The sequence below is a fragment of the Scophthalmus maximus genome, chromosome 5 (genome assembly GCF_022379125.1).
Source record: "Scophthalmus maximus strain ysfricsl-2021 chromosome 5, ASM2237912v1, whole genome shotgun sequence".
Taxonomy (NCBI): Eukaryota; Metazoa; Chordata; class Actinopteri; order Pleuronectiformes; family Scophthalmidae; genus Scophthalmus; species Scophthalmus maximus.
In genome coordinates this window covers 4,513,686-4,582,500 of record NC_061519.1, presented here as the reverse complement: position 1 = coordinate 4,582,500, position 68,815 = coordinate 4,513,686, and the positions used below count along the sequence as shown (strand labels likewise).

Here is a 68,815-nt window from a genome sequence, read left to right as displayed (position 1 = left end):
TTCCTTACCTACCTACAGTCTAAGTGGGGGATTAGTGTAGCCCTGGCTCTGTGCTCTTGTGACATTTAGAAATATAACTTAAAAAACTTGAAACCAGTGATCACACAAGGAAACCGTGTCCATGTTTTTCCTGCAGACTACAGGACACCTTGACCCACATCTCAACCCGTCCAATCCAAACCATTACCCGTGCCTAGGGCCAACCGTTCGACTGGACGCTAACACGTTACGGCCCGCGGAGGATCAGGGGATGGGGGCCATTTGCATTGCAATGACACCCTCCATTTGTGCCGCCGCCTCCTCAAACCGCTGTAAACTCAATTTAGCAGCTAATCTTCAAACATTAACACTGCCTTCAGGTAGTATACGGCCAACTAATGTCTCACACATTACCATCTAATCTGGTTTTAATGTGACAAGGATTCTAATCTCTTTTCCTCAGCCTTCATCTTCAATTTGGATTTTTCCTGTTTCTACGTGTTCATCAGAAAGCTGTGGGAGGTGAAGCCATTACAGCGACCTTGTTCACAAAGGAATGTGAATTCCAATGGGTAAATTCAGTCTTAGTTCTAGACAATAACATGTCACCATTGTAGATGTGGAGGGAAAGGTGAGCTAATGCTCTGCGGAGAATGTTTATCCCCTTGTAAACATTACAGACGCTCGCCCGTGCCCCGACCTTATCAATGGTGCACTCACAAATTCCATAACTGCAGACACCTTTGTTTTATTTTCTGGCCTAAATATATCTGACACTCTGCAGATCTTTGGGTAACTAATTATAGTCTCAGGCATCTCGCCTTGAAACAAAAAACTCTCGCCTCCAACAACATTTTTATCAAGTTTCCGTGATGCTCCTATTCCTCGGCACGCGCTCCCATTCTTTAGCTTTATCGAGCGGGGATGCCCCGGGACGGTGGCCTTTGTTCATGATGACAGGAGACAGGAGAGGGGGTGGCAGTAGGAAGGGTGGATCCAGCGGGGGTCGACACGCCTGGTCACGGCAGAAAGTACTAAAGCCAAATTAATTTGCACATCTTTGGAATAGTATTGAGTTCCTTGGTGACATATGGTGACTGTAGTTGTTGGGCTAATTGGACAATTGCTGTAGCTGCGAAGAGCCAATCAGATAAGTTGTTTGCTGGGCAGCTAGTATGTCAAAATAGCTCCTCAGCATTTTGCTTTAATATGCACATTTCAAGTTTTTTTTCCCACTATAGATCACTCATTTATGAATTTAAGGACATCAAACCACCTCTCATGTTTCTGGGGCATCTTCTGACAGTTAGTTTGTGAAAAAGGCCTTAGCAAATCCCTTCGCATTCTTATCAGTGAGCATTTTGCATTAATATGCATATTTCAAGGTTTTCTTTCTCAATAGCTCACTCATTGATGAATTTATTGGCATCAAACCACCTCTCGTGTGTCTGGGAACTTCCTCTCACAGCTTCTACAGCTGTTAGTTTGTGAAAAAGACCTTAGCAAATCCCTTAGCATCCTTATAAATATAGAAATATTGCACACAAACAATTCCCATGGAGTTATGCGGCCTTCGCAAATGACTAACTAAAACATCTTCAGATACTGTGAGTCAGATTCAGTTTGAATCAATTATCAGATGACACTTTTTCAACACTTAGATTCCTCTATTCCAAGGTGAGAAGATTGTTGGGGAAGTTAGGTCTGTTTGCCTGTCGGTCACCTTATACCTCAACCTGAACCTAATCTTTTTGATTTTTAAAAATCTTAACCCTATTATCTGCCTTGATTTTATTTCCAGACGGTTGTCTTAAAAATGTCATTCTCACAGTGAGTTAATCCATCTTGCCCTGCCAGGGTTGTTGGCAAGGGGAAGCCACTGTCTTATAGAGGATATCAGCTGCAGAGTCAACAATGACTAACAAAGCTCATGACAATATAGTGCTTTTCTTGGACAGTGTAAAACATATTTTTTAAAGCATTATAATCAATCATTTTACAATAACAATGGCTCATTGTCTATTAGAATGGGACATGTTGCTGCTCGTAGTAACAAACACCCAACTCTCCGGTTCAGCTCAGCATCCCTGAGCTTTCAAGCATCTTTGAACTCGGCCCATAAGTTTTGGTTTTTGGCCTTAAAAACCCAGTCAGCACCAAAACGCAGACAGACCGAGGTAGCAGCTAGTTGGCGACAATGACGGAATCATTTTTCTGCTGAGTCGGTGGAGACCAAAACAAGGCAAACACACCTTATTATTTGGCACCACATGTCTGATTGGTCATGAAAGGTTCATCTCCAACAGGTAATAAAGATGTGACCTTCTCCGCAGCCATGCGAACACTAATGCTTGGATGTTATAACTTGAGACTGTGACAATGTAACGTTCCCGGTGACTGATGCTGGAATGTATAAATCTTCTAGCCACCTGTCTGGCCATCATAAAACTCAGTCATATTTCTGCCTCTAATGTCTGAGTCCACATACAGACGATGTGTCACCCCTCAGACAGACTGTCGGGTACAGAAAACCTTACCTGATAATGTGCCGTTTTTTGATATATATATTTATTTGCTCAAGTAAGGCCCTGGTACTTTTCCTGAACCCTTTAACAAGTTATGGAAATCTTTCTAAAAAGTACTATTCACTTTGACCGGTTCACTGAGACTCTACTGTTTGAGCTGTCAGGTAATAAAAAGGCGACAAAGCCTGTTTGCATGGTTTTATAATTTGCTTTAATAGTGGTGCGTTTTCAATTTATTGCAAGAGACTTTTCCAGAACTTAACTTCTGATGTCGATCTTGCCCTGTGGCCCTATCTGAGTGCTCCATCAGACATTCCATTTGTTCCCATATTATGCTGTCACTCATCAGGCTATGCTGTTTATATCAGTCACTGTAAAACAACTATAAAACCCATCTGCGCTTATCTTTTTACAGCAAACACCAAGACCATAGATAAAACTGACAAGAAAACTGTGTGAGAAGTCACAGTTGGGGTGAGATTTGCGTCACGTGTGATTTGTGCCATCCCTCTGGAGTGTCTGTTTCTTTTTGAGTGGCTCGGATGGGAATCGAAAGAGAGACGTCCAGCATGAGAAATGTTCAGTAAATCCCTCGCCAACAATAGTGTCCACGTGACCTCCAGTGGTCTGAAAGTGGTTTATCCTTCAGACGCCAAGCCCCTGGACTTCATTGTGTGATGAGGTTAAAGCCATATGTGCTTAATCCTCCAACAAGGAAGCATGGGCAGCAGTTGCAAATGACGTGGTGAAGCCTGGCATAATGCCGTTGGCGTGATTAGGCATCACACATGTCTATTTTCACTAAACTGCAAAATACTTCTTGGGTCTCACACATGTCTCCCCCTTTCATTTTAATATTTCATATCAGACATTTTTTTCATTCATACAGATTTTTTCCCTCAGTCTGTTGGAAAAAACAGTCACAGTTACAAAACAGTCTATTACAAGAAATACAACCTCTGATAAAACCCACTGTTACTGCAGCTAATTCGTATGATCAGCAGAATTAATATTAATATTATCCAAATCCCCAACCCTAAAACTACTCAGGTCATGGTCAGGTCATGCTTGAAAACAACAAAAGGTGATTTAAATACTCTATACGGATAATTTGATCTCCTTTATATGCAGTTTAGTTTTTAATCTACAGAATGAATCCTATTCTTATCATATCTATAACTATCCATCAATATAATGCAGTGGAGTGATAGCTAGAGTATCCCCCCGTAGAAATATAAAGGAGAGTACAAGTGCATCAATTTTGTTCTCAAGTACTTTGGTAAATGTGGTTAGTTGCATTTGACCAATGCATCTCTGTTCACGTCATGTTTTTATGTATCTTTTTTCTTTATCTCTACATTAACCGCCCAATTATCCCGCAGGGACAGTTTGAAGCCTTTCTAATCTGACTAGTTTCCACTTGAACACCTCCTGACATCCCATGCAGGCGGCAGCAGTATTTATATGGATAGTGTTGCACGGTGCAGCTCGTAATGAACCTGACAGATGGGGGACACGCCGCTTGGTGTCACTGCCGTCTGTGATGCATTGAGCGGGTTTGTAAAGGTCAGTGGTGAGGGTTACAATCGTGAGTCACCCAAAATCTGTTTTTCTAGGATAGCTCGGCATTGGCTTATCTAATGTTTGAGTGAAACTGTGATAGGGCGGTTTGTAATCAGCCTCTGTGTCCACAGTGATGAGCCTATTGTTTTCCCGTCTGTTTCCTGCACCGTGACACACAGGGGATATGTAGGCGGCTCTACTATCAGGTCAGCGGTTTCACCCCTGCAACCTCATTCTGTAGAACCCACATTTGTGTTTTTCTTGCAGTTTGCAAATTTCCACAAATGAATGAATCTACACACACAGTTCACTGTGGCAGGAGGGGGGAGCCTGTTACCGACTGCTTTACGTAAATGTTCAGGGTGAGAGGATTTGAAAGGCATATTGTGGCGAAGTTGCACATTGCAACCAGGTGAGTACTCTTTGTCTCACCCTCACCCATGTGTTTAGGAGAACAGTCGCCTTCATGTAATGTTAAACAGGTTTAAAAGGCAAAAAGTCCTCATTCGTTTGTCTGATGCGGGGCTACTTAGAAACATGGCGGTTCAACATGGCAGACTCAATGGAAGGGGACGCCATGTTGTGCGCAACGAAAACATTTCGTGGTTACAGGTGAGCATCCAGTTATGAAAATGTAAATATGAATATTCTATTTTCTTTCCATTTTCAACAACATCACTACACTGATTTTTTTTTTTAATTGTTGCTGATGAAAATAGTACAACTGAAAAAGTTTATTAAATGTACTAGTACTAGTACATGAGGTAGTGTACCTCACTTGAGGGTCTACATTTTAGGCGAATTACTCCAGATTAAGATCTTACCTAACGTTGGTCAACTTGTAAGATATAAAGCATTGTGTTAGATTAAATATATCTAGTTCATTCTGCTGATTATAATTGTGGATCCTTTTTCACACAATCTTTTATAAGCAAGACCAACAAAGAGCTAACAAAAAAAGGTAAGTAGTCAAACTGAAATGTTTTGTTCGGTTATTGTAGCTTGGCTGACCTTTCCGAGTTCAAAGTATTCATAAAAGTCTGACTAGTTATTGAGGTCAATACCACATTGTTAATATCTAAACTACATGTGTAGACAGCATTTCTCTCTGTAACATGCTGCAGTCCGACGACTCCGAAAGTCATAAATGTGTAATGACCCGCGAAATCAAAACGCCAAGAGAGAAAATAGGATATTTAGCTCTGCGCCTTCCTACAAAACATTATCCGCCCCACTGCAGACCACGTGTTCACGACATTTAGCCTGCCACGCCTGCTCTATCATTTTCAGGGATATGATATGATGTGATCAATATCCGTTCTGAAGAAACTGGATGTTTTTTCTATCGTCCTGCTTCGCCGTTTGTCACTGGTGCAACCGCGAGAACTCGTCACTGTAAATTATGTGAAATGGTTCAACGGACATCACTACATCTTGGAAGGAAAAACCATACCATACTATAGACATGTTTGAAAATCTTCTCAACTCAGTCTTCGTAGAACACTGTCATTGCTTTTGATGCTTTTAATTGCTTTTAAGTGTTTTTAAGGGTTTTTATGTGTAAATGTCATCCGTCTTTCTTTGTATGTGTATGGAACTTTAGATTTTAATTTGCTGCCATCTTGACTCCCTGGAAGAAGAGATATTGTTTCTCAATGGGACCTTCCTGGTAAAATAGAGGATAAATAGAAAAATAAATAATGAGGGAATATTCCACTAAACTCAGGGGGCAGGACAGGGAAAACACTTGTGATAGGGTTGTCACATTTAAGCACATTCACACTTGCATGTGTCAGACGTTTTGTCTTTTTTTTTCCAGACACATACAGTATGTAGACATTGAGAACGAGGTCTATAAACACACATAAACGATTGAATTTGTTTTTTTAATGGAGGAAATGGATTTCTCCTGGCATCAATGTCCGATCGCGGAAATGTTGAATCTTATTCATGAGATCAATGAAAAATCTCCTGTGAGCCATTTGGTATCTATTAATATGTATTCTCCTGAAATCTGACAGGTAGTCGAGTGAGTTGAGCAGATACGAATCAGCGCCTTTCCCCCCTCTCATTCATCCGTGGAATTTATGGTCAAATCGTCCAAATTCAACACAGGAAATGAATGTCTTAAAAAAGAGACGCAACAAAAGCTGAAATATAATCCTGCTGACTAATTATAGATTTGAAGATGTGGGTGTAACTAATAAAACCGCACATGTATTGTGCAGATTCCGTTCACCATGAAATGGTCAGACTATCTGGCATATTTATAGTTAGCCTTTTTTAAGGGTCTAGAGACGCAGGTTTCCTCTGTTTGTTTCACTGCTTCTGAGTTCCATTGAAGATCACAATGGCGATTTGCAAATTATTCTTTTAAGAGGAAATATGGTGGGATTTTATATTGGCGGAGAAGCTGAATCTCCCTCGTGGAAAATCACCAGATAGAGGAGACGATGTAGAATATGTTCAAGAACAACCTTTTCCGTGACTATATGTGCTGGGGATTTTGCAATCAAGTTGGAAGGAGGAAGTATTAGGCCTATTATGATATTTAAATCATTATTTGAAAAATCTTTGCAATGAAGATGTGTTTTACAGCATATATTATTTAATACTTCATTTTACAATTTAATTGAAGAAAGGGTCTATTAAGGTCTTTTAATCCCTTAGAAATCCTTAAATTCTAAGGAGTGGGACTAAGGGACTGAGTGCACTGGTTGATGAGCAGCCTTTTCCAGAGCCAACAGCCCAACATTTCAACACCCGTTTGTCTTTATCAGAGTCAAAATGGACAAAGACACAAGACATTGACAGTTCTGCATTTAGAACAGACTCAACTTACCACGTGCTATAAAACTCGTCTCGTTTGCTCAATATAAACCAGACCAGAGACATATTGTGTCATGCTTGATGAAGCATGTAATGGGTTTATTTTTTATAGTGCAGCTTTAACAGTATAGACTAATGTTGCTGTCACCAGCTAGAGAAAATATCACCATCTGTTTCCTTTAAATCACATTGTTCCAGCACGTTGACATTACGAGCTCCATCCCAATGTCATGAACCTCCAGCGGAGTTAACCAGTGGCCCAGAAAATATACTTAAGAATCAAAACATGAAAGGGCACTATAATTAAATACAGCGAGAGGGTGGGATAGCCTGTCTGGGGCAGCGAGACCAGACAGGGTCCATCTAAAGGTCACAAGCAAAGAGCCCTGCAGAAAAAAACAACAGCTCCAGACTGGGAATGGCGGTGGCTCCTATTCTCACCGCAGGCAGCACTGCACGGTGGTGTGTTTACTTCCTAATACCAGGCAAACAAAAGGCCACATGAATTTGATCAGATACATGAACTGAGCTGCACCACTATCAGCTCTGGCATCGATGCTGTATTCTGGGATTGGTGCAAACATTACTGGAACGGGAAAAAGAGTGTTTTTTCCCCCTGTTCATTTAAATTTGCTCAAGAAAAAGTTTGTTTGAAGGGTCAGAGTGTTGGATTTACTGGCCTCTAGTAGTGAAGTCGCACATTGCAACCATCTGAATACCCCTTCCGTCACCCTCCTCTATCAAGCATGTAGGAGAACATAAAGTGGCCTTCATGTAATGTAAAAATAGTGTCTGGTTTGTCCATTATGGGTGACTGTATAAACATGGCAGTACAACATGGATAGTGTTTCTTGGTGTTAGCTGATTATTCACTAATGAAAACTCAATTGATACTAATTTCTGCCAATAGATCTCTCTGAATCCTTCACACGGGTCCTTTAACTTCACATGCACATCCTGTAAAAAAAATATCCACTATTGAGTCCACACCTCTTGGTGTAATTACTTCTGGGATAATGTGAAGGATTTTCAAATAATTTTGAGATTGAGGTTTTGCATTCTCAGTCATCCATCAACTTCATTACCAGTCCAGTAGATGGCGGACAATCTGTGCCACTCATCCACGGTGTACCATCTACAAGAACGTGTACTGCACTCATGGCATGTAGTTCAGCAACTGACCAGAAGAGATCACAGTCCCCAAACTTTTTAAAGTATGGAACTTCTGCAGATAAAAGATGTATGACTTGCTGCTCATGTTTCAAAGGGAGCAGACTTGGTGCAACTGAAAAACAAGTAAATAGCAGTGTATCTTTGATGGCAGTAAGTCAGTCCACGTATTCTTTTTGAACATGGAATTCTCCTATAAAAATGTAAAAACAAGAAATCATATATGCAGGAAAATATTCCATCTGCAGGTGCAGTGATTGCACAGATTTCCTTTCATAATACACAGAAATAAAAATAGATAAGAAGAAAACTTAAAGCTCATATTTCACTGAATGTATTCAGTGTAAAATGTGAGCAAAGGAACATTATTTCCTACCACTAATTATCTCTCACTTTCAATCAAACGCTGGGTCAAATTGGGTTCAACCGTTGATAGACTTTTTCAGAACTGTATTACACTCTGACATGGCTGGCAAATCAAACGTAGCAGACGTTAAACATATGCTGATGTATTGACCTTCTTTCTGTATTCAAAAGCTGTTCAACAAACCTGGGTCATATTTGTCACATGTACAAGCGTTATGTACAATGAAACAGTGTGCCATACTGTGCCGAAAACGTACTATGATTATTATTGCTGTTTAAGTTGTTGACCTGTATAATCACCCCTTTTCTCTCCCTCAAAAAGTATAAAAGAAATACACATTGTTCACCTGGGTTTGATTTGGACTATGTAATAATTTCATGTAATAATTTCATTTATATAGCACCTTTCAGAAGTAGCTTCACAAAGTGCTTTCACAAAAACATTCAAATCACAGACAATTAAAATCAGCATTTTAACAATAATACGGTTTTCAGGTCACATAAAAGCAAGTCTATAAAATCTTGCAGGTACTGCCTGTGTGTGTACATACAGGTGTATGTATATATATATATATAATTATACTCAACATAATGGCAACGTGTACGTCATCGAGCTCATGTGGTCATGTGACTCCTAAGGTTTGTTCACTTTTTCTTTTTTTTTCTTTTTTTAAACCGGTGGGTAAGAAGTGCGCATGCGCGCCAGCACTTAATCTTCTCCGGCGAGTTAGTGTTCAACACCTTCTCACAGCAAAAATGCCGAGAAAGAAGTTTTAAAAACAACATTTAACTCGTCCCTCGGCAGTCGGCGCGGAGCCCGGCGACGCCCGCGTGCGCAGCCCGCCTCGGAGAGAAACTTTTATGACTTTGTTCGGGTCGAAAGGCAGAGTCGGCGAAGCTAGTTCCGCCTTGTGTGCCCTCAGCGCGATGGACAGCGGCGACGAGCGTCAGCAGTGACCGACGACACACCGGGGGAACGCGTCTGCTGCCCGTCCGACACAGGCGGCGAGGTCACCGGGGAAGGTGAGTGAGCCGCCGCGCCCCTGGTCCCGTGGCTCCCTGCTGGAGCGGGAACGACGAAAAGTACGAGCTAATTGCCGCGAGCTAACGAGGCTACTGCTACACAGCGCAGGGACAGGAGCCACCTGTTGCCCCCTCCGCCGCGGCTCGCAGCGGGACGAGGATTAGCGTTACACCGTTTTGTAACGCGGTGCCATCTTTAGACCACAACCCTGCTCTTGGTTTGCTTGAAGTAGAAAAAGGGGGGGGGGGGGGGGGGGGGGGATCACAGGGAGACGGTGGAGCAGTGATCTACAGTGTGTCTGACTTCCCCTCAGGTATCCTCCACCTGTACCTGTCTGATGTTGTCCCCTTAGTGTCCATTCGTTGTTAGCGACTTACCACTCGCTACTTGCTCGCTTGTGACTCACAATGGTACGTTTTGGCTCTCTGTCCTTCCCGGAGGATGATACGGTAAAGATATTCCTTTATTCGTCCCACAGTGGGGACATTTGGTGGTTACAGCAGCACAGTGGACAGAATATTGGAGAACAGCCAGGAGAATATTAAACCCATGTTCCCTTTTTTTTTTTTTTTTTTTAAGACAGGGAGGCTTCAGGTGTGCATGACTTCCCTCCCTGGGAAGCATACCTCTGCATTCCATTCACAGGCCCGTCTGCCTGTTCCAACAAGCACCCGGAGCTCTCGGCGGCGGTACGCCCTGTAGGACGACAACAGACTGACAGAGGACAGAGGAAAAAGGGAGCTGCCGCTCATTGTGCTTGTTCTAGACGGGCGGCGTTGTGATCAGGTCGCTCAGGTTATTGTGCTATGTGCACGGCTGGCTGCAGGTTGGCTGCATCTCACCAGGATCACGCCTCACTTGTCGAGAACGAGAGATGTTGGTACATTTGATCTCAGTCTAAACACATACAAGGTTGGTAACGACATGGGTTGCAGTTGATTAGCAAACATGGATGAGGTTGAAGGTGGGTAGCAACATGTCATGAGGTTGAAGTGGGGCAGCAACATGGAATGAGGTTGAAGGTGGGTAGCAAATATGGAATGAGGTTGAAGGTTGGTAGCAACATGTCATGCAGTTGAAGGTGGGTAGCAACATGTCATGTGGTTTAGGTGGGTAGCAACATGTCATGCGGTTGAAGGTGGGTAGCAAACATGGAATGAGGTTGACAGTGGGTAGCAGTATGTCATGAGGTTGAAGATGGGTAGCAACATGTCATTAGGTTGAAGGTGGGAAGCAGCATGGAATGAGGTTGAAGGTGGGTAGGAACATGTCATGCGGTTGAAGTTGGGTAGCAACATGTCATGAGGTTGAAGATGGGTAGCAAACATGGAATGAGGTTGACAGTGGGTAGCAGTATGTCATGCGGTTGAAGGTGGGTAGCAAACATGGAATGAGGTTGACAGTGGGTAGCAGTATGTCATGAGGTTGAAGATGGGTAGCAACATGTCATTAGGTTGAAGGTGGGAAGCAGCATGGAATGAGGTTGAAGGTGGGTAGGAACATGTCATGCGGTTGAAGTTGGGTAGCAACATGTCATGAGGTTGAAGATGGGTAGCAACATGTCATGAGGTTGAAGATGGGTAGCAACATGTCATGCGGTTGAAGGTGGGTAGCAACAGGTCATGAGGTTGAAGGTGGGTAGCAACATGGAATGAGGTTGAAGGTGGGTAGCAAACATGGAATGAGGTTGAAGGTGGGTAGCAAACATGGAATGAGGTTGAAGGTGGGTAGCAACATGGCATGAGGTTGAAGGTTTTGTTGCAACATGGCATGAGGTTGAAGGTTTTTTTGCAACATGTCATGAGGTTGAAGGTGGGTAGCAACATGTCATGAGGTTGAAGGTGGATAGCAGCATGTCATGAGGTTGAAGGTGGATAGCAACATGTCATGAGGTTGAAGATGGGTAGCAGCATGTCATGAGGTTGAAGGTGGGTAGCAACATGTCATGAGGTTGAAGGTGGATAGCAGCATGTCATGAGGTTGAAGGTGGATAGCAACATGTCATGAGGTTGAAGATGGGTAGCAGCATGTCATGAGGTTGAAGGTGGGTAGCAACATGTCATGAGGTTGAAGGTGGGTAGCAGCATGTCATGAGGTTGAAGGTGGGTAGCAACGTGTCATGAGGTTGAAGGTGGGTAGCAACATGTCATGAGGTTGAAGGTGGGTAGCAACATGTCATGAGGTTGAAGTTTGGTAGCAATATTTTTTCAGTGTATTCAAATGTTGGGAAATGGAAACCCACCATGGCAATCTTGTTTACAATGGCGCTTTCTTTTGGCAGATAACCAGCAGTTTGTCTGGAGGTAATGTTTGTGGTCCACTTTAACATTTAAAACATTTTTTAAATAGATCTGGTTGGAAGTTAGGCACATGTTATTTGAATTACATGTTTCTAAGCCTGCATTGTGCAGATTTGTACAGGTATGTTCTGTCAGAATTGTTAAAACAAGCTACTATGGTTGTTAGAATAGAAATGAGTACTGTAGAAAACAGAGATGTTTGTGCATTTGAATCGTGTGTGTGTGTGTGTGTGTGTGTGTGTGTGTGTGTGTGTGTGTGTGTGTGTGTGTGTGTGTGTGTGTGTGTGTGTGTGTGTGTGTGTGTGTGTGTGTGTGTGTGTGTGTGTGTGTGTGTGTGTGTGTGTGTGTGTGTGTGTGTGTGTGTGTGTGTGTGTGTGTGTGTGTGTGTGTTATATAATCAGACGTGTGAACCATTAACATCTAGTTGACAGTGGCTCTTTTAGTTCCATGCAGCTTGCTCACAAACAAACTCCACTTTGGCTCTTTATTTAGAGATTGCTTAGTCTGCAGAATGAAACTTTGCACAATGGCTGATTGTACTCCTCTCAGCTTCGCAGAGCTCTGGTCCTGCTGATGGGACTGGATCAGGGAGTTCTTAATGAGCTAACTGGGAGCTTTCAGTGAACAAACAGGATTTATGAACCATTGTGCAGTGCAAAGGAAGCACAGCTGATTTTATACATTGACTTTTCAAAGGAATCACATCGATTAAGAACGGCAGTAAGGGTGTGAAGTACCCCTGTCATTTTCTATATTGTATCATTCATCGTGCATGCAATCTCAGGAGTTTTTATTGCTTTGCTAAAGCTGCAATATCTGTCCGCCTGTTCCACTGAGTAAAGTGTACAACATCTTCATCACGGTTTGTTTACATTTTGGGTTGCTAACATTTCTTTGAAGGAAAGTGTCTTAGACTTACTTTACTTATTTCATATTTGTGTGGATAAATACTGAATATGCCGTCTGTGGTGGGGTTTTATTTTGATGTGGAGCAGAAATTGTTGAACTAGGCATATCCAGTCAGCATTATGCCAGATGACAATGTGGTTTGTGTTCTTCTCTGTGGCTTTGCAGTGCTTTGATTCATGAGAGTGAATTACATCCTGGTTACTTAACCTTAGTTTCTGGTGATTTGATTTTTCCAGGCAGTAGTTGATACAATATGCCACTCTATGATAAGCTTGATCATTTATTAGTGTGGAAAGAAGGGCTGTTTTGGTAAGAAGAAAATTTGGTAGAAGAATCTGTGAATGAAATAATTTGAAGATGTTGCCAAGATATTGAAATCACAGAAAACAGATACCTATTTTTAAGATGTAACAGAAATCTGACATATTAGTATATTAAATATTAGTAAGACACCATGGTGTGGGTTGTTGCATGATAATGGGATTTGTACATTCAGTATACGATCTTTTACAATGCACTAGTTTATTTTCTGTATTACAATTATGATGCAGAAATCCACAAAGTGCTTGTTAGCCTCTTGTTCTTTTACAACCTAATTCAGTAGTTAGTATTGATCTGCCATAAACATGTTTTTTTTTGTGCAAAATGTAATCCTGTTAAAATGTCAGTAATAACGTGTTACTCAAGGTTTTGCAACCTTATCGTGTAAACAGGACTGAAGCCTCACCTGCAAAAGAAATATAAAATAGGTGTACTTCACTTGCGCGAAAGTGCTGAAATACCTCTGTTGGATCCTGTTACTAAACCTGAAAAGCTGGCTGCCATTTTGCCGACTGTTCTCCAAGTTTAAATAATGCTGAAATATTCCATGTGGGCCAGATACACAAAGACCTGCTCAATGAGCGATAGTGACGGGGCTTAGTGCGAACCTGTGTGTGAATGTGTTTGTACATGTTCGCATGGTGTCCGGAAGGCTTCAGCGTTTCAAGATGGGGACTGGCTCAGCAAGTGTAGTTTCCTGGCTTGTGTGCTCACAAAGCGGTGCACATTAACTCCCCTCTGTTTGCTTTGCTCTCAGCCGGCACCAATTAATTGCTGCACTTCAGAGCTGGAGTTTGTCTCTGGCCCCGGTGCACCGGGAAGATATATGAGAACAGAATTGGGTTGCAGCAGTGCTGAACTTTATCTAGTGAATTATTTGTGAGTTCATGTGTGTATCAACTTCTCTGTCTTTATCGGAAGGTTTCGAAACAATGAATAAGAAATTGATTTAGCTGCTTTTTTAAATGGCAAGAAAATCAAATAGGGCTACTGTTGTTATTGGCTCAGTTTTTTTTTTAATATTTTGTCTATTGGTGGGAGCTGCATAATATTTGTTTCAGCATCGTCAATGTCCAGTAAAAACGAAACTCAAACATGACATGCTAAGCCTTTTTTTTTTACATCTACAAGTCTGATATGACAAAATTGACTTAGATTATACACAGAGTATGTTGCCTGTGAGTGACACGCAGGCAACCAGTCAGAATAATTCTTGATCAGTTCATCATAATAATCAAAGCAGGCCCCCCACGTCACTACCTTGGACAGGAGAAAAACACAGAAAAGGAAGAGGTCTACCTGCTGCAGAGAATTGTACAGCTGTTGCGTGAAAGTGGGAGCAACCGTAAACTTAAATATGTTTGTGTGTGTGAGAGATATTGGGGCAAAGAGCACTGCACACAGCCCTACAATAAACCACAGCACAAAATAGTTAAAGACCTTTTATATTGTATACATTTTTTTGTATAATGAAACTATGGCCAGACAAATCTAGTGTATATGTAGTTGCTTATATACAATGTGCACGCGGAGTATGCTTTGCCCCTCCAATGTGTTTCATTGGAAAAAGATCAGTAATTATCAATGATCCTTTCAGTGACTCATTTGAAGCCGTGCACAGACAGTACATACATTTTATCCTGCCTGCAGCAGTTGAGCATGTGCTGTGTTTACTTTATATGCCGAGACTTGTCAAACCAGTTGCACTGAAGCAAAGCTGACCAGTCAGAGGTTTGGCAACAACAAAATCTATCATAAATTCAAGGCAGAGTTGGTTCTGTTGTTTGCATGGGTGCTAATGGAGTATTACCCACAAATATTCAAAGTTTCGAGGGGGATTTGGAAGAATCAGACTCAAACATAATACTTGGTTTGCATGCAGGTTGCTCCAATATGAAGTGATAACAATAATAAAAAAAAAATGTGGTAGTTAGATACTTTTGGTTGTCAGTTGATTTGCAAAACTCATAGGTTTGTCAGTTTGGCACTTGACTCTGTGGGGTCATCTTTGCAAATTTTTGAATTTATTCCAGAGACGTTTTCCACATCTTGCTAGTGAAGTATTAACTTGTTATTATGTCAATGTCCCAGCACCAGTGGGTGCAACAAAACTATCACTATTAAGTCATTGTCTTAAATTAACTAATAATAATTACAGACAGTTGATGTATAATGAATAACTTTGGGCCACCATGTCCTACTTCATGGGCTATTTGGAATTTTTTATGCATGCATTTGAATTCATATCATCATTATTAATAATAATCCGTTATTGGTATTATTTGGATGTTGATTACGATGGCAAACGCCAAATTCTTCAATTGTTACACTAATTCCCAAACCATATGTTTTTAGTATGACTTAAGGTAAGCTGGTATAATAAGTTATCATGGAGTGTTTTGTTTTTTTTTAAATTTCATTTGGAGATAAGCATATGGTCCTAGCCCCTTGATAAGAGGGTCAAGTACTTGCCTGCCAGGCTACTCTCTCCCTTTTATTCTGCGGCTTGCGTTGTGCTGCGTATTTAGTCACATGGGTTGGGTTCTACCAGTCCGTTGACCAGGGACTTCTGACTGACATTCCAAAGTGCAGCCTGATACGGCTGTTTGCACCCTCCCCTGTCGGCGTCATCATATAGCTGCGCCCACTGATTTTCACCAATCGCAGACGGGGGCCATCATTTGAATAGTTAATGAGAAGTTCACTGAGACAACACAGATTGTCTGTATTGTTTGTCAATTTTATCTGCTTTCTCTGTCGTCATAATCTGGATGTTGACGCCCTGCTCTAGGACATTCAAAACTGTGAATTTATAACTAAATCATTTTGGCATTCATAGAAAGTAATATTTATGAATAGTGACTACTTCTGAACAACAACAATATATTATACTATTACAGGAGAAAGATGACTAATTTATATATTTACATGCAGTGGGCATTTCAGTCTGGACTCAATAACAGACCTGTGAAACTGAATTTAGTTTAAGTGGTGTCTCCATTGTTGATACTTTGTGGCGCTCCATACTGAAGGATGAACTGATTCATATCGTCAACTCGGAGCCAATGAGGTCAGAATAAGTCAAGTATGGTTTAAGATGCCTTTCAATGGCTTCAAAACAAAGACCACTGTGAAGTTTGCACGGTAACTTGGATCAGACCTATAGTATATATATATATATTTTTTTACGTTTCTTTTGCTTCAAAACCATTAGAAAATAGCCCCCCATACACTTACCTGCCAGTTTATTGGGTACACCTAAAGCCATCAGCGGTCCTGCAATAAATCTGCCATCATGAAGGTTATAATTTTCAGGTTTTGGAGGTGTTGACTCAACTGTACGCTCATTTTGAAGGCTGCATTTTATATGGCTGTTTAATAATGTTACAATATACTGTCAGATATGTAGTTTATTTTGTCCCTGGATTTATATCACTGAGGGTTTGCTAAATTACTGCACCTCTGTATAATGTGCCACAGCCAGTTGTACCCAATAAACTGTTAAAACGAGTGTAAAATCCCAAATCAAGGCCAGAGTCCCCATAAAATCACCATTGCTGTCTGATGACTGCGGCCTGAGAAAAATTACTCCAGACACTGGAGCTGCAATTATTACTAACTGCACGTGTCCAAATCATCATTTGGTTGTGTGTACAGTGGCAAGAAAAACTGTGTGAACCCTTTGGAACTACCTGGTTTTCTGTATTAATTAGTCATAAAATGTCATCTGGTATAGACAAACACAACGTGCTTAAGCTAGTAATGCACAAAAAATTATCATTTTTGGTGTCTCTATTGAACACACCCATCAAACATTCACAGTGCTGGTAGAAAAACATCCTTTGGCAGCAATAACCTCAAGCAAACACTTCCGGTTGCTGCGGATCAGATCTGCACAACGTTCAGGAGGAATTTTTCGACCAGTCTTCCCGACAGAACTGCCCCCTCCATCATTCTCCACCTTTGGCTGCATTGGCTTTCTCTTTGGTGTCCTTCAAGCACTAAGCTGTTACTCTAGGGTTCTTCTCTACCTCACTCAGGACTCTGCTGTGTGTTGTCTTGGCTGGGGGCCCACTTGTGGAGACTAGCCCCAGCACAACAACCCTTTCCAGCTTTATGCAAATCAGTTACTCTCGATCGTAGGTCTGCTGAGATCTCCTTTTTGTGACGCGTGGTTCACTTCAGCAGATGCTTTCTCGTGAATAGCAAGCTCAAGTCAAAGTGGCTCAAACCCACACCCAATTGATTCATTGATTGGTTCACATACTTTTTCCAACCTACACTGTAAATGTTTGAAGGACATACACAATATGGACAAGAATAATGCAACAATGTCAGTTATTAATTCTAAAAGACCTTTTTGTTAATTTGTGTAACTTAAATGAAGATCAGACCCTGTTTGAAGACAAATGTGTACATAAATTCTTTCTAGCCACTAATAGAACCACAGAATTCCACCGTTTCATTGTGTGAAACGGTATTTTGTCTTTCACTCTCTCAGGTATGATCTTTGAACTTGACACTTCACATGAGATGATTTGAAGAACAAAATTGGACACAGCATGCATATATTTAACAGCCCATCTAGTATTTATAACATATTCTATTTTCAAGCAAGTTCAGTGTGCATTTCTTTCTTCTTCTTTTTTTTTTTACCTTTTGCTCCTCAACTGCTGTGGGCAATTATGTATTCCTGTTGGACACTGCTTTTGGCTGATTATGTCTTAATCATATTTTGTTTATACGTCTCTTGAAGATAAATTCTGAATTAGACCTGTCTAGGGTCTAATAGGGTTCAGAATGGAGTTTGTGAGCTAATGAATGTGGTATTTTGTCTTGGTTAACTCAACAGAGCTTTTTGTTTAGATTTAATCTGTCCCCCCATTAGCTGCAGAGAACAGCTCATCTATTGAAATGCCCCCAGAGTCATTCATTGATTTACTGAGTAATAATGGAAAACTAGAGTCTTAAGTGATTAGAATATATTTCTTTATCCTATCTCTTCTTGAAGAACATCTTGTAAAAAATATATGTATATGTTGTATGTTTTGTATAAGTGAATTTCTATTAAATTTATACATGTTTTTGGTTTTATGTGTTTCAGAAGCTGCTGACTGCTGAGTTTTGGACACTGTGATGGAAAATCCTGGTAATTAAAAACTTTTTTTTATTCATGCTGCAAGTTTTCAGACTTTCATCTTTTGAAAACGCAGTTTGATTTGGAGTAGAAACATCTGATTTCAGAGGTTCTATTTTAGTGTATGATGACTGCTGTGAAACTCAAGTTTTCTCAAGCGGCAGTATCATGATGACACAACGTGGTGAGTCAGATAACCACAGTTGTGGTATGAAGTTGTCCATTGAGTGGTTGGCCCTGTGACGCTCTGTGCTGTTGACACTGCACACTCCGATTGGCCCTCGCCCAGAGGACACACCTGTAGGTTAGCAGAGCTGCCGGTTTCTCTCGGTGTCAGCATGGCCTTGTGTCTATTTCACCACTGACCTCGATCGGTTGTCGACCTCCACGTATCACGTACACACTCGCGTTGCTCAGAGCACCTTTGTTCCTGGGCTGAACTGTTGTTGTGACATCCGTGGGAAACGCCTGGGATGGCTGTGCAGTCTGAATATGTCTGTGAGTAAAACCTGCTCTCTGTCTGGTGTTGGCTGTTCAAATTTGAGGATAAACATTTCAGTTTTATACGTTTGAATTCACATTCTAAACTTTCCTAGACCGTTTGCTTTCTTGTCCTTTGTTTTCACGTGAGACAATATTGAATGCGACTGATCAGTTCCTGCTTTAGTCAATGCTAATACAGAACCTGGGCATAGCACCATGAGCATGTAAATGGCAATTAGGCCATGGCAGGAACAGATTAAGGAAGCCTGATCTACTCATCCCTGCCTGACGCCTTGGCCAAGCAGTAAAAATAAACTGGACTTCCTCCTCCGGCGACTTTCTCAAAGTGATCTGTTTCTAGCATGAAGAAGTCCTGGCTGTTGAGCAGCTTCATTCGTCAAGTTATCTCACGTCAGCTCCTGTCACCTTTACATCATGTAGAAGTACTTTTCTGAGTAATCAAGTTGTTATTCTTGCTCTGTGCGGCTTCATATGGTGTCGTCAAGTTTGATTCAAAGCCTGACAAATGTGTTTGTCTCCATCTGCTGCTTCTCTTTGGAAAGAGTGAAAAAAATAAAGGGTTTCAATGCCACAGTGAGTCATAAGTTAGAAGTTGTCATCCCTGTTTATTTACCAGTGGTTTTCAGTGACTGTTGTCCTCATGATTGCCCCTTGTGCCAAAAGGCCCATGTGTGGTCTTGCATTCCACACATTCCTGTGTCAGTGGTGTTGTTCTGTGTTGTAGCTTTGATCGGACTCTAGAGGGAGCAACAGATATGTGGAGTGAGCTGCTTATGTATTTTATTTTGAAAAAGGTTTATATCTAATGTACATGAATAGCAATGCTATTTTTGACCATATTTCATGGACAGCCAACAACTTTATCTCCCTGCTCACTCATCTGAGAAGAACATGTTCCATAGACATGCTGTTACTCTGAACTATCTTGTCCTATGAGCAGACACGTCCTGCTTTCTTTGAGCCAAAATCTGCTTGATTGACACAGGGAAAAATTGTTAAAAATATTCTAACTACTATAATACTTTCCAATTGTATGTCTAACAGGAGCTTGTGCGACTGGTTACATTTAACCAAATCACACAGTGCTCTGAAAGAAAAGGTCAGACACAGACTGCCTGGCTACCTTGTTTCTGTCCGATATTGTTTTGACCTTGTGCCTGCTCAGGTGTTGTGTGTTTGCCACTTCATTGTGTCTTTTCAGCGTGTTACTGTAAGGAAGAGAGATACTGTATGCTAAACCAAACACAACTACAAGTTAAGTTGTAATAAAAGCATGTTTTACAGACCGGAGTGAGGTTTTGTTCCAGTGTGTCAGCCACAGGTGTCAAAGAGAGTTGCTAATGTCTAATCCAAGTGTTACGAGTTATCACGTGCATTTCATGGTTTAAAAGGACGATCCCCGTAGAGTCACTGGACACCTCCGCTGTGTCACTTCCTCTTCTCTGGCACTGAGCTCCACCATGGCCCTGGCTCACCTTCCCCCTCTCGGGTTACCTCACCCTGCGGAGCCCGCCCCTCGCCCTTCAGGGAGTAGTGTTTTGTCAGTCTGTGAAATGTTGCTAGCGGGGGGCCCCACAACATCGCAAATCCCTCCGGGCTTGACGGCTGGACCTGCCAAACCTCAAAGCCTGCCTACCGTGAACTTTGCCCCCGAAAAAAAAATCGACTCTCAGGAATGAAAGGCATCCGAGGCTGCCGGATTACGTTATTGGCGTACCTTATTTATGAAGTTAGAGCTCCAAGAAGGGAGGGACCAAGAACTGAGTGAGTGAGTGTGCTTGTCTTTTAAAGCAAAAGAAGGAGGGAGGACGGGGGGGAAGTGACCAAATAACACAGACTGAAGGGAGGGGGAGGTTATAGAGAAGTGAGCGACGCAGGTCAGTCTTCAGTTACTGGAGCTCTATGTCTAGTTGCAGAAGAGCGAGGTGGCTTTAGGTTTTCCTCTGCTGCCGCGGGCCTCAGGAGGGGCTGGGCCCGGCAGGCCAGTGGGGACAGGAGCCGTAGCATGGGACACAGTGCTAGCAGTGAGACAGTGGCCCAGCAACCAGCCCAGCACAACACTGGTGAGTCCACGGCCAGAGGCTCACGCACTACACTGTGCCCACGGATACAACGTTGACTGATTTCAGTTGTGGAAACAACTTGGAGAGCACGTTTGCATTTGTTTAGAATGGAAAGCCAACAGGAGGAGTGTGTGAGTGTGTGTGTGTGTGAGTGTGTGTGTGTGTGTGAGTGTGTGTGTGTGTGTGAGTGTGTGTGTGTGTGTGTGTGTGTGTGTGTGTGTGTGTGTGTGTGTGTGTGTGTGTGTGTGTGTGTGTGTGTGTGTGTGTGTGTGTGTGTGTGTGTGTGTGTGTGTGTGTGTGTGTGTGTGTGTGTGTGTGTGTGTGTGTGTGTGTGTGTGTGTGTGTAACTTTGAACAGTTGAGCAGAGAGAAGCTGGATGGCGGCAGGCACAGACAGGTGTAGAAGGAATGCATGCAGATGGAATGTGGCGATTGTGAAATATACAAACCACACAAAGTTCTCTCTGTCTGCATGCAGCGCCCTATCTCCCCGTGGAGAAAATTAGATTTGAGGGCACACGGTACCAAACAACACCAGCCCCTCCACATGAGGATCTGCATTTTTTTTTTAACTTCACTCACTTCTCGAGTGATTTTTAGCAGTTCACATGGTGCACAGTGAACCGCGAAACCCCGGACTGTCTGAAGCTAATAACAGTTCAAAAACATCAGAACCTGTTTTGCCGTCAAAAGACGGATCCTCTCACAAAAGTTGCGTTTGCACCTTTAATAATACAGCTCGCAGCTATTTGGAATCCAGCATCTGTGTAGACTTGTGTGTCAGTTCTTTTCTGCACAGTAACTTTAATTTGGTCATAGCCTTCATTATGTTAAACCGACCCAATTTACAATTTGTTTGATCAATATTTGCTCTTTATTTTACTGCAGGGTTTCTGTTCAACCTCCTTCCTACACGAAATAATTGACATAAGCACATCCCCTTCGTTACATATTTGCTCTTGACGCAAGATGCTTTTTAACCCCTGGGTGTGATATTCTGTGGGGCTGGTGTTAACATGCCATGTGCCTGGCGTGAGTCATATGGGCAGCTTGACCAGAGGAGTGCAGGGTTTGCATTGGCGTCAGCTGGTTAGCGCAGTGCTCGTGCTTTAATTACTTCTTTGAGTTTGAATGGCTGAACATTTTCAGGAGTGGCTTAGGTTCCCTGTTTCGATTGACTTTATAAATGCAGACCTTTGTGTTTTCCTCTGGGCTGTCTGTCACGTCATCTGTTGGTGGTCGGTGTCTTACATTCTCCCCTTGTTCTGTGGAAAGCAGCCATCTGAGATTTGCTCTGCTGTGACACAAGGTCACCGCTGCATCACACTTTGATTCTGTTGTTACTAAGCCGCATCAGCATTCTCCCAGTTCACCGCCACCCAGCCTCTCCCAGTTTAACACACACCGGTGTCCGGGTTATGTGTCAGGAATAGCTGCGCGGGCGAGGGACGGTTCACTGACCTTTGTTAGCATGCATTTCACACACACACATTCTACTGCCTGCTTCACTTCACACTCTGGGTAGACGTTATGATGTAAACACTTTTTGTATGGAAGGAATTTGATGCAGTGGTCGTCATCTTGGGTTGAATACCATTTCAACAGCACGTTTTGGCAAATTGTCAGCACTTCGGCTGCAACTAAGAATTGTTTTCATAATTGATTGATATGCAAATGTATTTTTGTCTATCAAACTGTAGAAAATAGTGAAATTGTACATTTCAATTATTGACATGGCCAGATGGAATCTTCAAGTGTCTTTTTCTAGTCCAACCAACTGAGGAGATGTTTGACACTTTTCCTTAATAAAATGACTAAAACATACAGTGATGAAGATGAATTCAGATTTAAAAAGTATTTAATATGGGTGGCTGAACAGTCTCAGCTCTGCATATCATACATGTATGCCAAACTGACGGTGATCCACAGGGATAAAGATATATACTGTAGGTGTGTTGAGCACAGTAAGGAATGTCAAGCAATATTTCTCATGATCATGATAGAACCCACTGTGACCTGTCTTTTGTAACCTGTTACTTATCTCTGCTCCCAGTAGAGATAAATGAAACCAAAGACACTTACAAATGTCAAGGCTGAAGAGCACACGGCTTTCTGTCCTTTTGTGTGACACACAACAACAGTGGATCATTGCAAATCGTTTGCCAAAGTTGTAACAAATCCACCAGTGGCTTCATTTGTTGTTCTCTGAATTTTTACAGTGACCCTGAAATGACAGATGATTAGAATAATCCCAGGCAGCATTTGTCCTCCCAGGTGGATGAATTAATTCTATTTTAGTGTGGAAGTTGCCCTGTCCCAAAATGTCAGTTTACAGCTGCAAAATTTACTTTTTTGGGATCAGCTATTTTAATAATCAATTGATTGTTTCAGTCTGTTTTCAAATATAGAAGCCGAACATTCTCTGGGGATTTGTTATTTTCTTCCGTCATGAATGATCCGTAGTAAAATATCTAGGGGTTTATGACCAGTTGCCCAACTGATTTGTTATAGACAAAAAAGAATTGATTAATCAAGATAATAATCAGCAGATTAATCAATATTGAAAATAGTCATTGGCAGCCGTATGTTTGTTTGAATTTGGTTCTGGCACAGGCTTTGAAAATAAATACACAACAACATTATTATTATTTCCATTGTCTGTTAATTTTTGATTATTTTTTTATTACATAATTTTGTCTCTTAAACCAACAGAGAAAAATTATTATCATAATATCCTGCTGCACAAGACAGTCATCTTTTTTTCTTCTTTATTCCAACCCGATCCCGAAGCAAGAAAAACAGCAGGTTCTTAAATTAAAGCTGGATCCATCAATGGTCTTTTTATATGAAAAATGACTGAAAGAATAAATCAATAAAAGGTTTTGCCGATTAATTTCCCTTCAGTTGATTAATTGACTTATCATTGCAGCTCTTGTCTGGATGTGAAAAGGGCTGTGTAACAGCAGGCGATAATTGCTAGATTATACAGCATCATAAACGCAATCCACGATTTCTTCCCTTGTAATCAGATGACACCACTGGTCAAAAAGTTTTAGAACAACCCATTTTGTGTTGTTGTTATTGAACATTTTCAGCAGTTGAAGTAACTGGAAAAACCTAAAATGTTACAAAAGTCAAACATTCCCTTCCCCCCCAATGTGCACAGCTCAACCCTACTGCACATAATACAAATCTGAAACTGAAATCTGAACGGGCAATTTCGGCCAGGATATGAAAGCGAGTACCTTTCCCAGCTTGCCGGATATTATTGGATCACTGTAGACAGACATTGGGCTTCAGTTGAAGACTTAGATTACATAGGACTAAACCTAGAGAAGAGCTGAACCCAAATCTATCAATGAAAAGGGACATATCCCATAAGTGGATGCTCATTTAAAAAAAAAAAAAAGTCAACAGGGACAGAACCAGTGTCTGGGGCTCTGCACTGTCAGCCCTCATGTTCCTGATTGATCAAATTCTAGTAGGGCATTAATAGGTCATGCATTAATCATTAACACCACCATTCAATCTTTTTTGCACCAAAAGGAGCCTGATATCCTGAGCTTTTTTCTCTCTGTCTCTTCAATATTGGCTACATTTATCTGTGACCTTGAAAAACTCATGGTTGGGTTTTCTACTGATTAGAAAAGGTAACAATCCCCTTTCAAAACCCCTTATTGTAAAATAACAGAAGAACCCTAATATCAACCCCACATACTGACAACAAGCCAGCGGCCCGTTTTTGATTTTAACCAATAACATTGATGTTCAGTTACATTGATGTTCTGAGAAGCTGCATTGCTTATGACTTTTGCTAAACCAGTATTCTACGCTCACTGCTATGTTGCACAATGTTGTGAAACTGCTTCCATACGACTCATCGTCCAAGAATTATGAGAGTGGTTTCACACCCACTTATTGCTGTCTTTGCCTCTAAGTTGGGAATTTTGACTCATTGTTACTGTTATAATTAAAAAATATAATTAAATGTTGATATAATATTAAAATTGTTGATATAAAATGTGAATGTAAAAAATGTAGAAGATGTAACTTTCCTAATGTATCACCTCCATGGCAAAAATCACATTAATTCACACCTTTGTAAATAATACCAAAAGTGATTGTGCCCATATTTCATTGTCTGACTTTCATGGGTCATGTGACAGCGGAGACAGCTAATCAAACAGATGCAGTTGAATCTGGCGGTTTGGTCCTTCAGTATGACAGATTAATAAAGCAGCAGCCCTGCCATACACACGGACATACTCTCCTGATCAGAAATCTGACTGTTGCTGCCAGAAAAGACAGATTATTTAGTTTTGAGCCTTGACACGATTCCTGCACTGAAACAGTTGAGTCCTGAAACTCTTTAGTGGATGTTTAGTCCAGGCTACGAAAGTTTGTCATCTGAATGTGGACTTGAAGTAAGACTGTGAATACTTTCCTTTGTGCCCGGTCTGTAACAGAGACTGGCCAAGAGCTCGGTGATAAGCCCGAAGAATATGTGCGGTTGTCAGTACAATGTCACAGGGCCTTATCAGTTACATGCACATGTACTGTAGAACTGTAGAGATGTGTGTATTAAATGTGTGAGCAGTGCAATGAATGCAAAGGGAATGTCGTCCTTCTGCAGGTTTGTGAATGTCTGTCTCTGATGTGTGACTCCTCGGAGAGTGTGTGGAGATTCTGGGGACAAAGATCGAACGTGCTTGACAAAACAAGTATTGTTTGCAAAGATCCAATCCAATATGAATGTTAATGTACTTTTTTACTGTTCGACTGGGTAAATATGAAACTCTGAAAACCGCAACTACTACTACTTTTGGCTTTTGATTATCTGCAGTGTTGGCGTCAATCAAAATCCATGTTCTCAACTCAAGTGATCTTCTGTTTGTTGTGTTCATGCAGACGATGAAGTCGACCTGCAACACGGAACAAAGGACGGTGAAGAAGCCAACTCTGGTGGGGGAACGCCTCCGACCAAACGCAAAGGCAAGTTCTCCAAGATGGGGAGGATCTTCAAGCCCTGGAAATGGAGGAAGAAGAAGCCAAGCGAGAAGTTTGCTGAAACGTCTATAAGTATGCTGTGCTATAAGTGCTTACTGTTTCCACCTGTGGTGTTAATGTTTATGTTTGGTCCATTTAAAACATTTTTTCCCCTTTTTTCAGCTTTGGAAAGAAAGATTTCTGTTCGAAAAAGTCGCCAAGAGCTGATTGCGAGAGGTCTTCTAAAGGATATCCCAGAGAATGGTATGAAGCTTGGCTGTTTTTCTTAAGGAATACTCTGTGGATGAATTGGCTTCATCTTTAATGCCCATTCATTTACTGCTTGTGTCTTTATGGACAGAGAGCAATAATGTGATCCACTCCAAAGCTCCACCAGTGAAAAATGGGCACCCGGTGCCAATGGACGTGGACAGGGTGTCGGAAGCTGGCGCTCGAGTGTCTCGAGGGGAGTCTGACATGAAGGTGAATCCCCTCAGGCTCGTCCAGGGAGAGGAGCGTCGAGGCAGAGTGGCGTCTGATGCCTCCAGAACTAACCGCGCACCTCTGGATGTGGACTCTCACGCCCGGCTGGCAGTGGAAGCAGACAGGCGAAGCCGTCTGCCATCAGATGTTGATAAGAAAGGGGGATCTCTACCCCGAGGGCCTCCTCAAGATGATAGATACCGTCGAGAAGAAAGGAGGGACGGAAGAGATGAGAGGGAAGACAGAGGAAGGAAGGACAGGGAAGACGTGGAGAGAAAGGACAGAGACATCAGAGATAGGCCAGAATGGAGGGATGACCGTGAGAGGAGAGACGAAAGGAGAGGTGGTGACGAGAGGGAACGAAGAGATCGGGATGAGAGGGAAAGGAAGGATAGGGATGAGAGGGAAAGGAGGGATAGGGATGAGAAGGAAAGGAGGGATAGGGATGAGAAGGAAAGGAGGGATAGGGATGAGAAGGAAAGGAGGGATCGGGATGAGAGGGAAAGGAGGGATAGGGATGAGAAGGAAAGGAGAGAACGCGAAGAGAAGGAACGGAGAGATCGTGATGAGAGAGAAAGGAGAGACCACCGAGACAGGAGAGATGATCGGGATCGGCGGCCTGAGAGGGAAAAGAGAGAGAACCGGGATGAGAGAAAAGATGACAGAGAGGACAAGGAGAGGAAAGATGCACGGGCAGAACGAGACGAGCGAGAGAGGAAAGACGACCGAGACAGGCGGGAAGACAGAGAGAGGAGAGAGGACAGGTGGGATGAATGGGCCAAAAGAAACGAAAGAGAGCGTCGAGATGAGCGGGAGAAGAGGGGGGAGAAGGAGAGGAGAGAAAAGCTGGACGACCTGCGGCCTTTACTCCGGCCCGTCTCGGAGTTGAGCCTGCGGCCTTCTCTACAGAAGAGCTCGTCAGAGGAAAACAAGAAGACTCGTCCTGCCTCGGAGTCCGACCGGAGGAGTACGCTGCCCAGAAACTCACCAACCACAGAGTTCAGAGATCGCTCAGGTACGACCTGTCCCTCCACTTTCATTTTCAACCTTCCCTTTGTTACTGAGAAAGTTTTGGTGAAACAGTCCTTTATTTCTCAGAATCTGAGTCAGAGACTTATCAAAGGAAATAAAAAGAAAAAATCCGACAGTGGTCACGGTGTCTCGGCACGCTGCTTGACGCAATTGACTGGATAAGGCACAAGGCATAAGGCCCGGCTTTGTGTCCAGCACTTCTCATGCAGAGAGAAATAAGATTTCCTCTGGCTCCTGTGTGTATGACAGTGTTTCTGTTTGTCGTTGAAAAAGTCTGAGAATAGAAGAGCTGAAGTTATTTTTCTCTCTTTCTCTCGGATTTTAGACACGTTGTAGATTGTGAGATACCAAAAAGCATTTTCAGAACAGAAATTCTCCTGTAAATCTTACTTCCTGTCACCGTCCGCAAGAGAATGCAAACTGGATACATGCAGGTGAAACAGTTTGTCTGCAGGAGCTCCATGCATTTGTACTTGCAGGGGAGGTGCTCTCCTATATTAATTATTAACTAATGTGATAAATACAATAAGGTCCTCTGCAGCAAATATTTTATTTGTCATGTATTTTGAAAAATAAATAGCTGGACAATATATTCAGTCTCATCTGCTCCCTCCTCCTCCTCTCTAACATCCCGCTCTTCATTAGCCAGAGCTATTCCCTTCCTGATCCTCTCTTGCCGCATCTGCTGCCACAGCAGCTCTAACCCAAAGCCTAGAAATATCAGAAACAAATTCACTGGGTAAATAATCATGCGGGTCGGACAGTTCAGCTTTCTGAAGTGTGTTTTATTACATTCTAGGTTCTCTTTGTTTTGCCTGTACTTGTTGTCCAGACTGTCTCTGCGACCCCACAGGACGAGCCCTTATTGATTCCCTGAAAAACAGTTTGCAAACTGCATCTGGAGTGAGGGAGCGTTCAGTCATTAATGTTATCCACTTACACGAGCAGTCGACGCTGACTTGCCTTCTCTGCAGGGAAAAGCCTCGTTGGTGTGCTTGATTTGATGTGTGCATGTAGATGAGGTGTTCGCAGATGATCTAGAGAGAGAGTGGGTGGGGGCAAGTAGGGGCTGAGCGAATCGATACCCTGCGTGGAACTCTACAGCAGTATAAAATTTTGCCTGTTTGAAATTAAAAAAAGGAAAGCAATATATAGTGGTCAATTTTCGCATTGTGGCGGGTCGTCACAAATCAATAAATGGGAAACAGACAGTGTAAAGTGAAGGAAGGAATAGAAGCGCTGTTGCTTGCTTATAATAGATCTGTCAGACACAACGATTCACCACAGATATCATGCTGTGGCAATCTCACAGTGAATCCAAACTGAAATAGTCTCATGTACGAAAGATGGACCTATTCCACCCGTTATCACTCTGCTACAGGGAGAAAAATAAACCGCTCTGTTTTATTTCGTGAAAAAAATATTACACAAGTTCCCCCCCCCCCCCCCGAGATAAAATCTTCAACCAAAGTTTCCATTTTCCAGCGTGCGGTTTTCAGCTGGGAGGTTGATGTTGTCGTTTCCCGTAGAGTAAAGTTTTCGAAAATCGGTAACAGGCCTTGAAGCGGAGGAGAATGGCCGACTGCTTTCAGGTGACTGACAGGAACACAGAGCTGAGTTACATGCTCAGCTGGTCTCAGTGTGGCGGTGACGCACAGTTTTGAAGTGATGACTGGGCGTGCTAATGTTGAGAGGATGAGCAGTGTTTTGACCAATTTTGGATAAGTCATTAAAAATGTACTACACAAGAGATTCATAGAGCACGATTCAGGGCAGTGATGTTTGCTTTTCCAGTAAATACACAGTTACAACTGTTATGGCAGGTTGACATCTGACACGCAGACGACCCCCTCTCTGAAGCTTCTTCTCAGTAAATAGTCGGCGGTTGTTCTTCTATGATGAAATACCAACAACAGGTGTGTTAACCAAAGTCTCTGACGGTGCTTTTAAAGGCAAGTCGGGTAAATGATTGAACTGCGGGGGAGGGGGGGTGATGAAGCTGGAACAGCAAATATCAGTCTTTGATACATGGATTGAGGTGAACATGTAAAAGCGTGAAGAACAAGTCATCCGGACCCCCGCTGTGCTTCTTTGATCTCTCTCTGTGTCTGCTCTGTGTGATTCGTGTTGCCTCTCATGACCGCTGAAGGATTTGCCCATTTTATAAATGTTTTACTCTCTGTGATGTCCCCGTTTGCATTGACAAATAGTTTTCCTTTAGAGCGACAGTAGAAGTCTTGTTGTAACCTCTTTGTTAATGCCTGTGTGTGTGCATGTGTGGTTGTGTGTGCGTGCGTGTGTACCCCCTCTGTAGAGTCCGCTGTTGTCCGCTCCACCCCTGACCCTCATCCGATGCAAGACTCCCAGCAGGAACCTGCCCCACCCAAACACGCTCTGCTTCCCCCCAGATCCCTCACCGCTCCCTCCACGGAGTCCGGCAGGAGTCCGACCCCCTCCTCCTCCTCTTCATCCTCCTCCTCCTCTACCTCGTCCTCCTCCTCCTCCGCTCCCGTGGCCGTGGCCAAGCCGCCGAGGACCGTCTCTCTGATAGCCGACGATCCACCCCGACCCTCCTCGGCTGACACTGACACGCCTCCCCCTGTCCCTCCCCATGCCAAGCAGCCTCCCGCCCCACCACCCAAACCCACCAACCGCAACAGCAACCCCGCACTGCTGGGTGAGTTTGTTCTCCTCCGCCTCTGCAGTTTCATTGCACACACAAAGTTAGCCACCTTTTGTGTACCTTTCTTTGTAGTATCAGTCTAAGAAGCTCTGTAGGATTTTAATAAGCCCTGGGAGAACTGAACTGTGTAGTGAACACTGCCGTGCCACTGTTTCTCCTACTGTAAGCTGTACGAATGTATTGGATACTCTGCCTCTGCATATTTTTATTTTGAACATTGCAGAGGAGTTATTCTAAAAAAGAATCAAAAACAGGTGAGGACAAGTTAGTTAAACCATCAAGATGGGGTCAATATTGGACCTAAGATTTAAACAAGCTTCCCTGAACATCTGGAAGTGACTCATTAACTGTTGTCGCTGTCAGAGGGATGAAGGACACTTCAACATGTACATGAGCAACACAATGTATGTCACACGACTGTTATTCAGCTGTGCAGTTCCCAAGCTTGTAGCTGTTGAGGCGTTGTGTGATTATTCATGACCATATTTATTTAATTTAAGTGCCGTTTGTATCAGAAAAAAATTAAGAGCGAAGGGATAAATTATTGACTTGGTAAGAAGCATTGGACAAGTACGCATTGCATCATACGGTAGGTAGATCACACTTGACACATTTCTCTGCAATACATTTCTATTTCTGTCTTTGATACTTTACATTATGCAATTTTAGATTTTAATGTACATGGATTACAGTTCATTAACCCACATCACAGTCCATTTTTTCCTCATCAGTCCGTTCTCTCTGAAGGCCAACACAAACATGATTGACTCAAGTAAAAAGATTAAAGATCAAAATGTTTCCCTTCATGTGTAACATCAATTTATTCTTTATTCTTTTTTTTATTACAAAATCTAATAGGATGTTCTAATCAATGAATGTTTTATTAATAATAGGGCATTAAGTGGCAAAAGACCCATACATGATATATCTGTGTACATTGTGTCTAAAGAGAAATCACACAATAAACTTAGGGTATGTTGGAATACATATTTCTAGACACTCATCCGTGTCATTTAGTATTATTTCAAATGTGGGTGAGTCTTCTACTGTCGCCGTTTCATTAAAAGAGTGTGATGTACTGTATGAATATGTCACATGATCACACATCTCTCTCTCTCTCTCTCTCTCTGTCTGTGTTTTTGATCACAGTACTTCCACTTAGTTAAGTAGGAGAGTGAGAAGAGAGCGCGAAACCTTGTCTTACAATATAGCAGCTGGTGTTTACTTTGGCCGTTGGCATATAAGATCAAACTTATGTTGAGCTGGTGCAACAGGCTGCAGGTTGTGGTGCGGCTGTAGTGAATATTTTTTCTGGCAATCTTAATCGTGTGTGGATCAAAGATCTGAGGAAGACTCTTGGTCTTTGAAGGTACCAAAAAAAGACGAATGTGCTGATGCAGAATGTTTTTATTCTCCTCTACCTTTGAGTGAAAGAAAGTAATGTTCAGATTTCATCCATGTTTTGCACTGACTTGTTCCATAAAATTCCAGTCAGTTTACTCCCTGCATTGATTGCTTTTTAGATGTTATAATTAGGGCTGCAACTAACGGTTATTGTTATTATCGATTAATCTGTAGATTATTTTCTAGATTAATCGATTAGTTGTTTGGTTCATAAAATGTCATAAAATAGTGAACAATGTTGATTTGTGTTTCCCAAAACCCCAAGATGATGTTTTGTTTTCTCCACACTCCGAAGACATTCAGTTTACTGTCACAGAGGAGCAAAGAAACCACAAAATAGTCATATTTAAGAAGTAAAACATTTTTTTTCATCTACTGTCAAAATAGTTGGCGGTTAATTTAGTAGTCGATTACTAATCGATTAACTGTTGCAGCTCTAGTTATAATGCATTACCTATTGCAGGATGCAATAATGACCATGAAGAATCAACTCTCACGTATCTTTGTACAAAAAATAACGTGTAGTATCACTGCTAAGATTTATTTTACACTGGTTAAAAGTTGGCAATGTTTTGCTGTTAGGCGTCACGATTGAAACTAATAAAAAAACATCCACATAGCACATTTTCAAGGTTTCCAATGTGCTAGATGAGAGTCTCTCCGTTGCTTTGTAGGTGTTTTCCTACATGTTGCCAGTGTGCACACTTGGTGTGCATAACCCGGCAGCCCCAGGGGAGGGGACGTGCACTGGCTCATCTCTGTACCATTTATGCAACAGCAGCACTTCTCTGGAGGGTTGATAGAAACTGATTGGCTTTTAGTATTTCCCGTCCTTTGTCCCAGCATGCCACAGCTGCCCTTGTTTACAGGCCCGTCCCAGTATTGTCTGTTGGGAACGGCGTCTGCGGCAGTGACACCAGTTTCTATGTTAATACAAGCAATGGTTTATTTCTTCTTACCTTATTGACTTGTCTGCGATTACAGTGGTGATGTGCTGCACTGTGGGAGTTGTGTGCATGTACACAAATACATTTGCATCGAGCAGGCAGTCCCTGTGGGAGTTCATTGTTTAAAGATCAGATGATTGACGATATATTACAGGTCAGATGATAAATGCACAAACAATCTTTATATAGATGCCTTTGATTAGTTTTCGCCTTTTAAGCTGTGGTCAAGAGACACTAATTGAGTATATTTTTTATTTGCTTTACAGTGAAAAGGCTACTCGTTAGTGCTCTCTGCTGGAGAAAGTCCATAAAAGTGACACTTAATCTCAAATCAAGGCTCATTTAGAATTCCTCATATCTGCGGTGTGCTAATATCAGCAGCTGTCACAGGGATGAATCAGCTGTAAGAAAACCATCATAATGAATTTATATGTCGATGGAAAAGTACTGCAGTGCAGTGGTGCGTTGTGTAACCGTGAGGATTCACAGCAGTGTTCTTTATCTTGTGCTCAGAAAGTTGAGTTATTGCTCCACGGACGTTGTTTATTTAATGATGGGATGTATACTCTTGTCTGGACAGTGTAAAGCCCCCCCCCCTTCTTGAATCCTCTCCCAGCTTGGAATGTAAAACTCGCCCCATCCCTGACATCTCCACTCATTTCTGCCAGCTTCCTCATTGAACAGGGGCTCTAAGGCCAGGCAGCCTTGTTACTGGACCAGCTGGAGGCGTCAGAGTGAGCTCGGCCTCTACCTCTCCCTTCCTGCGTACGTGCGGCATGGGGCTGCAGGGAACTCCTCAGGTACCCGGCGGGGCACCCAGACCTCAGGCCGTCTTAGTAACGTCTGCAGAGCGGTGGTATGGATCCAGCTGCTTCAGTGCAGATGGAATACCTCACCTCTACCTCACCTCCAGTTTAACACCAGCACTACATTGCATGTGTGTGTTGCCGCAGCCGTTGGACCTCAACTAACTTACTCTTAATACTGCCAGGAAAACATTGCATGGAGACTGGATGGATATCTAAGCGCGGCTGAGTGCATTGAATGTGTTTATTGATCTCAGTGACTGTTCATTAAAGACTGTTGTCTGTTAATCTGTGTTGCTCTCCACTGCCTCCAGCACAAAGCTCAGCTGGAACAGCACCGTCTGTTTTTCTACACAACTAAAATTTTGCTTTTGTGCTTGTTTGAAAAGAAAAAAAAAACTTCTACAGAGTGAATGTGCACCTTCACATACTGACTGCAGGTAATGTTTGTGTCCATCATTATATATGACCAATACTGATTATTGTTTTTGGCTGGATTATCCACAGCGGAGCTTTCACAGCCTGGAATCGGTGTCATTGTCGTCCCAGCACCCGCCAAGCGCTCTCCGCCAACCCCACCCAAGAGGATGACCCCTGTCACCAAGCGCCATTCTGTGGATCCTTCCCCTCCCGGACAGGTCCCAGAGTCTGCTGCTGCTGACCCGTCTGCTGCCCCTGCACTTTCGCACCCTGCTGTCCTTAAAGGAGATAACAGTGAGGATAAAACAGCAGTACCTCAGACTGCCACTGACCCTCTGCCTCCGCCGCCGTCCCACATACCTCCATCACCTCCCAGGGATCATGCGATCCAGCCGCCCAGCTCCAACCCCTCTGTTCCGTTGCCCTCCATAGAAGCGGATCCCCCCAGCCCGACCACCGAGCCTCCCAGCCAGCTGCCATCCATCCCCCTACACATCCTCATCCAGAGAGCCCTGGCCAGCCCTGGCCCTGCTCAGGCCAACCCAGACGGTTCTCAGAGGGCCCACTCACTTCTGTTTGAGTCCCCTCCAGACTTCCTTACCGAGGTCGGGGGTAACTCGAGGAATTCTCTCCCCATCACGATTGAACCTCTCAGGCTGTAAGTGTTCCTTAATATACTGTACATTACATGCTTACAAAACAAAACAGAAGTGCTTTGAAAGTTGAGAACAAAGGGGAGCAACTTTTTATTTTGCCCTTTTGAGAGTTACTTGATTATTATTTGCTTATCTTACTTCAAAATAGTGGCTGTGTCAGTTGAGTCCACTGACCAGCATCTCCATTTTATCAGATTTTAGGAGGAGGAATTTGTCACATTGAACCTTTCACAACAGATAAGCAGACCTCGAATTCAATGATTTGAGAACCCACATACAGCAAAGTACCATCAGCCACAAAGTGGAAATTAATTATGTGACTGTGTATAATTTGGCAAGAAGATGAACAAGAGAGAAAAGCAGAGGGCCAAGAACCGAGCCCTGGGGTACGCCATTATTCAGATTACTGATGTTGTATTATGGAAACTGGAGGTAAAAGCTCCAATCTCCCGCAGTCCTGCCTCTGCATGTTTCTTGAGTAAATCAGGGTTTAGACTTATTTGACAGTCTGGTTTTGGTAGTGAAAGTTGTAAATGGAAAATCTGGGCGTCTTCACTTCTGTCACTTTCTGTTTAGGCCCGATGACGATGACTTCGACATGGAGGAGGAGATTCGGAAGCTCCAGCCCCACAGGCCTCCCCGCCAGCCGGAACTGGAGCCCCGCAGCCGGAGGGGTTTGATCGGAGACCACAGAGTGAGCGTCATCCCTGAGGTCAGAGGCCCCGGGGACAGCGAGGAGGAGTCTGACTCCGACGGCCCCATCCTGTACAGAGAAGACGACGACGACGATGATGATGATGATGACGACGATGAGGGCCCTCCAAGTAAGTTTGGGCATTCTTATACTGTTAAGTTATATGAGAGAGATGATAGACAGAGGTAGGTGGTGTGTTTAAAAATGACTTTGTTTGTGAAAACTACCTGAAATACATTTATCGCCTCTTTCAGCTGGTAGTCGAGCCTTCAAGTTCACGTCCTGTATTCTCCATTCACAATAAGAAAATGCCTATAATCTACAATAATTGTGCCTAATTCCCATAAAACCAACTAGATAAAATGTCATCTCTACAATGACAGGAATTACGCTTTTCTTTTTCGGCAAAGGGTTTTTGCAAAGTTTGGGTTTTGGACTGTTGGTCAGACAAAACAAGCAATTAAGGATCGGGCTCTGGGAATTCATGATGTGCACCCAGCAGATGATCATAAATCCATTTTACAAACCTTAAGCTTCGATGTTTTTGTTTGTTGTAGCTGAAAACACTGATACTAATGATGATATATGATAGATTAATTGGGTTCCTCCTTCCCAAAACCCGCCCTCAGCCTGTTGACTGAAAGTTTTGCCCTTTGAGGAATAGCAAGAGCAAATACAAAAAAAGCGAGAAACCCCCCCCCCCCCCCCCAAAAAAAAGAATAAGGTAAAATAAATGCATAAAAGTAAATGGAAATGCTTCTAATTATTATTTCCACATTAACTATGTCTAAATTTGACAATGCCCCCATACGTTGACATAAGTAGGCTTTTGCATGCCAGGATGTTTACTTGTAACTGAGTATATTTTAATTGTCACATTACTGCTTTTACTTAAAAAAAAATCTGAAGTCGTCTTCCTACACTAGTTGTAGTGCTCGTTGCCACATGCTTATAGGACCAATAAGGAACTACTAGATACCATCTATATCTGTGAAACCTATAACATCTCTCACTGCTGGATCTGAGGTTTAATATGAGCTGAAGACTAACGTCTGCCTTTAGCAGCAGCTAAATTGATTTAAGTTCACTTTCTGTATGTAATTAGTTATTTTCCGCGGCAGAACTAGCAAAATATTTAAGAACGTTACAGTTACGTGACTCGGTTAGTGAAGTGGTGCTGTCTGATACCGTATCAGAGAAATATTACCAGTTCAAGTAACTGCGATGACACCAATGACTCTTGATGATACATAGCGCAGCTTACTGACTATTAAATATGCACAGTTACTTTTGAAGTGTATTCAGCATCATCTTCAGCACCACAGACAGCCGGAGTTTAAAGGCTCTGCATGTGCAGTTGATCAAAATGAAGCACTTACAGAAAACGTCTCGGATGGATCATTATAATCAAGAGATGTGGTCGTGGATTGTAGTCGATTGTAACTCGCTAATATAAACGTGCGCTAATAGCAGTGCACTGAAGAAAGTTTAGTTTCTTCTGATATTGGAAAACCAGCGGCATATCCACTACGCTCTAGCAGGTCTGTGTGTATGAGAGTGTGTATCGTGTGTGTAACAGGTGGGTTGGCGAGCCGCGTAAAGAGGAAGGACACGCTGGCTCTGAAGCTGGAGAGGGAGGAGAGAGAGGAGAGGGACACTCAGGAGAACCACGACGGCATGAGTTGGCACAACAAGGAGCAGTGGTTGGCACTGAAGAACAAGATCGGCACCACGCTGACACGGTAAAAGACTCACGCAATGTCAGCTGACTTGATGTACACGAAGATGATGTGAAGTGCATCTCTGTCATATAAAAAACAGGTGTCGAAATCCAGTTTCGTCCGCCTGATAATAAAAGCTGTCACGGACTTGGAGGGATGGCGTCCATTAGTTCTAATGCAATTCATGTGTGTGAGAGAGACTCTCCATCAACCCCTCCATCCATCTTTGAAATGGATAATCAACACTGTTCTCCATCTTCAGGCGGCTGAGTCAGAGACCGAGCGCAGATGAGCTGGAGCAGAGGAACATTCTTCAAGGTGAGCGTCTCCCGCTGTCCATCCTTCATCTCTGCGTTCAGGTGTGCCTGTTGTGAGTTCCACTCCTCGGGACCAAAAGGGTCAAAAAGCACATTTTTCATTTTTCTAATCCATTGCTGAACTCAGTCATCTGCATTAGTCACACAAGTAATTTGTCGACTGGATAGTGTGTTGGGGTTTTTTCTTCTTGCCTCTGGTTTGTTGATAGTCAGTGAACTCATAACAGCACAGCAGTTCAATGAAAGGTTGCTGGTGAATCCAGGTTTTTAAAATAATGCGTAGAATTTACAGAAGATAATCTTGTATTCATAAAGAAGCTCATGCTTACTTCAGACCAGACGTTCATGTGTTGCTAGAGGAAGTTCATGTGATAATGTTCAGTGCAGATTGAAAAATAAGGGGAGATACTAAATCAAATATCCATCCAACCACAAGTTTTTTTTACTCAACGAACTGTTAAAATGATGGTTATCACGTGCATATTGCAATGTATTCTTTTTAATTAATATGGGTTTGGTGTATTCTCTCGTTTCATCACTTCACCATGTTTATGATCTTTCCATTTTTATCCGTTTAGTGTGAGGCCCATTGATCTTATGAAAATAGAAGCGATGCGTAGTAGGAGATTTAGCTGATACAGCGTCTACCTGCTGTCCCTGGGCGGCAGCAGCAGCAACACTAACACTCGAACAAGCTAATGCAGTCGGTCGAGTTTGATGTTCGGGCCATAAAGTGAATTATTGATCATCTCTCTGATAACAATGACGGAGATAAAGTATTACTGCCAATGATCGTACATATTGTTTGTTTGATCAATGACAAATGAAAAGTCCAACTGCCATTAATGGCCAAGTGCAGTTCATGCAAATGATTTGGTTACCATGGTAACAGATCAGCAAACAAGAGTGGATGGATTTTCCTGTTCAGACAGTCAAACCGTGCCTTGCTTGTCCTCAGATGACTGGGCCGAGGCGGCACTCTGCGCTCGCAGCGAAACAATGCAGCGCTTTGTGCAGTGCAAGGCTCTGACTTTACAGATTCCTGTGACCGCGACGTGGTCGACGGCAGCTCGGGTGAAATGCACCTGACTGGCTCCAGTGATTGCCCCTCTCTCACGGAATGTGTTTTTCCTCCCGCAGCCAAGAACGAATCAGACCGACGATTAGAAAGATGCGAGATCAAACGGCGGCTCACCAGAAAGGTCAGGAAGAGACGTTATCATTCGTTTTCACCGTACATCAGGGTTTGTCATCGTTACTGTTGTGAACACCCAGCTTCAATATCCCTGTCCCGTCTGCCATTAGCTGTCCCAGAGACCCACGGTGGCCGAACTCCAGGCGAGGAAGATCCTGCGTTTCCACGAGTACGTTGAGTCAACGCACGCCCACGACTACGACCGGCGAGCGGATAAGCCGTGGACCAAGCTCACTCCTGCTGACAAGGTGTGACTCAACACATCCTCGCCGACACACACACACACACACACACACACACACACACACACACACACACACACACACACACATACACACACACATACACACAAACTCAACACCTCCCTCATTATTTTTATTTATTTTTTTGGCCATTTTCATATCATTACTGTGAACACACGGTGAAGACAGCCACCTGCATTCCAAACAGATTGAGGGGGAAGAATCTGGGGAATGCAATACAGACACAGTATAATGACAGGGTTGAGTTTTCTCATGTGCATTACCTGCTCCAGTGAATACGATAGAACATAAATTATATGTTTGTTGAAGTTGAAGGTATATGTTGAGTTTGTTTGTTGAAAAGGTAAAAAAAAAGAAAAAAGAGCTTATCAGGTATAGTTGGATGTGAAAAATAATCTAAATACGCAGCAGGTCTCGGATCACACACTTCCCCTTCTCCCTTTGTGTCTAAGCGGATAAAGCCGTTCCTGCTGAAGTGACGTTTCCTTTCATGTCTCCTCTCAGGCTGCCATCCGCAAGGAGCTGAACGAATTCAAGAGTTCGGAGATGGAGGTTCACAAGGAAAGCAGGATCTATACCCGGTCAGGCTCATACACAGCACCACATCAATAATTCACCTCAACTGTTTTCCAAGTTTATTCAGCGGACTCATCCATATTTTATTAGCTCAGTTTCCTCTTTCGAAGATTTGCCTTTTTTCAGCTGCAAAGCATCAAGAATAACCCCCAGACCCTTTCTCTCCCTTTTCCTCCAGGTTCCATCGGCCTTAGCTGCCCACGGTGAAGCACTCAGCCTGGGAGCAGAGAGGCTGTACAAGCCCCTATCCCCACAAAGAACTGAACATGTGGCCCACTTGGTTCATTTTTTTTCCAGCTGACTGCCTGCTAGCCTGCTAAAACTGGAACCAACGCGTAGAAAAGACGCCACAATCGGTTCGACCTGCGGCTGCTTCCCCGACGTACTCTTTAATTCTTTGACTGTGGAATTCTGGACAGGAGGAGTTTGTTCGGCGTCAGGTGCCAATGCTTCATAGTGAGGAAGCCCCTCCTCCGTCTCACCGCTGGGGGGCTCCGAGGAGTTTGATTGAACCAAGGGGGTGACTCTCTCACCATGCCTTTACCTGCCTTCGTGACATGATCTCGCCCTCCCGTGCAGAGCAGGAAGACTATGCACATACAGAGATAACTTCCTGTTAGCGCCGCTGAATTTACCACTGAATGAATCAGGAGTTTAAACACTGTTAATATATATATATATATATATATATATATATATATATATATATAAATATTTTTATGCATGTTTGCTACAACAGATATCCACCCAAAGGTGCCATACGGCACCAGCCTTACCCCTCACAAGTTCTGACCCACTTAGGTGATTTGACATTTTGATAAACCATGAGAGACGCTGGCACAACAGTGTTTCTTATATAACCTCGGCTGCAGCCTCTTTTGAAATCAACGGCTGAGCTCTGTGTGTGCAGATTCCAACCCACTGTCCTAAAGTGTGCATTTTACTGTATGTTGTTGATCATTAAAAAAAAACTCTAATGGAGCTCATATCACTAAATTATCTTCTAATAAGGCACCTTCCTGCATTGAACATTTTAAAGTTTTGAACCTCAATGTTTTTGTTTATATAATTGAATTATTCAAGCAGGAAAATGTACATATTTTTATTTTCCTGACTGTTTTATGGTACTTTATATATATATATATGTGAGTCTATAGAAGGCTGCAATTGTATAGATCAATATGTAGATTTGATTAACTTTATATTGTATATCTACAATACTGACATGTTTTAATTGTAAAGTCTTTTTCAAATGTTATTTCCAATTTAGTAATGGTGCAAAACTTTTTCCCCCCTCTTTTTTTTTTTTATATACAGAGATCTTTAAACTTTTTGCAACCACACTGTATGAATGAAAAATCTGCTCAGAAATTAAAAAGAACCAGTGATTTTCATTTCAAGCACCATCTGATTATTCCAGCATCCTCATCACTTGAACGCTTCTCTCCGCTGTGGTCTGATTGGTGAGTGAACGACAACATTAATGGCCTCTTAATAAATGACCAGATGAGGGCAGTGTTATATAAATGCACAAACCAGTCGCCACCATCTCGGAGCACGATTTTCAAACGCTCGCTCTTGGAGACGACGGAACTCTTGATTACAATCATTTCTCCCCTCTCAGAGTTCTGGGCCCTTGTGATTTACTGTCCTTAATTGAAGAGTCATTCGCTCCGGCTAAGTGCAAATGACATTTCTTTGAACAAACACACAGCGGCGTTTGTTCCTTCAACCTCCCCTGCACTGCTCATTAGCTGTGTATCGACATGGAGATGAGCCTTCACGGAGCAACTGAATGTCAAATGATGACTTTGGTCACTCTTTCGGTACCTTGACGTCTGAACAATATATTATGTGTAATTAATCCAGTCTATAATAAATCAATGAATACACTTTTACTTACCACAAATATCTTATGTCAGGAATATTAAAAGCCTATTTATGCACATTGGCATTAAAGAGAAATAGAATCAAATTTTTAAAAAGCACATGATTTACCAAACACGTTTAGACCTCCCATCCGTCATTCACCATTGGGGGGGGGGCTGATCACCAAGTCCTTCAACAGCAGGGAGACGACCCCAAATACAGAGCCAGTCATCAGAAAAAGAAAATCGAATGACCGGCTTCATTCACAGACGAGAAGAACAGAATGGCCTGCGGCAAGTGGCCTGGACCCCACAGAGCCCTGGTCTGATCGTCACGGAGTCGAGAGACGCACCAAATATTGATCTATATGATGAAGTAAACTGGTAAAGACAGATATACTGTACAGAAAAATAAAGTATACATCGGTGGTCTATTGTTCAGCTGTACGAAGTCATTTAAGAGCAAACGGGAGGAGACAAATCGAGTAGGTATCTTCCCAATTTACATTCTTTTATGTATGAAATCACCTGATCTCTATTTAACGTGTCCTCTGCTCCTTCACAGGCTGGTTTGAATGACTCCTACAGCCACGTAAACTCCCGGGCATGCGGGTCCTCATCAACGGATTGCCCGAAGAGTTCTTCTCTAAATTGGTTGCTTGCTTGCATCTCACTGTCGAGCTGTTTGCACAGAGGAACACGTCGTGTGAAACTAATTAAAGCCTCGGACATCTTGGCCGTCCCCCTGAATGTAGCCTGAGAGAGAGAAGAGCAGTGCACTCGTCGACTTCTTCATCTGGCGACGTCGGTGGGTTTGTAGGCGGCTCCGCTGCTTTGTAACATGATGTATTCATTGTCCCCAGAGGGGGATTTCTGTGACTTCTTTGGTCACCTTATTTTCCGTCTAGCGCTGCCATCACATTTTGCACAGACGTCCGTGTCCCCTTCAGGATTAAATTTGAAAATTGAACCCTGAACTTTTTGTTGTTTATGTACTTTGGTCTATGACCAGATTCCAGCTAAACAGACTCGGGCGAGGATTCAGGCCGATATTGACCCGAAACAAACGGAATAATTCTGCTTGGCTTTGTTCCCATCTGAAATATTTCAAAAACTACTGAATGGATTTGCACAATGTTTTGTACAGACGAGGGCGAGCTTTTAATTTATCCAATGTCTTGATTCATGGCCAAATAGACGCGGGAGAACTAATGATTTCCCTGCCAGCTCGGCTGCTCTTTGTGTATAGTGCAGATCCGATTCAAACTCTGGGACACCAGCAGCATAACAGAAACAAACTTCTCCCAATTTCTAATTACACAGACTAAGTAATTTATAATTAACATTGCTCTTGACAGGAATGTGAGTTATATCCTTAATTTTGCCTCAGAATTATTTATTTTTTTACTTGTAAATGTTTATCATTTCCACCAAATGTCAAGGTGACTTGCCTGACAACTAAAAGTAGAATAATTACACTTCTATCTTCACAAGGAAAACAAAAGCAGCAAGAACCCTCTGTTCTTAGAAACAGGCGCCGCATTAATGCATAATTAGCAATGAATCACAGACGTCGACAGCAACTGTGTTTACTAGTGGTGAGTTATTATGTTCTTGCGGTAAAAAGAAGAAAAAAAAGAAAAGAGGAAAAAAAATGAGCTGCACTCGACTTCATCCTGAATATGAGCATTTAATATTTATGACTGCACTGGAGCAATGAAAATTTTATGTTCAATTTATCTTCCTGGAGACTAATCAATGCATTGAGCTTTCGTGGCCCCGCAGCCACAATTAGATAACAAATCTCTGTTAGTGACCGTTCCCACACTCCAACTGCGGCGTCACGGTGACACTCCACTATCGCCTCGTCCCAGTTTGGTTGCTTTGCGGCGGATCAGCTTCAGCCACGTCCCACTCTTTTTAGGGATTATGGCAACAGCCGAATCCCCAGTTTGTACAGCGAAAGCAAAATGCCTCGCCCTGACCATCTCGTGTGTGTATGTAACAAAGCCTGCTGACACTCTGCCCATGCGAGCTGGGGGGGGTGGGGGGGGGTTGCTGCTTGTGCTCCTGGATCAGGAGACGGCGAGGTGCACTGTGGAAGACTGTGGAATGGAACACTGAGAGCGAGCACATACAGTCCCAAAACAAATCCTCTCCCACAGGGGTCTTTTTAAGTGTTTTCCCAGGTAGTGTCCTGGAATATAATTTCCAGGGAGCGCGGCGGGGATGAAAGAATTTCACGGGATCCCTAAGGGCACCATTACAACCCTTGTGATCGAGCTAACCTGACCTTACTCCTTACTAATGAGGTTCCAAAGCCCAAATAAACCCAACCTGGCCTATGACCATGTACATTATGACCAGTATTTGCCTCAACAACTATCTCAGGGAGGTTCTGAGGTTGTCTTGCCAACAAGGAGACAGGAGGAGGGTGAAGCGACAGTTGACGTCACTATTGTCTTGTTTTCGAAAGGTCAAATGTCTTCACTACCCACAAATCAGGAAGCGCAATATCTAGTGGCGATTGAATTTCCCAGAGCCGGATGAATAAAGTTGTCTTTTCTATTCTATTCTATTCTAGGACAGTGCACGCGCCCCACCGGTTCAATCGTCCTCTTTGGGGTGAGGGGCTTTGGCGACGGTGGTGAAAAGAAAATTGCTGGTGAGTCCAGCCTTCTCTAGAATACATTGCAGTTTGACACGTACATCCCCATTCTTCTCTCGTGCTGCGCCCACTCACCTGCTACTAGTGTGCAGGCTAATGTAAAAGGCTTTTTACAGCCCGTTGTACATAACCCACTCCTACAGTGGGGTACAGTAAGTGCTCTGCTGGCAGGTGCTTAACCTCAGTCGGAGTTCTATGTACCATACTGTGCTGTGCACATTAAAGGTAATATACTGTACAGCACCTTCTCGAATGCTAATTTACATTTATTTTCATATGGTGACAACAAAAAGAGACGGCTCTGTGAAGACATTCTTGTTTTACTTGAAAAAGATGCTCAAGCATTATTCGCAAACCGTACTTTCAGTGTTACAATGTTACGCTGAATTGGCTAAAATTAACACATTTTAATATTATATGGAATTTCCCAGCTTAGGATCAATAAAGTAACTTCTTATCTTATTTTGCTGAGGTGGAACGAACTACAAATATACTGCTGGGTACTTTCATATGTAAGTGTATCATCATTGTGGAGAAAAAAAGGCAGTGGAGCTGAGGTAAAGTGACGTAATTGTGGAAATAGTAGCTTACCCTTTAAAATTGTATACTACTAATAAATGTTAATAACAAAAACGCACACAAACAGAGAGTCTGCGCTGTCACAGATTTTGGGCTGCGTCCACGTTGACCCTCACAGCTACAGTAAGGAGACATGGAAAACCATGACTCGGCCTTCTGTGTGCCAGATACGTTGAAGTTGAACCTGAACTGCCTCCAGGTTCTGTTCCACATGTAAGACCTCATTTTAGACTCCGCTGATAGCTGAAAGATTCACCCTCGGAACAGAAACTATTTCTTAGGTGAGTAATATTAATTTATATTCATGTTCTTTAGCGGCCTTTGACAAACGTTTGCAGGTCAAAGGTGTGGGAGACTGGGAGTTGTAGAAGTCTGTGATCACAACTAGAAAAGTTTCAACAGTGGAAAAAGACAGTCGCTGGGTTCGATGACACCGCTGTGCGTACGTGTTTATGGGAGATCTTCTCCGATGTTCGCGCGGTAGTCGTTGAAACTTGTGACGTTTCAGCGCAAAACAAAGGCTGACCTCCGGAACACGGTTAAGGCCGAGGACAGAAATGCTGAAGGAGATTTTGTATTGAGTGAGAGACTCTAGATGCAAAGTGCAGACGAGGGCAATATCCTTCCTGTTTGGACCAAGTTGGTGTGTCGACTGGCTGACTGACCATTGACCCTCATTAACTGAATTGTGGTGAAATACACAGTGAGCAACATACAGTTTTTCATGGATAATGAGCCATGAGTCCTTTTTGGACGGACAGGTTCATTGTCTTTGCACTTGTGCTCCGTCACAGTCAAACACTTGCATTGCACATTAAACTCAAAAATGATTGCGGTTCATCCAATCTCTAAAAATACCCTTTGCTTCAAATGGACTGTCTCATAGCCGCTTCTCTTATCTAATCGACCGCTCAAAGTGCTCGACACTACGTGCCATTCACACACCAATGGTTCCACCGCCAGGGACAATTCGGGGTTCAGTATCTCGCCCAAGGTCAATTTGACATGGAGACCGGAGGAGCCGAGGCTGCAAATCAGACCTGTCAGTGTCGGATCTTTTTATTGTGACTCGACGCCGACATGCCGGCCGCGGCTGGAGGCGTTATGTTGTTGTCAGTGTACTGTACGGTGTCCAGCTGTCCGTTCCGACCCATACTGGTGGACACCGACACTTTCTCTTCAACTCTGGCACAAACGCCCACTTGGACTCAAGGGTGAACTGGTTTGGGTTTTGGTGCTCCAAGGTCAAAGTCCAAGGTCACGAGGAGCTAACAAAAGTTTTTCTGACCATACCTCAAAGGGGCAGTAAGAGATTTTGTAGAAAGCTTGTGTCTCTCTTTGTTGTCATTGTGAACCCACGACCTCGGGCACGGGAGTCTGAGGCACTAACCACTAGGCCGAAACCACGGAGTTGCGGCGTCAGCCACTAGCACGTTTCTTAACGTGTCGACGAGTTATGCTCACAAACTGCACTCGCATCGTCGTCTGGTGCGGTCCGCGCCATTTGTTTGTTTTCAATTTACAGAGCCGAAAACCTGGATTCGTTTTTTGGCGCACACACAAAAGCGACAGCTAACGAGCGGGGAGGAAATACTCGCAAAAGTTTTGCTTTAGGATCGCGTACTGCCCCTTTAGGTGTTCCTTCGCTAATCATGACATGATTCTAAATAAACGTGGTGACATTTTCTATTACAAAGTTCAACTTTCTGAGTTATGCCGTTGAATCGCGGCATAACTCAGAATACAGAGGGGGAGATTGATGGGGGACCAGACTTCCTGCGACCTGAGAGGTTGACGGAGGCATAAAACAGCGAGGCGGTAAATTCTAGTTTTCTTTTGTGGCCGGTATGGAACCATACTTTCCTCAGCCTCGGCTTCTCATCCGGCTGCTGGAAAAAAAAATTCACTTCCATTCCGCGTGAGGCGGAAAGCAGAGCCCTCTGCGCCGAGAGAGCCCTTGTGAAAAATGTTTTCCTCTCACGCGAGGAATGAAAGCCGCGCCGAGAGACACAGACCCTCTCCCTCCATCAGGACTGTGCTACAGCCAAACGGAATGGATCTCCGGTGGCAACCTCTCAGCAACACTTGGTTGCCCTGCTGCACAAACTGAATACATTTCACAGATGTGCTAAAGCGATTTCGTTTCATCCGCTTCATTTTTGGATTATCTTTCTCTGTAAAAAGCCTTTGCCCACGGACCCTTCTATGATTTAACCACCTGCATTTTTAGCATTGTCGACGCCTCCCTCCCCCACGGTGGTGCTTTAAAATGCCCAGGCGCTGCATCAGTATGAGCTCTGCTCCGGCAGGCGTGATGGGGACTGCGGTGTAATCAGAGGAATCTCACTGCATGCCTCGCAACCTAGACTAATTAGAAAAGCTTTGCTGAGTTCTCAATCCCGTAGAGGATTCCCCGCGCGGAAAACAAACAAAAATAAATGGTGCCAAACTCGCCGAGGGGCAAACGGATGTAGAAATATGGTCTGTCTTGTGACAGAGATTTGAGGAGGAACAGCGCAGCGCGCGCACACACACACACACACACACACACACACACACACACACCACAGGACACGCTCAGCTTTATGTCTGCATAAATATGTGTGTGCGTGCTGCGACATTATATCGCATAACGCAACAAAAGCAAGTTGTTGAAGCAAAATGCAACGACGGCAGAATGTGAGGATGTGATGCAACGATGCGATGTGAGTCGGTGTGAGGACAGAAGACAACCATCAGCTGAATTAAGTGTACTCAGTTTGAGAATACTGTACAAAAAAAACTGAGTGGTAATGCTGCGGGTAAAACAAAGGTGGAATATTAAACATTAGGCCCACTGGTTTTGAATCATTTTAACACTGTGTTCCTTAAACCATGTTTTCTCATTAGTCTCATTCGTGTCCTGTTTTAGAAAAACCCTGAGGTGAAGCTGATCCCCTGCTTATTTTTGCCTTAACGGCAGGTTCTGCTAACACTGTTGTCAGTGAGGTGCGCACGGTTTCTCCGATTTTTTTTCCGTACGTCTCCAAACTGTGATATTAGGAGATGAGTACGCCGTCGGGAACACAATCCGAATGACAGAAGAACAATTAGAACCAGCCTCCGTTTTCGCTTTCACATCTCGATCCCTACTGGCCCCGCTCTGATGGCGTGCCGGAAGATGTCTGACACTTGTGGCGACCTTTTCTGAACGGGCACAAATCAAAGTGTCTTTTAAGAGCTCCAGCACCTCCTTACTTATATCCTTTAGCCGAGACACACACTTTATTCTCCTTAATGTGAATAAAGAAGATTTTGCAATTTTAGATCTCTTTCCTATACGGCACTTCAAAGAAAATGCACAAAGCGGCTGATGTTGCGTGACCATTCAGTCACATTTTATTGGCTCTACGGAACGAGACTAAGCTGCACTTTACATCAACGTTTCACTTTGTGCAATTCTTTGGTTTTTGGACCAAATGCCTACAGAACTAGAACTACTTTCCCGGGACCTCGCTCGGTGCTTGAGAAGACCCATCTCAAGAGTTTCTCAGGGGAGGATGGACGTCACAAAATAAGACCATTTTTGAAGTGTGACTAACCTGGGCCGATGTGACATACAGTAAGGCAAACAGGTTATTTGTCAGCTCGTCTTGAATTGACACTAAGGCCTTAGAGACATGAACTTTATCAAGTAACAGATACAACGTGACGTCTGACTCCCTGCGCTCTGATCGTCTTCATGTATCGTGAATTGTGTGCCTTCTATCTTACCCCGCAGTTCTTGGCAAAAAATGTAGTTTTATGTAAAACAGCAGCAAGAGGGAGAGAAAGAAAAGAAAATCACAATTTAGGGTCACTCAGGCATTAAGAGGCAGACCAATTTCCTCTCAGAAAAGCTCCGTCGAAAAATGAGCCACGCCTTACTACACACTGATGAAAGCCATTTTACTGCGATCCCGAATATGAAAACCCTCGCAGTCCCACGTTCTCAACGGTCTGTGTGACTCCGTGGCAGAAACCCGCTACATTAATGCTGTTAATGTTGAGTCTATTTACTTTCATTTTAATCAGCGGTAAATTAGAGTCACGAGGCATGTGGAATCAAATAAATAAACCTGAAGACTTGTGAGCAGCTCTTAAATTTACAGTTTGCATTCATTTTGTTTAAATACAAATTAAATGAATACATATTTTAAGCTGAAATTAAACTTGCTCAAATACAAATATGTCAAAAATAAAGGTTTTGCATCCACAAAAACACATTCTGTCATTCTTCCCTGTTGTGTTTTGTATGTCCACCAGACTGAGTCCCGCCAGGCGGGCTTCTTGGCCACAGTCTTTCCGTATTATATTTCTAATCATGACAATCTTCCTTTATTTGTTTTCTCGAAAGACATGGATTCAAACACAGCAGATGCCGGGGAATGGAAACGACACTGTCTCCGTCCAAAGTGCATCCCGAAAGAAGTGAATAACTCTCATTAATTACTCATAATTTAAGTGCACGGGGAATTCCTCTTGGTGTGCTCGTGTTTGAGGTGTGCAGCCATTGCAGCTGGAGATGAAGCAGCGTGTTAAGTAGTTTGCGGTGGGTAAGAAGTTATGGAAGTGACGCATGTGGATTTACCAAAGTACCATAAGTATGTAAGTAGAATTCGAATTTGGAGGTAGTTATCATTTACAATTTCCATTTTACACTACTTGACTGTTTGCTCCACCGTATTTCAGAGGGAAACAATGTACAAATGTTTTTGTAGTTACACGTAATAATTAATGATCAGATTTAGACTTTTCTCATAAAATCCTATTATAAACCTATTTAATTAAACCTATGGTTTCGAAAACATTTTGGGCTTGTGACCTAATGCAAAACAGCAATATCCTGCTGAAAAGAGTAAATTATCTAACAACACCGAGAATTTGTGTAGCAGAACTTTAGTTTTTTCCCCCTCTTCTTTCTGACCTTACTGATCATCTGATGACCCCCAGAATAACTGTGTGTCCCTCTGACGGGCCCGGACCCACAGGTTGGGAACCACTGGAATCACTGTGTGTAAAGATGCTAGAGGCTCCTCCTCAATCACCTGCAACAGGAGAATGCGTTATACTTTATCATCATATGTAATATATCAATGTAGGACTTGGAAGTATAGTTTGCTGATATTTCTATACCTTTACTTGAGGAAGATTCTGAATGCCAGGCTCTTCCTCGCGATGGAGTACTTTAAAAGTGTTTGTGTTGGACCTCGCCATATTTTATTGTCTGGTTGTAATGTTTCCACATCTGACAGAAAGTATAATGTTTCCATGGAATCGGTTGTTTAGCTGTATTGACTCTTTCAATAGCCGCCAGTAGTTCCTGTTTGCAGCTTGTCCATGGGTGTACTGACGACTATCTCTGTTGGACATTGTGAAAATAAAGGTCATTTTCGACTATATGGTCGAAACTTATCACACACCCTGAGTCCTCATTTGGTCTGGAGCTGTGTTTGCAGATTGGTTAGAAGGTTAAGGGGAATCTCAGTGCTGCTGCCAAATGGATTTTCTATTTGTGTGAAAGACCTTGTCTGACCAGGCGAGGCCCCGACCTTTAACCCTATTCCATCCCCTTCGGGACGAACTGGAACAAAGACTGTGAGTCAGGCCCTATCAGCCAACATGGTTGTTGGACCTTTTCTAATGCTCTTGAGTCTAATTAGCATCTGATGAAAAGCCTGAAACCGGAGGAGTGGAGGCTATTAGCAGCAAATTGTTGTCCAGGATTTTGGTTGTCATGTTCAACAGGTACATAGCCTATGAGAAAGAAAAAGACACATTTTCACCTCTATAGTGATAAACACAGTAAATTTCAATTTTGAGGCAGTTAGAAAAACACCTCTACCGTGGGTCTGAGGGTCATTGATGAAATGAAAATACGCGGCACAGAGGCTGCGCGATAGGCTGAGCAGATAGAATGAGCCGTCAGCGATTGGTCTACGTCATGAAATAGTTATTTTTGATAAGGGTGGTCTCGCTGCCATGAGCGGCAAAGAAATAGAATTTGACCTGCAGGTGGTGGAAATGTGAGGATCGCGATGCTGTCGCTGAAGATCTGGATGGATGCCAGCTGCGTTCCTCACAGAGCAAGTGGCCCCTTAAGATTTGTTTTGGCTTAGGGCAGCGATTCCCCCCCCGCCCCCAACATGGTTTTATGTTCCTAATTAAATTTTCTTTTAATCAAATTGCTGCAAACTAATTTGGCACAGGGCAAACATGGAGCCAGGTGGTGTTTCCGCGTGGGGGTACTGGTGAGTACCTGGAGCTGCCATGTCTGGTGTGCAGTGTCCATCATGGGCATTTGAAAGGGACTGGACACACACACACACACACACACACACACACACACACACACACACACACACACTGACACACACACACACACACACAATGCATTTGTATGGATGGATGGAATGAGGGGGGGCAGGAGAGGCTGGAGTGTGTGAGTTCATCATCTGACAGACTTCCTGTCTGCACTGAAGCTCACTAATTAAGCGCTCCAATTAACATTCCGTACTGTTTGTTTCATCCGCATGCAAAATGACGGCGTGTGGGTTTTATGAGGAGTTATGAGCAACGGCGAAAGACTTAGCGAGGACAGCCGTGCATAGTCCGGCTGTCGCAGAGAGGTATGACGGGGCCTGTTTTAATCATACTGCTGATGACGGGACGATGATGATGGGAGCGAATGATGAAAAAAATGTTGCTGAGGCCAGTTACATGACCACATCAATGGGAGGAGGAGCGCATCTGAGCAACTTCTCATTTTTTTCATGCATTTTTTTGTTGATATACAGGACCACACTTTGTAGCCTTTGACAGTTTGATAGAATAGAGATTGTATGATGCCCCCCCCCCCCACACCTCTATTATCTCATCCTGCTCTTTGTTGCAAAGAGCTAATTACTGTGGCGTTCCTGACTCTCTAAGAAATGCGAACCATGTAGAGAAGCTATTAAGTTGCCTTTAATGGCAACACATAGCCCCCTGAATCCAAAATACAAAAAATCTGTCACTTCCTCTATTATTAATATTACAATTTAATGATGCAGTAGAAGCAGTGGATGTGTGATTTGTTAATACTTCCGGGTTTCAGGACGTGCAAGAGACACATTTGTATTCTTGGGATAAAGCAGCATCATCCCCCCTGCTACTTAAGACCTGTTCATTCTGCACAAAGAGCGAGAAAGAAATGGTGCGCTCGTTCTACTATATCCGGGCTACAGCATTCTGAACAGGATTTGACGAAAAAAGGAGTGAAAGTAATCCAAACAAGATCATAAGAAAAAAATAGATAACCTCATCCAAACCCACAGAGGATATATGTGTGTGTGTGTGTGTGTGTGTGTGTGTGTGTGTGTGTGTGTTTTGAAAAGTGCATACCTCAACAGGAACAGATATGCATTACTATCAGCCTAATCGCTGCTGACACCCGGAGGCATTGGCGCAGATGAATGCACCTCAGGCAGGGTTGCAAGGGTTGAATTAGCTAATTAGAACAATTATTTATAAAGGCATTACTGTTAAAATGGTAACATTATCATCCATCTGGTGGGAACAGTACACATATATATACATATATATACTATATATATTCTTGAATATTACAGTATATATTTGTATATATATATATTTCTTCTGACAGCCATGTTTTATACACACGTGTATGGAGGAGCCCCCTGAAGTCACCACATAAAAAGGAAGTCAGGACTGATCCTGATATATAATACATTTTTTGGTCAGGCTATAGGAAGGCGTCAACATCAGAGGCAGCGTTTTTTTTCTCGCCACGATGTTGGGAAAGTGTCGCTCGGCATGACATACCCAGCCCTCGATATGCCTCAGATGCCTCATCGCCACGCGCTTCCCCCCGCTGCAGTTAAAAAGGGGTACGAAGTGCTGAGAGCGCGTTTTCTCGTCAACATAGCGTGGGTGCTTAAGGAAAATGACATCTCCGTCAGTCTGGAACCAACAAGGACACACAGAGTTGCACTGCCGTGTGGTGGGCGGGAGTAAGACGAGTCCCTTAGAGTTTCATGAATAAGTACACATTACCCCTGTGGCATGAATAAATCATACCAATGGAGTGATCAAATTATCCTGGGCGGGAGGGGAGGCGATGTCTGATGCCTCTTCAAGGTGTATAAACAAAGTTCTGGCAGTAATTCTAAGAGGGAGTCGGATTAGAGCAAAGCATAAAACCCTACTGCTCACAAAATGGAACACGTGACTTCCACTGTCCTGTAAGGATCAATAATAAGGATGCACCGGTCAGATAGAGGCTGCGACTGGAAAATAATGATCAATCTACTTCCTGATATCATACAATCTACCCACTGTCTGCTACTAAGAGTACATCAAGTGAGCGAGCGTACAGTAGATGGAGCAGTGAAAGACGGCTGGCCGCATATGTAAAGCAATGCATGTGTAAATCAACACAGCGACCGCGGGCTTCATTACCGTGGAGCTTTCCGCCGTCGCTCAGTGGAAGTGCAGGACACGTCACTGTGATATCAGAAACAAGCTGTCGGGGCCTGATAAAATACTGCGACCTGACGTGTAGCAGTTGTGCTGCAAATTGGTTTGTGCTTTTTTTTTATGGCGTGTGTGAGAGAGAGAGAGAGAGAGAGAGAGAGAGAGAGAGAGAGAGTGTGTTTGTGTTGTGGGGACAGTGATGTTATGTTTGGCAAGTCCCCGTAATGTCAATTATTACATTTCATCATTAAATCTTAAGTGGAGACTTGTTAAGGGTTAGAGTAGAGTTAGGTTTCGGTTAAAGTTACAGGGATAGCTCAGTGATTCTGAAGTGGGGTCGTATGAGTTACTTATGCATAGTTAATATGTCACCTCATGGAGATGGTGATCAGCGATGTCATTTAACGGAGTGTGGAGGAGAAGTGGAAGAAGCCAAAGTCGGAGCTCTAGTGTTGCGGACATTTTAAACGTTACCTGAAAAAATAAATAATCAGTCTAATTGTACGCTAAAGGATGTCTTTTTTTTCACTGCTTTAGTTTGACGGCAGGCAGATGTTTAGGTTTTCACTTTTTATTCAAGAGTACTTCGGCCATGATACTACGGTTGAAAAAAAAAAAAAGCAACCTTAAACGTCTGCCTGACGTCAAACTAAAGCAGCGTTTTTGGGGGTTTTTCTTTAGGAAACGTTTAAAAATGTTTCGAAAAATACGTTTTCCGGTGGTCCCCTCTGCAACAGTGGGACTCAGACTTACGCTACTTCCACTTCTCCTCCGCACTCCGTTAAATGACATCGCTGACCACCATCTCCATGAGGTCACATTAGCTATGCATAAGTAACTCATACAACCCCACTTCAAAATCACTGAACTATCCCTCTAGGGCAAGAAACAGCTATGGTGGAGAAGCTTGATCTTATTTTGATCAGGCTAGTAATTACTGATGACGCTTTGAATGTCTCACATCATCACTCACAATACATCGATGAATGGACTGTCAAGTATGGCAACGCAACACTGATAAAAGTTGAGTTTTTCAAAACAACCACAATGTTGCGCAGAGGTACAGGGCATCACAGGGCTGAGCTAAAACATCCAGTGCTGCTCTGTGAATGCATATCAATGTTGAGCAGGGCCGGTTGATCGATGGATCCACGTGCCTGAGAAAGAGGCCGGGTTCACTGTCGGGGGCACCGCGCGCCCCGGTCACCGGGGCGAGCCTTTGTACGGGGAGATGGACGAGTGCACCGTGCTCGGGGGAGGGTTTCTATCCTGCGCTCTGGTGGACGCTGCGGAGCAGCTCTAATGGACTTCTCTTTAAACCATTATTTATCCGAGGGTTGTCAGTCACGCTTGTATTAATAAGAGCGTTCTAATGGAGCGGTGCTGTGGTCACTGGGGATGGCTTCCCCCCCGGGATCAGAGGCATCCTGGGTATTTAAACTATTTTCTCTATTTGATTACACCAGACTACAATAATCACATGAGCAGTTTTCCCATGTCTATTTTTTGGTGTATTCTACATGAATTTTCATTTGGAAGCCATGGCTCTCCACTCGTGATTCTACGATTTAAAGGTAACAGAAGGACCCAGTGCTCTTTTGTGGCTTCGGACAATTTGCTTTGTCATATGGAAAGATGGAAGAAGACATTCATCGCATTGGTACAATTTACAGTCTTTCGTCCCTCATATATATTGGATGGCTGGATGGCTGACAGGCAGGCCGGCCAGCGGTGAGCTCCTCTGTTGTCTCAGCGACCGTCGGGCCACTCGTGCAGTCCATCAAGCCGCCTCTGTCAGCAGCAGCGACAGCCAACACACCGGCCAGGGTGAAACCCCTGCGTGGGTCTGATAAGGCTGCCGGCCAAATGTAAGCTGCGGAATAAGCCCCGTCATTATATCCACACGCAGTCAGCTGTAAACGACAGGCCTATTTGCTTTAGATTCCCACCCCGCACAGTTGGCTCCGTGGATCAAAGCCATCCTCAGTCCGGCAGTCGCGTTCTGCCGGCAGAAGGCCCGCAACCGGCTCTGAACCAGCAGATCTCCCCGGGGCCACGGCAGCTTCAGTTGAGTCCATGACAGGGCTGAAACACGGATGATGACATGCAGCATTTTGAGAGTTTTGGAGAAGCTTTTTAGAGTAAAAGCACCTGACGGCATTTTCCTGAAAGCACCTGAACCTGCACTTGATTCAAGTTTCCGGTGTAGATTTACATACACGCGGTGTTTGGGAGATCTCTGCATAATCCACAAGTGTCGGAATATCCAAAAGGGAGTGAAATTGGATGGCACGTTTTCTTGGTTTTCCTGTGTTTAGCCTACAGCACACAGGCCTCTGCACACACATCTGTTTTGGAATTTATTAATTCTTTGCTCTCTTGTTAGAAGAAAAAAAAAATTAGAACACGAAAGTGAGTCTATTGGATAATTTTGGGTTTTATGATAGTGATAGCCTGTGTGTAAAAACTGTCTGTTTCTGTGGAGATAAAAATATCATTTCCAAGTCCTATTAAATATTTTCCTATTATCATCATGTGTTTTATGCTTACGTCAGCATGAATTGACACTTGGCTAGCACCTGCACCTGGGTGTTTTATCTGAACACGATTTGATTGACACGGTGTCTGGGCTGCCACTTAAAAAAAGTTGAGCTCTGCTCAACTTCCACTGCGTGCAGCACAAGCGAAGCGAGGCAAACCGAACAACCGCCATGCAGTTGGGCCATGCGTAATGAGCAGCGTGTCCGTTGAAGCCACTCGACGCGTACGCGGGAGTGATGCTCCGTCAACGTCTCCAGGACGACTGATGAAAAGGTGCTGACTAAGAGCTTGGGTGAGGTCGAATTGTCAAATTGGCTTAGGAAGTTTCCCAAATCTTGAAGTCACCCGGAAGTATTTGATCGGCAGACTTGATGAGAGCTGTTCGGATTCTCTAAATGCATAGGGAAGGTGCTTCAGTGTTTCCTATCCTATTTCCTTCAGCATAGTGTACACTGGACCTTCCTTTGTAAAGGAAAGGAGATGACGCGCCACAATCATTGCGGCAGCGATATTTAACGTGACGCACCATGCATGAACCTGAACTATGTAGGAGAGTATGAATATGACCCAGAAGAGATGCACATCATCATGTCAGTTACTGTTACATATGAATCATTTACATCTGATGTCACACGGTGGTAAAACACTGAAACATGCTGATGGAGCCGCTGCGTTTTTTGCAGTTCATCTTCGGAAAATGAACATCCGTCAACAACATCCACCGTCGCTCGATGACGTAGTGTAGTTGAAGTGGAGTCTGATTCTCTGAGCAGCGCTGTTGGCTTTTCCTAAGTCCTATGAGTTCTCCTCTACACCTTTCCTTGACCTCATGACGTTTTCCACTGAGGTCAAGGAATAGTAGATAGGAAGGACAATTCGACCTCACCCCTTGACTTGACCAGAGGCCTGGACGTTACACTGACACTGCCCATCCTTAGTTTATCGGCTACAGTTAACAACTGGTCTGGTTTCAACGCTCATGTTGCTTCAGTTGTCAATCAAATATTGGCAAACTAAAGAAGCTTTTCTGATGTGCGTCTCAAGAACCTCTGTTATACCATTGTATAAAAAAATTCTAAACGATAAATGATCATCAATTTGAGATAATTTGACATAATGGGCGTTGAGTAATCACAGTACTCAAGAATACATATTCAAAGTATAGTCAGTTTTTAATTAAAAAATAATTCATATAAACAAATGCACCCTGTGGTTTGCGATTAATTAAGCTTTGTTTCTCTCCATCCCACAGAATAATGAACGGTGACCGAAGTGGAGCGAGTCGAATTGAGCCGGGCTCCAACACAATAAACACTTCAGTCGAGACCGAAACTGAAAAAAAGTCGACAATTCCAAGTTTCACGTAAACAGTTCCAAGTTTAGTAAGTGTAGATAATTTCTTCATATTTTTGCACTTTCAGGGTATCGACGAGCGCCGATTGTTGTGTTGTGCTCAACTGAAGTGGCTCTGTGGAGCAGCAACATTCTGCAAAGTGCCCAGTCAGCTTATCGGCTCGTGGAATAAAAGTTTGTGGTAAAAGCTTTTTGTTTGTTTATATATCATTAAACGAGACCAATTAAAGCCCTGGCGCTAATTTGGAAATCCATCATCGGGGCCAGTGTTGGATGAGACAGTGCTGGAAAATTATATTCAGGTAAATGTGCTGTTGCTTAAAATAAAGGTTTTACTGAAATTAAAGTAAAATTATTCATACAAAACTGTACTCAGGTAAAAGTAAAAGTCATTTAAAATGTACTCAGTAATTGTTACTGTGTTCAGATTTAAAAGGGGGAAAGGGAGAGGTAAATATTTCATACAGTGATGATGTGACAAAACTATGAAAGTACAGAACTTGGAACCAGGCCCTTTTTTCGTTACGTTCACATAATGAGAACTGCTCATTATGTTGCAGTCAGCAATAATCAAACACAGCTTACAGTAGGCGTGTACAGTACCTCAGGCTCACCTAGCTAGAACTAAAACAGTCTAATGCAACACACTCCTGCAGTAAATCCTACTCCATGAAGGGTTGTAATATTCCCTTTTTATTGAGTGACCATTTAAACATTTAGATCAGCATGCACCTGTTGGACTCGCAACATTGCAGGCGTGTTTGCTGTGGGTCAGTGGTTGATGCATTAATTAGGTGATTGGTTAAAGTCCATGGGACCTGTTTCTCATTCTGTTTTAAGATAACGCATCTCGTAACCATGGCAACATCATTATACCGTCCTTTCGACAACATGCGCGCAGAGAAGAGAGCACCTCTTACTGTCCGTTGTGAGCTCGCTCCGTTACTCACAACTTCAATCATGTGACTTTTTTCACAATTGATTTGATCTTTACACGTGACGAAGCGCAATACTTAAAATCAAAGGCCCAGTGTCTAATTGTAACATGTAACTATATTTAACTCATTCAAAGTTTACGAAATCAAATTTGTTTGTGAACACATAGTTATGGACAATATATTCAATCTCTGTGATGAAGTTCTTCTAAATATTACACACTGTAGCTTTAAGAATACTCAAGAATAACAGTGAAATTACTGACTTTTGAAAATGTACTCACAAAACATGATTTTTTTTTTTACAGTAATAAAAGTTAATGTCCGTCGTAACTTCCACCCTTGGTCTCTGGGCAGCTTGTTCAGATACAGGTGGAGTTACAATGCAAATGTGTGTGTGTGTGTGTGTGTGTGTGTGTGTGTGGGCCGGTAACCTTGGGAGTGAAGTTGAGATTAATAGGCCACGTCAATGGGTGTGATAAATAACAACCTTCACCCACCTCGGTATGCATTCACTCACTCACTCCACCAACTCCTCTGACTGTCAGTGAACCTCCGTGCTCATTTCCTCCACGTCCTTCGTCACGTTCCTGCCGCTGTTGTGCTGTATTTGCTAATTTCCACGTCCAGTTACATCAGGTCAAAATGCAAATCCCTTTGTACGTTCTCCGTCTGTATTCTCATTTTCCACACTTACATTGCACATCCATTATTCATCAGCTCTTGCCCCCTCCAATCCTCTTTCTCGTCCTCCTCTCCGCCACCATTCTTTATAATCTCGACACAGTGAAAAGAGCATAACATTATCGATGGCTTGTTCACAAGCTCAGTATTTTCTCTGAAGATCCCAGGCGCACGCGGGTGAAGCTAACGGATGTCCCTGAAAGGCATTCAGATTCAATGCGTTGCCATCAGCCTGTTCTCTACGCATCTTTGAACCGAACGACCACCTGCACACGAGAACATCTGCGTTTGCTGCACCCTGGTATTGTGGGCTCGGCGCAGGCTACAGCACACGGCTGACGTCGGGGAATGGGTGATTCACGTCAACGGATAGAACAATGGCTTTGTGTGTTCAGACGTTTGAGTGGAGTCTGCCTGCAGACGGGTGCATTCCACCTGAAAGGGTTCGAGAGATTTGAAAATCTAGCCGATGCGCGTTCGTGCAATCAAAGTCAAAATCCACGCCACTGATTTATCATTCCAAAATCATCATCTGATTTATCATCTTATGAAAGTTACACTCACGACTACTTCTTTCCAATAGTTTTTTTTCGGGGGGGAAATGCTGCTTAGATCAAGTTCAGTGTCAAAAAGAGTGAGTGCTTTGGTTTTGTATCACATGGGACGAGGAGGCAGTGAGGGTGGGTGGTGGGCGCACAAAGCCCCGTTCATAGGCTGTGGTTAGGTTCGGGCAACCAAAGTGTCGTGTGGCAAAATATGACGCTTCAGTTTCTGCTCTATTCTGTCTCTTGCTTCAATTCCCTACAGACCTGATCACCCAGGCTCGCGTTGAGACCCACAGGATGGATAATGGAAGATGGTCCATCTTTTACCTTCAGACTGAAATGCATTAATCACTTGGACGACGTCCTTACTTTTCATCCAGGACCTCAAGTAAGATTTTTCATTCAATCAATGAATTATCTCGGTTCATGGAGGGGGGGGAGTGGCACACTTTTTTTGTACACACATATGCTTGCATGCTAAAGCACAGGGTTGACATTTGTGGTTTTGAGTGAAATGCCTCAACATTGGATGGTTGAATGGATATGCCCATTACACCTGGTTCAGGTGTTCATGTTATAACGTTGATGATTCTCTGACTCTTCATCGACCCCCCCTTTGGAAGTCAAATTTGTAGTTTGTCCAAAACTTTATTCTAATCACCTGCAGCCAGCCCTCAGTGAGTCTGCAGCGGAGGCTTCTCCGCTGTGGCGGATGGAGCGATCACGATAATTGATAAGTCGCTGCTGGTGAAGGAAACTTCTGAAATTAAATCGAAAAAATTCTTCAGCTCTCTTATTGGAACACTCGGCCGGTCTCCATGGCGACTGCAGGATGCTGGTCTGGATTTGCCGAAGGGATGCAAAATTTTCTGAGAACGATAGATAGCACGCTCTGTGTTTATCTTAGGACCAGTGGAAATGCACTTTGCAGTCCAATGTCACGACGGACTACTCTGAAGCACTCTCCACTTTTAAATTGAATCATGCTCATGCAAGATGGATTATTCCATTATGTGCCTATGATTTCTCAAGAAAATATTATGCGATCCCATTTCATTTTGTTTCCAGGAAACCGAAACAAGAGGCTTTTCGGAAAAACGGAGCTCATACAATTTTCTCTCTCCGAGTCTTTATTTTATTTTCGCCAGCAATCTGAGTTCGGCTTTCAAACGTAAGCAATGTTTTCTACAACAGATGCACAAGGACAAGCTAAGAAGGAATACGTCGTCAACACAGCAGAGGAAAAGAGTGTTGTGTCAAGTGTTATCAGCACAATCGCCCCACACACAGTACCGTGGTTATTGGCTGTACAACAAATGAGCATCTTACACAAATATACAGTTATTTATATTCACACAGGCGTTTCAGTATTGAGTTTACAATGTGAAGCAGTTGCATATCGAAATAGAAAAACAGTAGATGACAAAGTTGATGCGAGGTGAATGACAAAGATACAAAAAGAAGCGCGTGAGCGCGGAGCAGATTAAAGGGGCAATCAGGAGAATGAACTCTTCTTTAACACTGATCGTAATCAGTCGGGCACACAGCCTCTGCTCTTCCGACCATCTTCCGCCACGCGCCTTGTAAATTCACCAACTGAAATCTGATGAAATCAGCGACACTTAATTAATTGAACACGATAAAACAAGGGACCTAATGACCAACTACAGAGAATCACATGGCTGTCAGCAAACACTCGTGAGGTAATTGACAAAAAAAAAGTAAGGTGTTTCTATCAAAACCAAATCCTGTTTCCAAATCGTTACTCCGTCTCAGCGCGTTACCCCCTGGAGTCCAATCCGTGTTGGACATTTCCAAACAATGCCAACGCTAAGTGCCAATGCAGGAAGGAGCTTTTTATTTGTTGTAACACAAGATCTTTCCGTAACTTTAATCAAGCAAAATATATACATTTTGCACTTATATAAGTCCATTTTGCAAATAATTAGAGGTATCATTCACACCGGACAGAGGCAGCACTTGGTCAAAGCTAAGCAGAGCGAGGTTATATACAGTACGGTGCGCTTCATCATCACCACTGTCATTGTAAGAAAATATTCAGGAATGTGTCACACTGGAAAAAATGTTGAGTCTCCCTCCGCACGCAGCAGTCTCCGTCTCTGGATCCAATCTGAAACTAACAGCTGAAAACTCATTCATTTTTTTCATTTGCGCCAAAAGCACTGCGCTGAATTAATGAGATCATTAAAGAAAGCACACAGAATTACAGGTTGACCTTAGAGTCATTTTGTGGCGGAATTAGTTTCAATGCAAAAGCTTAATGCTATCTACAAATTCTCATTTGATAACTTCCAATTTCATTGATCTCCTTTCATATTCATATTCCGTTTGGATGTGCTTCACCCGTTCCACATTGCCAACTTCACATTCAACAGACATAACAGAACATATTCTGACATATTTACTTGTCAACGCATGTAAACTCAACTGTTTTCAGCCTTTAAAATAGTTCCGCACGAGAGCGACACCAATCAACTCTGCTGACGTGGCTCCTCTGTTATGCAAACTTGAGCTGGTCATTAATTTCACGTAATCCATCGACGGGTGTCCGCAATGTGATTTACACTGCGAGGGAGCTTCTCTCAGTCAAAGTTGAGGCGTGTGCTTTGTTTTGTAAACCATCAACCCATCAGGCGAGTGAAGCGTTGAAGCTGCCGACAGGGTTTTGTCAGTGGCAGATTTGTCCTTCTGCTCAGAGGCTCTCTGCGGGGCCCGACGTCCGCCGTGAAAGTCGAAAACGCGTGAGCAGAAAAGGATTCCGTAGAAATCTGAGCTTCGGCGGTTGGTGGAGTTTTCTGTCTGAGCACGAAAAACCCGCATGGCCGGATTGATTATGGTTCCTTCAACGACAGCCCCGAGTTTCTCTTTCAACGGAGCTGCCAGTGGTGTAAGGCGGCAGACCTTGACATCACTCTAAATCAGGGGTGGGGAACCTCCAGCGACTCAGGGGTAACAAAAAAATCTTGAGAGGATCCTTTTTTTTCTGTGATATAATAGAAATAACATAAATAAGTAGACCACTGTCTCTTTCAGGGCGGTCGCTTCTGGCTGTTTGCCAGTCAGGGTGAAAAACAAACTCTTATCTGTTACATGTGATCGCTGACGACAGTCATGGCAACCGTCAAAAAGAGTATAAGATGATGCCGAACGCTGCAATTTCAAAGAGAAATGTAAACTTATTTCCTTGACAATAATTTTTTACCGTGTGTGCCGAGGCCAAGCTCAAGTGTCATTACAGCTGGTCATATGTTCTGTAGCTCAAATTTTTGGCAAAGGCAAGTTTTGTTGTGAGCAGGCTAATAACTAACCCTAACCCTACTGTGGAGCTGTACAATTGCTCCTGTCAGTTGACTAACTGATGCAGGGCAACAATAATATGGCAGTTAATGAAGTTAATGGAAAAAAACACGGTGGTAAACAGCAAGAAATTTAAATTTAGATTGGCTTGTGATGAAACCAATACCACCCACAGTGTCATTGACAAATTTATACGAGGGAGGAAATTGTGTCTGTTTGTTTTGAGTAAGTTGTTTGGCTGAAACCAGCAGTGAGTAGCATCATCATCATCTTCATCTGACATCAGACGCCTAAACAGAGAGAAGCCTCTGCAGCCGTTGTGTTATAATTGTTATAATTTAGTATGGCCACTGATGGATTTTATGGAAATTGAAATGGTCCTTGATTAGAAAAAGGTTCCTCATCTCTGGGCTAAAGAGAAAACAACTATAAGACAAGCTCCTTTTTCCCCCTGAAATACGACTACTAATAATAAATAAATTAATAAATCACACACTATACCAAACAAGAGATACCAACTTCTCCATTAAGAGAACGGATGACCTTGTAGTGCAACAAACTACCGTATGCTGTAAGCCATCACCTGGCTGTCAGTGGGTACCAGTTCTGCTCCGTAAGGCTCATTTGTTCCGTGTTGATTTAAAAAAAAATGTTTCTATCTATTGTCTAATTTTCTCCTTCAAAATACTCCTTTATCACCTTAACAATGAAGTGTCTCTTGACAGTTTGACATGGCGAGGCCATTGTTTCGTACTGTTGCAAATTATTCACCCTGACAGAGACTTGTCTGTTTCAGTACAATTCTCTTTGATGGGTTGCATCTGAATGATGCATTCTTTGCTTGACAAGACAGAAACCTGCAGGTGTTTCTGTGTCCCTTTTTTCCATCATCAAAAAATGTCCTGTGTTCTTGAATCTTGGTCTTCTGGGCAGACAAATCAGGAGCTGGGGATTTTCTGTTTTGTAACCTGGTTTCATCAATTTACTCTTTGGGCTATCACCTACCACCTCGCCTAGCGCATCACATTTCCTGTGTGAAGAAAGATTCCACTTCCAATGAAAAGTAAGATCAGAGTGAAACTTATTTTCCAATAACTAATGCTGTTCTTTGACTCTCCAGTATGTCAACCAACCTGGAGAGAATACTGTAAGTGGCTCGCCTGTATTATGAAAACTAGCTTTACCAAAGAAGATGTCTTAAAACTCTGTTGTGGAGATCTGAGTTTCCTCTGATTGCAGATCTTGTTGGATCCTCCTCGAGCGAGAGCCATGGGGGACCCAGTCCATGCCTAGTCATGCCGGCTTCTTCCCCACTTCCGTTGGAGCACAGACGGACACAGGCTCCCTGGTGTTGTTGCGGCCTCTGGTCAGAATGTTCTGCTCCACGCGGGCGCGACAGGGGAGGCAGAAATCTCTGAAGCATCGCTTGAAATTTTCATCCAAGAACGCATAAAGCACAGGGTTGAGGCTACTGTTGGTGTAGCCCAAGGCGATGCACAGGTGCCAGCTGGCTATCACCAGGGGGTTCCTGGTGTCAATCTCCACCATGGTCTTCACGATGATGAAGATGTGGATGGGGGTCCAGCAGATGATGAAGGCAGCCACCACCACCAGCACCATGCGGGTTATGCGGCGCATGTTGCGGTCTTTCTCTTTGGAGCCGGAGAGCAGGCGAACGCTCCGCAGACGAAGGATCATCAGGCCGTAGCATATGGTGATGACCATCACGGGAACCACGAAGGCGAAGATGAAGACGCAGATCTTAGTGACTGTGTCCCAGTACCAGTCAGGGTCAGGGAACTTCAGCATGCAAATGGTTTTTCCTGGAAAGAGAGGGCAGAATTAGTTGATGTAAGGTTGCGTTATTGTGTATTTGAAAACAGATAGTTTTGTGGATTCAAAAAAAAGCTAAAGCTACAAACACCTGTACGTAAAATACGTGCTTCATTTCCAAAATCTTCTGAACAGCCACAATCAAAGCCCAGGCAGAAAACTGGCGACTGGAGACGAGATACTTGCTTAAATATGAAGATGATGGCACACGTTTCTGTCTCTCATGGGAGGCATTCATGGTTTGACAAAAAGTAACAGCAAGAGTTGTGGAAAGAAATGAAATTGCAGAGCTTAAGGGATTTGTTCAAATGCCTCAACTCCGACTCTCAGTTCACCATCACTTTTTTTCACAATTCAATCACTGCATGATGGTCAGTTTAGTAAATAAAGCCCTTAAAGTCTGTCATCAAGAAGTTTTTTAGGTTTTCAGAAGCCGTCTGTTGGGCCCAGAGTGCCCATATGAGTGAACTGGGAGTTACTTCACACTTTGCTCCACATGTGCACACGACTACTTGGAATATGGGTCAGTTTTCTGGGTCAGTTCTCTGTTAGGCACACCATTTTCGTCCTCTAAAGAATCATTTAGCATAGAAGCCCCCGCCACTCGCCAAATGCAAGACACAATATATACGTTGGCCAAAAAAAAAGTATCCATTAAATAAGTCCTACTTCACACCAAACTTTCATTACTAACTCATTCTGGTGAAATGTATTCACTCACAATTCTCTCACTGTACACCGTGACCTAATTTTTGCCATCAGCGACACTGAGCTGAGCTTAACCAAACCCTAAACCTGGCATTAAGTTCTGAACGCCAAAAGAGTCTGCAAGAATGTGGAGGTCCATGGCCGGTATCTTATCAGTTTTTCACGAAAATCAATCCAACCAATCAAACCAACGCCATGGCAGGAATTGAGCTTGGTGGGGGACAACGACGCATTTCTCTCCTCGCTCACCTAGGTCCAGGCTGGGTTAGCTTAGCTCCCATCCCAGCTCTCCTCAGTACACCAGTCATTGGGAGCTGGACACTGATAAGATATTACTCTCACCAGAAACAAGAAAGGCCTCAGTGAGTTTGTGTGACCCTGGCTGAATAGGAAAAGTAATGCAGTTCCATTGAACCATTGATGAAAATCCAATATTATGCTTGGTTGCAAAGGAGGGTTTTGGGCTTTTCCACAATGGATCATTATTCTTGCTTTTCCTTGGTGTGCCCAAAACTGTGAAAGAAAAAGTCTCACCACTATCTGCCGTTTTGGTCACAGCCATGACCATGATGGGCACCCCGATTGCTGAGGACAGCACCCAGATGAGCACGTTGATCATCTTCGCCTTGATTGGCGTGCGGAACTCCAGAGCCCTGACCGGGTGGCACACGGCGATGTAGCGGTCCACGCTCATCATGGTGAGGGTGAAGATGCTCGTGAACATGTTGTAGTAATCAATGGCGATGATGAGCTTGCACAGGAATTCCCCGAATGGCCACGTGTTCATGAGGTATTTGGCACTCTGAAAAGGCAACGTGCTGGTGGCCAAGGCGTCGGCAAGAGCCAGGTTGAAGATGTAGATGTTTGTGGCCGTCTTCATCTTGGTGTACCTGGTTGTGACCAACAGAGGAGAGGGAGAAAAAAAAGAGCGTTTGCAATATGCAGCCGTGTTAATGAGAACAGCTGGGAATGGAAGTCTCCGTAATGGGAATACAGGGATGTATGGATGAACAGTTCATTCCCTTGTGCTATACATGTGCAGTGAATGGTGTTGAATGTACCGTATAATGCTGATTCATCGCAGCTTAGATCTTCTTCTTTTCTTTCAAATGAACGTTGTGAGATAATGGTTACATTTGGGTTCTGGCTCTGATCAAGCAGCTTTTTTGCAGGGAAAGCACCAGAGAGCTGCGAATGGAAAATACTCCAGCTATTGAAATTAATTTATATTGTATGTGCTGGATTGTGCAAGTATCATGGGACTGAGCATTTTTCTTTGTGTGTGTGAAGCTGAAGATCCAAAAAAAGGACATAGTAAGTAAGATAGAAAGATTAGATAAAATAAGTTAAAAAAAAAAACAAATGGTCATCGGCCCATTCCAACTCCACCCATTTTATTTGGTACAATATCAGTTTATTGGGGTCAGACATTCTCCTCTGGGGGTATGGGGTTTATTTTCACACAGGCATCTCTCATCAGAAATCTTGCAGCCTGTTCCCATTCGGTATATAAACCTCAGCTGATTTTCCTGGAGATAAATCAGGACATCCAAATACAATCCAACTCACATTGACTGCACATGGCCCAGAGGCACAAGGGGCAAGCATAAGGAACCAGAAAGTGCAAAAAAAACCAAAAACATCAAGGTACAGTATACTGCATAGTACATATCACAATCCTGCATGAGCATTGTGTATTATTCTATATAGAATTGCAAAAACATAATGTTTCTTCGACTTTTGCAATTTTGAACGATACAGAATCGGTTGAATGGGCAGGGTCGCCAGATTGCACGGTGATTAATGTATCTGACATTTTAATGGCAAAAAAAGCCTAACATTCATGATAGCGGTTCAATATTTATTGTTCTGTTCCATTAGAATACACCCAGCCCCGTTGTCCAAATGACTGTGTGTAAATGCGTATTGATTTTTTCTTCTGGCCATTTTTCACAGGGGGCTCTAAAGGCAATAATCTAAGGCCATAGGTTGTGATGGTGATGGGAAAGGGAGGCATTTTGGGAAGAAGCAGCTTCAGGTAGAACCGAACCAAAGCACACATGCAGACTCCACTGAGACACTTGTAATCATTATACTGATTAAAGGCTCGTTACTCGCACACAATGCATAAAACCCTGGTTTTCTGGGTTTGGGTCAAATGGACGCGGTGTCTTAAACTCCAAACATCTGCTCCAACAAGGACAGTTATCAGAATAAATTACCTGACAATCTACCACATCAAGCGGTGATCAATAGAAAGAGGCAGAAAGGGGGGTTACATATGTCAGTGAGCCAGGCCAACAGACAGACACACACTGTGTGTAATCATGGTCTAATGGGCTCCTGGAGATAATTGCAGCAGGAGCACCGAGGTGGTTTTGACTGCTTTGGCTGGTATGTATATATCTGTCTGTCTGTCAGTTTTTCACCGCAATAGTGTGGCAACTGTACATGAGCTAGTCACAAAACTATAGGTGTAGTTAAGATCAAAATGAAGGCAGAGTTCGAAGTGGAAAGCCATGCTCGATCATTCCAGGAAACCTTAGCCCATCCTCCTTTATACCGTTAATTTTTAAAACCACAATGTTTGGATGTGACTTTGTATTTGGCGTCATAAGCCACTCAGGTCAGGCAGAAATGCAATAATAATCTTGTACATTTTGAGCTCACACACTAGAGTAAAGGCAGTCTTCAGGTAGGATCTACACTGGTCCCTAGCATCCCTATAAGCACTCCTCTACACAGACACCGCTCTCTCTGTTCTTTTTGCCGTCAGAGCCTGCCTGGGCCCTGTTAGCTTGTTTTCTGATTCACAAAAAGATCGGGAAAAAACACATCCACACACTCCTATCTGAATATTAGGAGATCATCGAGAAAAGGTGATGCATATTCTCATAGTCTGATGCCTGTAAATCACTGAAGAGGTCTGCGATTGGATGACGCAATAAAAAAATGGCACCAGTCGAACGCAAAATGGCGAAAGACGAGTTCACAGTCTCCTGGTCGCTCCGCACAGGTCTGATTGTGTCCCTGCTGAAGCTTTCTGAGCAATTTTTATGTCTCCCTGTCTCTTCAGCTGAGAATATGCTTCGTGTAGACCATAGTTCCTTTGCCAAAAATGTTTCTAGCCAAACTGTTGGTGTTTGGATTTTTGGTCATTTCAAATTTCTAGTGTTTCCGTTGAAGCTTTTAAAATGCAAATTGAAAATGCAGATGGAAATGCTTTCTACGTTTCTAATGAGTCTACGACTAAGTCCTCCTTCCTTGTGTCCTGGTGTATGACTAAGAGTTAAAACATGAGGTCAGTGACCTATCTGGACATCTCATCATTGAAGGCTAAATCCTCAGATGACAACTTGCTGGAGTTGATGATAAAAACCACACTTTGAGATTGTTTTTAGCAATGAAGTGCTCTATAAAAGAAATGTATTATTATTATTATAAACGTGTGACTGAAACATATGGAACGATGAAGCATGCTATTGTAATGTCAGCTACAGGTCGGTACTGGTATTGTCGGTACTGGTCGTACAAACATGTTTCATGTTGGGGTTTGAGTGCGATTTGACTCAAATTCCCAGCAGTGTGTCCGTCTCACGCCTCTTTCTCCCCAATGCCCATTCAACTGGGGATTTAGAGCACACCTCCAGGAGGGCCTCAATGCTCGAGGAGGAATTCAGCTCCATTTTTAGTTTTCTCAATCCAGACAAAAAGAAACGGTGAAGACAGCAGCAGACGGCTGAATCTGAATCTCCCTTGAACGTTTGATCATTCTAATCCGATGCCTGTATTAGGGTTTCACTTACTGTAAAAGCAAAGGACACCACTGAGCTTTTCATAGTTATGTAAGGGGTGTCTATGAAGCAGGCGATATATTAATGCAAAGCTTTGAACAGATTTTTTTTTGCTTAGAAAGGAAAGATCTGGACATAAAATAGCATCAGACAAAGTCAAAACTCTTTTACTGAACAAAAGCTGCTCTCTGTTCAGTTGTATATCTCAATCTGTTTGAAACCATTGATTGAGCACCGAAAGCTCGGCTTCTGACACGGGTAGAGGATTATGTTTATGATCCGAGTCACACATTTATAACTGGATCATGATTCAAAAGAGATCGCTTTCCACTCCTCTGCCAAATCCGAGCTGACAAGACGGGCCCCCAGTATTCAGCCTCGGGACCAAACTGCCACTTCCTCCCTCCCTTGATTAAACAAGCACTGGGGTTAATGTGGACCTCGATGCTTATACCACCTCTGTGTTTTGCACTTCAGGCCACCGTAGCTTATCCTTCTTCTCTAAACAAATGGCGATGTACAACCTCCACTGAAAGAAGAAGGAACTGACCATCCTGACCTCTGGTCCCTGGAGGCAAAACGCATGTGAATGATTTTTGCCTGTTTTCTATAATGGAATGCCAT

The 68,815-nt window shown here is 43.2% G+C and overlaps 2 protein-coding genes across 7 annotated transcripts in view; one reads left to right on the top strand and one right to left on the bottom strand.

The window, feature by feature from the left end:
* Positions 1-9,113: 9,113 nt before the first annotated feature.
* phactr4a (phosphatase and actin regulator 4a) lies at positions 9,114-40,266 on the top strand. Of its 6 annotated transcripts, none has more exons than XM_047331956.1 (15): positions 9,114-9,455; positions 18,091-18,135; positions 25,598-25,768; positions 25,859-25,939; positions 26,037-27,173; positions 29,505-29,867; positions 32,893-33,024; positions 33,538-34,108; positions 34,683-34,930; positions 36,380-36,542; positions 36,784-36,839; positions 37,979-38,040; positions 38,144-38,281; positions 38,801-38,877; positions 39,051-40,266. In XM_047331956.1, exons 2-15 carry the CDS (start codon positions 18,123-18,125, stop codon positions 39,064-39,066), a joined length of 3,228 nt encoding a protein of 1,075 aa, XP_047187912.1. In that variant the 5' UTR covers positions 9,114-9,455; positions 18,091-18,122; the 3' UTR covers positions 39,067-40,266. The 6 variants fall into 6 exon arrangements, with proteins under 6 accessions (XP_047187912.1, XP_047187915.1, XP_047187913.1 ...); XM_047331957.1 differs by lacking the exon at positions 9,114-9,455 and adding an exon at positions 10,036-10,368; XM_047331959.1 differs by lacking the exon at positions 18,091-18,135.
* A 19,381-nt stretch (positions 40,267-59,647) lies between these two features.
* Positions 59,648-68,815, bottom strand: part of oprd1a (opioid receptor, delta 1a) — a 15,036-nt gene continuing 5,868 nt past the window's right edge. The window contains exons 2-3 of the mRNA XM_035635522.2: positions 64,932-65,287; positions 59,648-63,679 (exon numbers count right to left, since the gene is read on the bottom strand). Coding sequence (XP_035491415.1) covers positions 63,150-63,679; positions 64,932-65,287 — 886 coding nt within the window. The 3' untranslated portion in view covers positions 59,648-63,149. The remainder of the gene's footprint in view (positions 63,680-64,931; positions 65,288-68,815) is intronic.

Coding starts and splice junctions, on each gene's coding strand:
- phactr4a (XM_047331954.1), top strand. CDS start 20,633: ATGGGACACAGTGCTAGCAGTGAGACAGTGGCCCAGCAACCAGCCCAG. Junction 36,543..36,783: donor ATCGGCACCACGCTGACACG/GTAAAAGACTCA, acceptor CTCCATCTTCAG/GCGGCTGAGTCAGAGACCGA. Junction 36,840..37,978: donor GCAGAGGAACATTCTTCAAG/GTGAGCGTCTCC, acceptor TTCCTCCCGCAG/CCAAGAACGAATCAGACCGA.